The sequence below is a fragment of the Hippichthys cyanospilos genome, chromosome 18, assembly GCF_059441005.1.
Source record: "Hippichthys cyanospilos isolate Australia breed blue-spotted pipefish chromosome 18, RoL_Hcya_1.0, whole genome shotgun sequence".
Taxonomy (NCBI): Eukaryota; Metazoa; Chordata; class Actinopteri; order Syngnathiformes; family Syngnathidae; genus Hippichthys; species Hippichthys cyanospilos.
In genome coordinates this window covers 15,353,556-15,407,780 of record NC_142386.1, presented here as the reverse complement: position 1 = coordinate 15,407,780, position 54,225 = coordinate 15,353,556, and the positions used below count along the sequence as shown (strand labels likewise).

The window sequence follows — 54,225 nt, the reverse complement described above, 5'->3', positions numbered from 1 at the left end:
CTCATTTTGGAAAGCTTCAATAACAGCTAGTGCCCTCTGCTGGCAGACACAAGCACTTTAGTTGATTTGTAAAAAGCCTTCCCTTTGAAGTGGGTCTTGACGCACACACGAATGCTGAATTGGAATCCTATTACAAAATGAAGATTTTTCTAATTGTGCGAAGGTGTAACCTTCACACATGTTATTGTTTTTGGCCATTTTCTTTATTATTATTATTATTATTATTATTATTCCTCCCGTTTTTTGGCTCGCTTCTTCTACTTCCCAGATTATCCGATTCACGACGTTCCAATTTCATATTATTCACATGATGACCGGGTGTATTCAGATTTTTCCCATTTGTTATCGTTTTCCCACAATTTCCTGTTTTTCACGCCAAAAATCCCACTGACTAAACATTGGCGATTTTACATTTGATATTTACAGCTTTCGCATTTCATATTTTCAATATTTTGCAGATTCATCTCGCCTTAGGGATCATTCCCGTCATTCTAGTAATTCATACATTTCAATATATTCCCATAATTCCATATTTTTCCACCTTTAATAATTCATAAATCATTCCCAATGGGAAAGTTCGTATTTTGAGCGTTACCATTTCATATTCATAACATTTACCTCAATCATTTCACCTTACGGATCATTCCCATCATTCCAATAATTTATACATATTAATATTTTTCCATAATTCCATATTTTCACCAATGTATTTACCGCTGCCGCGAGCTTCCTCCTGGGTCCTGGTCAGGTCGGATCATACTGTCGCGGGGCGGCCCGGCGGGGAGAAAGGCCGGCGTGATGTGGACCCAGACGCAGAAAGCCTTTGAGGCGGAAAATGTGAGCAATAATCCATTTTATTTCGTGGCAGGGCAGGCAGGAACAAAGGCAGGAAACGGCACGGCAAAACATTCTAACCCAACAGAACATGACACCTGCAAGTGCAGCCGTTTTTCAGTGTAGAGTTTTTAGTCAATTCAAATTCAGCTAACGTGTGTCGCCAGGCAGACTTTATGTCCGCCTGGCTGGGATGCGTTCGGGCAGTCACTTGAACAAGTAGAAGGCTGCTGTGCAGTGTGCAATGACTTATTGTGTACGGGCCCATATTTTTGTTAGACAGCTGCAATAGCCAATCAAGTCAGCTAAGATCGCCATCTAGAGGCCTCACGTAGAACGTAAGTGAACCCTCACTGCATGATCCCTCATGTTTAATGGTAGAAGAAGTTAGTTTTTTTTCCCCAAAGAAAGAAAAAAAAAGACAAAAATATGTTGCTCAACCAGCTAACGTTCGAGTCAGCGTACTTCGAATACAGACTCGCGGGCATTTTTTTGTTTTTTAACCCACAATGGCTGAAGAAGAGCAAAACGGAAATTGGACCGATGCAATTTTCAGCATTGGCATCCATGTCAATACAAAAGGATTTATTATTGGAAATGAAACGTGAGCACAGAACACAAACTCTACACGTCATGAAAGTCTTTCTGAGGAAAAAAAAAGAATGGATTTTGGACTGAAATACCTTGGAGACAGCAGTTTTGGGTGAGTTAATGTTTTTCCAGGTCCAGCCGCCTCTCGATAGCGTTGTCCTCTCTTGAGTTCGTTGACCCATCCACAGCCCTGAGTCCACCACCGTCAGTCACCCCAGCTCCCTTACCCACTGGCTTTAAATAAAGGAGATTGTGACTGGTGCCTCTGGCCAGCATGTCTAGCCTGATTGACTCAGTGACAGTACCTTTCCATCTTCAGTTGGAAGCAGCTGTTACTAATCTAATCAGCACCACTCAAGCAGAGACCAGAGGCAACAGACTAAGTCCACCACTTATACATAGAAGGAGTGGAGGGATCGTGAACGTCATGTATTTACCTATAGCTTCAGTCAGACTATAGAAAATTCTTGAGGAGACTGCAAAGAACCAGACCCTCACAGTGCTGGCCAAGGGCTGGCCAAACAAAAAGTCAGTGGCTCTGGATGAGGCTAGGCTGCACTGGGATTACAGAAATGAGTTGACTGTGGAGGATTAGCTCATTTTTAAGGGTCACAGTAGTAATTCCAGACACTCTGAGATAGAACATGATGCAATTACATGCAAGCCACCACGTCATAGAAAAAATCAAAATTTTAGCAAGGGACATCATGTTTCAGCCAGGGATGCCAGCCCAGATTGCTGACATGTTGTCAATGTTCCATATGCAACACATACAAAATGTGAAATCGCAAAGAGCCTATGATCAGTCACAACACACCTGACAGAGTACAGCAAAGAGATCCACAGATCTCTTTGAATTAGATGGAAAACATTACTAGGTCCTGGTTGACTACTATTCCAGTTTCGTTGAAGTTGACAAACTTAACTACAAAAAGCCAGTCAGTCAACAAAATCTGCAAATCGCACTTTTCTTGTCTAGGCATCCCTGATGAAGTATGTTTAGACAACGCTAGTCTGTGCTTGTCCGTGGAATTCAAACAATTCTGTGTGGACTATGGCTTAAAACACACGGCATCATCCCCCACATACCTCCAATCTAATGAGAAATCAGAGTAAGCCGTGCACATCACAAAGATGTTGCTGAAAAAAGCTAAAGCAGACAAAACCGACCCATACCTTGTCTATTTTGATTATTGAAATATGCGCCCAGATTATATATATGCCAATGAATGGCCTTCCTTCACCAGCATGACTACACATGGTGCAACATGTGTATGCAACACGAAAACAAGACTGCCTACAGCAAAAAAGCTGCTTATGCTTGAAAATATAGGCGTGAGGGATAGATTAAAAACAAACCAAAATATAAACACTACTATGACAAGGGATCACACACGCTGCCAACCTTCAAACCAGGGGACACCGTGAGAGTGAGAGAGGGTAAGCAATGGAGGCTGGCAAAGGGGATAAGAACAACTCCCAAGCCACGGTCTTACATGGTTGAAGCACTTAGCCAATTGTAAAGGGGAAAGGAGCTGATCAGAACGTATGAGGAACCTACTGCTAGTGTAGAGAAACCAGAGGAGAAAATTCCTGTATGTACAACAGTGGGCACTGCTGCTCCTGAAGCGGGATGAACGCAGACTACACTGAGCGCCACAGCATCTACAGTGAACCAGTGGAACAAACCCGGGTTCGAAAGACTAAGACGTTACCCAGTCAGAGTTTGGAAAATAGTTAAATTTGACTTAACAGTTGTATCCTTAAGGCTGAAGCCACACACACTCACATTCACGCCCATACACTACATGACCTTTACACTGTGTCCAAAGTGACATGCTCACATGGACATGATGCAAAAGTTTAGGTTGCAATTTGCATGGATCTTTGTTGTTAATTGGTATTCTTCATTATGAGGTTACTTTATCCAATGAGCACTTCCAGCCACTATGTGGCACTGTGTCTTGTATAATAGGCATGTTTAATATTGCTTTGTAATGTTGGGGGGAAGAGGAGGAATAAGGAAGCATACATGCTTGAGCAGCTAACGTGGTCGGACCTCCACTTATTACAGTATTGATGCATAGTCCGGCTGGACCAGTGTTCGTTGTAGCAGAGGAAAAAGGGACACCTTTTAGACATTACTTGCTTCCATAAAGCGGCATGACCTCACAATATCTTAACCACTGTGGTTACATCTGGGTAACTCTATGATACTAACTCTACCCATTTATAAAACACATCTGTCAAAACCAAACCACTCTTGCATTGTCTTTAAGCTCAACAAATCTATATGAATCACCCAAAATTAATATATTGGTTGCACATTGTATCTTCTTTTTGATTTAAAGAACTCTTGCATATTATACTTTACACACATAAAAAACATTATTTATTTATTTTTTTTAAATTACAGAATATGTGTAATTCTGCTGTACTTGTCACAAAGGGGCATGGTGGAGTGCGGAGGTGCGCGACTCAGAAATGCAAGGAAGCCGTGTGGAATGTGGCACAAAGACAAATGGCTCTTTGTTCTTTTCTATTTGTTCTTTGCTCATTATTCCTGTACCAAGAGACTATGTACGAATTGAAACATTACCCCCTAATGGAGGGCGGACTATTCTTCACCCCCCACCCACCACCCCGGTGTCCAGTAAGCCATAAAGGGGTCTATCCAGGGCTCGTACCGCCTGGCTGACCTCCTAATAAACAAAGTAACACCTTCATGTTCCATGTCTCAATGTTCTCCTGGCTAATCTTCAGTTAATTTACCAAAACAGGCATAGCATAGTACAGTACTTTATATTTTTGCGCATTCCCCATCCTGTTCAGTTTTTTGATTAAATGATCTTTTAAGCTTCAAACTTATCAGCCCCAGCAATTATTGGTTCCACCTTTCCCTCACTCCTGATCAACATGCCATGAGATCATGACAAAATGTTTTTGTAGCTCTTGAGGTCCTACATATGCCTACAGTTAAAATTTGGAAAACCTTATCCTCCAAGTCTCAATGCTATTCTGACAAATTTTCAGTTCATTTACTCTTACGGGCTTGGCACAATACATGAAAGTTTAAAATATGACATTTTTGTCTGTAACTAGGTGGCGTTATAATAAATATAAAATTTATCATGCAGATATTTTAAGGCTATAATTAGTAAATTTTCTGTAAAGTTTCAGATTTTTTTAAGCTTGCACATTGAAGTTATTAGGTGTTTTTGTTGCTCATGGCAAAGGAAATTTGACTTTGAAACACGTATTATGAAGCCCAGCCCCCATCATATGTTCGCCGACCTTCATGAAATTTTGCCCAGGTGTGCCCATATGTCTGATAATGGGTCACACCTAATGTGAAGTTGATCGGATCAAGGGTTTCGGTACCAAAAAATGTACAAAATCGGGCCAAATGCTACATTCAACTGTTGATAACTCTGGTTCTGTACATCCTAACAAATGGTGCTTTATAATGTTTTTGTAGGTCTTGAGGTTCTACATATGCATAAAAAAATTCCGTAGCTCTAGGTCAAACGGGTCAGAACTGGCTGCCGTTTAAAGGATAATCTGGGCTCAATTACAGCAAGTTTTGCTGATATGAGCAAACTCCGACTTTGGGGTGGCATACAGACCACCCCCTTTATCACAGTCGTAAAATTTGGAAACCCTTATTCTCCAAGTCTCGATGCTATTCGGACAAATTTTCAGTTCATTTACTCTTACGGGTTTAGCACAACTCATGAAAGTTTAAAAAATAACATTTTTGTCTGTAACTAGGTGGCGCTATGAAAAATTTGAAATTTAACGACGCAAGTATTTTAAAGCTCTGACTAGTACATTTTCTGTAAAGTTTCAGTGTTTTTGAAGCTTGCACATTGGAGTTAAGGTTTATGTTGCTCATGGCAAAGGAAATATGACTTTGAAACACGTATTTTGAAGCCCTGCCCCCATCATATATGTTAGCCGATCTTCACAAAATGTTGCCCATGTGTGCTCCTATGTCAGATAATGGAGCACGCCAAATGTGAAGTTGATCGGGTCAAGGATTTCGGTACTGAAATTTCTACAAAAACCGGCCAACTGGCACATTCAACAGTTGATAACTCTGGTTCTGTACATCCTAACACATGGCGCTTGATAATGTTTTTGTAGGTCTTGAGGTCCTACATATGCGTAAACAATTTCGTAGCTCTAGGTCAAACGAGTCGGACCTGGCTGCCATTTTAGGATCAACTGGGCTCAATTACAGCAAGTTTGGCTGATTTGGGCAAACTCCGACTTTGAGGTGGCATACAGACCCACCCCCTTTATCACAAAGTCCTAAAATTTGAAAACCCTTATTCTCCAAGTCTCGACGCTATTCAGAAAAATTTTCAGTTCATTTACTCCTACGGGTTTAGCACAATACATGAGTTTAAAAAGTGACATTCTTGTCAATAACTAGGTGGCGCTATAATAAATTTGAAAATTTATCATGCAGATTCTTTAAAGCTTTGAGTAATACATTTTCTGTAAAGATTCCGATTTTTTTTTAAGCTTGCACATTGGAGTTAAGGTTTTTGTTGCTCATGGCGAAGGAAATTTGACACACATAATTTAAAGCCCCGCTCCTATCATATATGTCAGCCGATCTTAACAAAATTTTGCCCAGTTGTGGCGCTATGTCTGATAATGGAGCATGCCAAATTATAAGTCGATCGCGACATTTGTTTAGGAGCTATTAAAAGGAATTTGGTACTTGCAAAAACCCAAAATTGGAACAAAAAGGCGCATAAAAAATTATATCTCTGGTTCTGTACATCTTAGCATATGGCGTTCTATAATTTTTTTAGGTCTTGAGGTCCTACGAATGCTTAAAAAAAATTCATAGCTCTCGGGGAAACGGGCCGTGACCCAATAAAATTGTTCGACACTACTCGGGCCCTAATAATAATAATAATCTGGAGAAAAACAAGAGGGCTCTCGCAGTGGTAGCTGCTTGGGCCCTAATAATAATTATAATCTGGAGAAAAACAAGAGGGCTCTCGCAGCGGTAGCTGCTCGGGCCCTAATAATAATCCGGAGAAAAACAAGAGAGCTCTTGCAGCGGTAGCTGCTCAGGCCCTAATAATAATAATGATCTGGAGAAAAACAAGTATATTCCCCCAAAACTATTCCCCCAAAAGTGTATATGAATTGGATGTAAGGGATGAAATATTGTCACTGTTGTGGCTACTTTTGGTAGAAACAGTGGTCCGAAATCTTACTTCCCATTTCTCTGGATTAAGTTAACTGTTTCACTATGTTAAGGTATGGGCGATCTTTCAACAAAAACAAACACACTGGGAACTAGTTTGTTGTGGGAAGCTTTTCTCGTTTCCTTTAATGCTTAATGTGTTATTTTCAGCAAAATCAATCAATTATTACAATACATTAATTGCATTCATGAATTGTTTGTGGGTATATTTTCACCACCTCATGCTAATATTTGTCATCAGGACCAGGTGGTTCCCCAATGAGACATGCAATTATTATTATTATTATTATTATTATTATTATTATTATTATTATTATTATTATTATTATTATTATTATTATTAAGTTATTACATTTCCCATTGCTTCTTACTGGAACAAATGTAATGTTTAGTGTTATAGTCTCTACCTAAACTTCAATTTGCTGGACACTTTGGAGCCACTACAAATTATGCTCTGATATAATTCCCCATTTCTGGATCATAAACTACTGGATTCCTCATAGTGTCTATATATACACCAATATTTCTCTGACAATTATTTCTATCATGTAGTATTTTCATTTATATTTTATATCTAAATTCTGTAGTTTAATACTACAGTATAATTCTGTACATGAACCTAAATCGCATGAAAATATATAACTTCTCCTGTACGTCTCTACTGTATGTACATACATCTACGGACTAAATAGTTTGTATCATTTTATATATGTTACTAGCAGCCTTCCTTTGTGACTGACAGACTTCCTTATCTGTTATTTTCTCCAACATCTTTCTTGCCACAACTTCAACATTTTTATACAATTTTGTATTTTCAACTCAAAACCTTCTTTTTCTCTACCACAATTCCGGTCTCCAACAAGATACCCTTACTCTTCTCCATCATACCAAAATGTCTGTTTTCTTCCCCACATTTTTTTTACTTTTCTTTTACGACTGCATTCTCAGCTGAATAGTGAACTTATCCAATCGTTGAGTGATGAAGTTCACTCATGTCTACTTTTTTTTTTAAGATAATTTGATTTAACATAGTATTTTTCATCTGCGGTTGATATGCTCCGTCTATTTATCTACCATCTATTATACAACTACAGGGGACCCCTGGTTTATGACGTCCCTACCTTGCGTTATTTTCACCTTACGACGTGGGCCGCAATGTTTTTTTTGTCCCCCCCCCGCCATTTTTTTCACCTTACAACACCTTAAACATGGCAGTCAGTGTGCGCGCGTGTCTACTAGGGGTAACATGCTCATATGTCACTACACGTGTCACTACTTTCGTCATTACAATGTTGGTCTGCTATTGTTCGATGTCACGACTCCCTGAGATTCTAGTCTACTATTGGGTGGCGTCACGGGGGTCACGAAGATGCCGGTCTACTACTGTTCTGCGGAAGATTTTATCTTGTTTGAGAGTGCTTTCAATATGGTATTTATTGTGCATTTAATACTTAATTCAAACTTTAATTGGTTATCCATTGGTCCCAAGATTGCTAGTGATGTTTGAGAGAAGAAAGAAGATGATCTATATGGAAACGAAGCTGAAGATAATCAAGAAATACAAAGAAGGCTAAGCTAGCCTAGCCGAGGCTACCCTCACTAGTGAATATGGTCTTAACAAGCTCGTCACTTTCACGAATGCGACCGGAACGAGCAGGATGGGAACCTCAGAACACACTGAAGGCCACTTTAAAGTTATAAAAGGGTTTATTGACAAAAGGTGCATGCAATGCATGAAGTAACAACTCAAGAAGACAAAGATACAACTCAGGAACAAAATTGGGATTCAAAGTACAAAAAAAAAAGAGACACTATAAAAGTGCATGTAACTGACCGTGATCAAGGGCGAAACGAGCTGGAGGACGTTGCCTTAACACTCAAAGTACAAACAAAATTTATTGAGGCAGATTGTGGAACAAGAGCAGGAAAAGTAGCAACTAAAAATACCTATGCTGTAAGTCAGAGCAGGAAGCGAGGGACTCAGAACAGGTATAGCAATTGGATGCAATAACATCCTTATGCTTTGGCTGCACCCAAATAGTACACTGATGACAATGGGCTGCAGGTGTGCGGCCGGTGGCTCCGCTTCCTAATCTGCAGGCAGGACAAGACATTAGAGACACAGGATGTGACAGTCACTTCACTTAAAGGTAAATAAATCCTTTATATATTTTTATATATGATATTGTTTAATTGTTTGCACATATATAATATATAAGTAGCACAGTATCCTATTTTGATACATTTTTTTTTAGAGACAGAGCAGTCTATAAAACTGTGAAAACCTTGAGAATAGAGGTTCGATAGAAAATGGGGTGAGAATAAATTTCTCAATGTGGTAATGTTGAAGAGTGGTTCTTGGACTGTGGAGGCCCTGGAGTGCTGGCCGGTGAAATCAAATGCTATATAAAGGTGTGTGGCGGAATAAAGAACGGCTGGTTCCACCAGACACACCCCAAAAGAGTGAAGTATTCTTGCCTCCGCTTCCACAAAGAACTGTCACTTACAGTCCTGTATGTATTAAATGAGACTGTTGTCTCCTTTCACACAATTCACATTTACGCAATGTTTTGCGCACATTTCAAACATGGAGTTTAAGTATGTACAGGACACTGTCGCCCTTTTCACATTTTTGTAGACTACTCTTCTTACTTGATAGTATTCTCAAGGTTTTTAGTTTCATAGACTGCTGTCTGTTTATTACTGCTGTCCCCTAGACACGCATTTTACTCACACACACCCCATGTGTATATGTGCACTCACTCACCCAAAGATGCCTTCACTCCTTCGGCTTTGAGTCAACCCTCAGTGCTCAGACACAGAGCTGAGGGTCTTACTGCCATGGTCACGGTCTTGCCTAGTTGTCGATTCTACCTCTGGAAACCTCAGGTGTCTTGCAATCCGACTCGTAGGACCAATTAGATGTCAGGTTCACCTAATAGACATTTATAAAAACTATAAGCAAAGAAGGAGAAAAGGCATGAGGAGAACAGAGATGCACTGCACGATTACAATTCTGGTGCATTCTGAAACAGTCTCTCCGAACCCTCTCTTTTTATTTGATTCAGAGGTCCCTAGGTTACATTAAGGTTCCAGCCCTAAAAAGGGCAAAAGTGCAGCTGGGGGGAGAAGCACGGCCGGAAACCAGTGTATTTGTTCATCTGTTTCTGCATGTGTAGGTGGAAGATTAGTACATGCATGGCACAACATTTCATGGAGCAAGACATTTTGCAAGTTATTTTCAATCACAAGTTAAGTGACATCTGTCTGCGATTTAAGCTTGGTCAAACTTGTCGCAGCAACCTTCTCACAGCAAAGCATTTCTTCATTGCAAGCAGTTACATTGAACCTTCTAACGGCAAAACATTTCTTCATAGTAAGCAGTTATATTGATTGTAGCAAATGTATAATCACTATATTTACAATTATTCCGACAGTGAGCAACTTAAGACATGCACACAGTCAGTCACCATGTGCATATCTGATGTTGGTCCTAAAGTGACCTATATCACATAACTCACATTTTGTCATTGATCAGCTAGGAATGGTCCTGGAATGAGCCACAGCAAAAAGTGAGATCATTCGTGGCTATTGCTTTGATGACACAAGGCAGCTCAGAACTCTTAATAATTCATGTGAACAGCACAACCTGATGATGTAAAACAACTTTTAAACATGTGTGTGAAACGTTTTGCATCTGGGTACTTATCCCATCATTTATGACGGGATAGCTGACGTGAAAAGCGTCGTCCAGGACCAATTCGGGAGAAGATTGCATCTATGATTCACATGTCTGTCAGAGCCAATACACAGCTTTTTGTTATGAATAACCGCGAAATCCGAGCAGATTCAGGACCCCAGCCAACCACATGAGTAAGTGGATGGTCAATGATCGTTGATCAACTGAAAACATACTCCAGGTATGCAAACAAAAACAGTCCCAAAAGGTAAAGTATCAAATCAAAATCACAAAGTTCAAACCCAAAATTTCTCGATGAAGAAGAACGCGGGATGAGAAAACAGAAATATGGCGAGGGTGCTTGGAGCGTGGTGAAGCAATAACCCGGCAACAAGCTCTCCTATACCAGCCACTTATAAAGCCTTCGTGGTGGACTGTGAACTCAGCCTAAAAGGCATCCTTTATGAGAAGGGAACTGTGAACTCAGCCTAAACAAAAAGCACAAGTTAAAGGCAGAAAACACAAAAGGCACAAGTTAAAAGCAGAAAACACAACACATTTGGAATTATTATTGGTTTTGAACCTGACAACAGAGTTACTTTAAATTTCAGTGTTTTTTTAATGGCCAAGACGTTGAAAGTTATTTGTTTTTTTGGTTGTTTTGGCTGGGAAAGAGGTCCATGATACTGGCGGAAATAAATGTATCATTTTATTGAATCAAATGTAGACCTGTGGACATTTTTGGAATTTTATTGCTAAATTAACATGAACTCAAGTTAGTAATCTGACTCCAGTTTGTGACCTTACCCAACTGCCACTCATCCAACAATTTGCGCGCTCGTTCTGCAATAGAAAGGTATCAGGAAGGCGGCATTATCACACACGAGTGGATTTATTCCTAACACGCAGATCTAATACAAGCACCTGGGTCTCGGGTCCCTCTCAATACATGTTGTTATATACTGTTGTTAACTTTAGCTTGCTCTCATTGGTCTTTCTTCCCCTGCAGAATTGCTTGCTTACTCCTCCTGGTTGTAGTTTTCCTCAAAGTTGTTTTTCACCAGATGCCAAGGTCATCTCGTCCACGCGACTCGCACCGCTTACTCTGAAACATTCCATTCTTACACTCCCTTGCACCCCATATTGTTTTGTTCACTTTACAGTCTCACACTCTCATACACAGAATGTAGCAACATCTAATGAACTACTTTAAGCTCAAACTCTTAGATTCCTTTAACATGTTTATTTGATGTAATTTATTTGAACCTGGGCAAGCAAGAATAAGCATAAACCAGGCGGCCAGAAGTCTCAACTTGCAAAATATTGCCAAACAAATCATAACTATTTTTAATTTTCAATAATTTTGTTATCATTATTATTTTTATATCTTGAGCAATAAGTGTTTTAGACATGACAATGTAATGTACAGTGGACCCCCAGGTTCCATTTTTTCCACGTTACAATTAATACTGAGTTGTTTCGTCCTCTCTTTAAGGCATAGACACTTTACGATTAACAATAATCATCAACAACTGTCATGACCTGTGGGGTTGGTTGTGTTTTGTTGTTTTGCCTCCCTCTTGAGGTGTTTTTAGGTAATTGCTCTAATTTTCTGTTGGCGTCAAACTGCCTCAGTTGCAACGCGTCACTACAATGCTTGTTTGCTATTGGTCGGTGTCTTGACTCTCTAAGATACTGGTCTACTATTGGTCAGCGTGACGAGGTCAAGAAGACACTGGTCGCTATTGGTCGGCTCACGGGGTCACAAAGGTGGCTGCCTAAAGACTTGATCTCGTGTGAAGGTGCTTTCAATATCATAATTATGCATTTTGGTGCTTAATTCAAACTTTAATTGGTAATCCATGAGTCCCAAGATTGCTAGTGATGTTAAAAGAGAAGTAAGATGATGATTTATATGGAAATGAAGCTGGAGATAATCAAAAAATATGAAGAAAGCAAAACTTGTCTTGCCTAGACTACCCTTACTAGGGAATATGAATAAATTGCACTTGTCACCATGGCAATAAACCAGCCGAAATAAAAAAGCTTACCCACTTTCAACACTTGTTCTTATATTTGTATATTTTCCAAAAGCCGTTCCATTTTAAAAGAAGCACATTTCTTTTTTAGTTTGGCTTGATGAGTGGATGTTTCACTGCACGTTCGTTTCACAAGGAAAAAGAGTTAGCATTTGCGTCTCTTAATGCCGCACTGTTGTTAGCTAGCTAACCTGCACGGGGTGTATATGCAGAAAACATTTTTGTCAATGCGTTTGATTGGATGAATAGTGTTAGTGAAACTTATCGTATCACTGGCTGGACACTTGTCACTCACTGTCACAATGCAAAACAACAAAACAGCAGCGGACTAGTGGAGGGGAAGATTATTAAGAGGGCGGCACTGACATGCGCAGAGCATATTCTGGCACTGTGGCTCTTATAGTAGTTAATTTTAATTACTGTATTTTCCGCACTATAAGGCGTAGATAATAAGGCGCACCCTCAATTAATGACATATTTTAAAACTTTTCCCATATATAAGGCACACCGGATTGTAAGGCACACCCTCAATTAATGACAGATGATACCGCTAAACTCTCAATAGCACAATAACTCAATGTCAATATGACCAACCTTGTTCAACTGTAAACACACAAAAGAAATAGGTAAAGCCTACTTTATCAGTTCATTCCCATCAACGAATCCCAATCTCAGTATTGATCCATATATAAGACGCAGCTGATTATAAGGCACACCATACGCTTTTTAAAAAAAAAATGAAGGCTTTTAGGTGCGCCTTATAGTGCGGAAAATACAGTAATCAGATATTAGGTCTATTAATAAATGTTATTTGATATGTTTATATTGCAGTTTGTTCTATGGGCAGCATGAATTTTCTTGTGCGCTGAGAACGTTTTAGCAGTGCGAAATTGCGTGCACGCACAGCTTAGAGGGAACACTGCCCATGAGTCTTTGGGCACACGCACAACACCTAGCAATTTAATTAGTAATTTATTATTCTGTTAAAAAAAGCCTCAATAGCGACCTCTAGAAAGACTCATCAACCAGCCGCAGTTGTATGCTTCACCAAGATGGCATAAAGGTTTCAGGTATACCCAAAATCCCTAGACCTACCAAAAAATAAAATAATATAAATAAAATAAAATATCAACAGAGTCTGACTCTACCCAATGACCCAACACGCAATTGGCCATGTTAACTCATCCATTCCCAAAGATAACTTTTTTTTTTTTTCCCAAGCAGCCATTCATTCATTCTAAGGTACTCTTTAGCATGAAAATTCCTTGGGGAGGGGGGACGCTATTTCGTGGTGTTTTTCACTTATCGCTGGGGGGTTCTAGTCCCCATAAACCGCCAAATACGAGGGATCACTGTATATGGAAAAATGGCTATTTATAATGGGTAGCAATGGGACAAAAATTGGATCACGTTCCAGGGTATAATTTTAAGAGTGCTCTAAAACTGTCACGGCGGGGCATGGCGAGTCGAATGCGGGTGTGCGGGAGGATGGACCAGGGGTGCGAGGAGCAAGGAAGCCAGGAGGGGATGTACTCAAAAATGCCGTCTTAATGAACAAAAGATGGCAGGAACAAAAACAGACAAAAACTGGGCAAAGTACAAAAGGAACGTGAGAACGCAAAACTAAACCTATGGGAAAAGGCAATCGGTGAACCGGAGTGACTGTGGACGAGGGAGCGAGGAAGTGAGGGTGACCATAACAAAAGTGCCCTTTTTTAAGTTTTGGACTCTTTTGACATGCCTTCAGAAAGTTCATCTCTAAGTGTTTTTTTTTTTAAATGTTTTATCTTCATTTAAACAAAAGGCAAAGTCCATGGATGTAAGGTAGAAATTTATTGTTTTCTTCTTTACCATTTGATCATACACAAGTTCGATGTGCTAACTGCTGAGCTGCAAATTAAAAAAAGAGTGATTATTTATAATATGCAGTGATGCACATAACTGGTACACATGCAGAACAGAAATCACTGATATGTAATATTGCGTGCTTCACTTAGCACAATTGTGTACCCTACCTAACTTTCACCCATGAATACAACCAAGCCTGAGCTGAAAATATTTTACCCTGCAAAGTGGCTCCAAAATATGCCATGGCAAAAAGCATACTTAAATGGTGTGCCAGATTTAACACTCGTGTCCTCTGCTACCAGACAAAATTATGAGTGTAAAATTTACAGTCATGTTTTAACACGTATGAAAGAGCATATGAATGGAGTGCTTCTTATTGATAACAAACAAGGTAATCAAAAAGCAATAGCTAATTGCCTTCTTGTTCAATGGCGAGACAAACTGCAGTAACTATGTAAGCCCTATGTAATAATTTTGTACTTAGCCTTTCATTAAGTTAAACATGCACGCCTCATGTTTTTCTATTCTGAGATTTGTTTAGTGACACAGCTTGGATTGATCGTCTGTGTTGAATATCAGTTTTGTAAAAGATCTTTTTTACCATTTTTTTCCATTTTTCTTATTATAAAAGAAACGGTTGGACAGAACCATGACTGAGGCCTTGTCTACATGCAAATGGCTTATTTAAACTCGCATAATCTCCCTCTCGTGATGGTGTTAAAGAAATCGTGTCTATACGTATCCAGCACAGTATGGTTACATCCACTTACAAGAATGCCAAGTCGCTAGGCAGTAGTGTCACCAAATTCTGACCAAACAGAAAGAACCTCCGCCTCAGACATGTCCAACCAAAAAGAACTTCCGCCTCTGACGTCACCAGACCAGTATGTGTCTTTGGCAGAAAAAGTAGTAGTGCGATGGCACAAATCTCCAGTTTAAGCTGGTTACATGCAACCACAAAAGTGGCGGCTTGGCAAAATCTCCACTTTGCCCAGAGGTTTTGAAAGATTTGGTTTTGATGGAAAAAAAAAAAACAGGCCTGCAAATAGGGCAAACCAGAGACATTTACTGCCAGTTTGCAAGAACTCTGGCTACGTGTAACAAGGCCTGAGTTAATTCTTCAACACATGCAGGGGCATGTACTAGACAGCGGCTTAATGGATTTGGTCCTTGTTTTATTTATTTTTTTTGTTTTTGTTTATTAATGCTTCATGTAATCATCTTGCGGGCAGAAATAAACCTCTTTGTGAGCTGAAGCCTAAGGGCCTTAAGTATTACTTTAGTTAGAGTGACACCGTTTAGGATTTTGACAGTTTTTCATTAAAAATTAATTAAAAATTATTAATTCAAAAATCTTGGGAGATAAATGTGTTCTTAATGACCAACAGTATGCTTTAAATCTAATCATAGGTCTGGTTATTATTGAACTATATTACATGGGGGGTGGCATTCCTCCGGAGGTCGCAGTGTCTGTTATAGTTACGGACAGCAGCAGGAGGAGCGTTTATTGCTGCATTTACCATAATGCCCCTAAAGCTCCCACAGGTGCCTGGAAAAATTACACATTAAGTTAATGTTATTAAGTTAATTATATGTTAAGTACTGTACGAACTAAATACTTTAGCTACTAGCAATTTTTAGACCTTCCTTCATCCAAACACTGACAAAAAATGTTGAATACCTTTAGAAAACATAAAAATACGTATTTGGGCTTGTTAAATGTCACTAAATTCTGTTTTCTTTTGTTAAGTCATTGATCAAAGTAGTTTTGAATCTAACGTACTTCATTTTGAAAAGAGTCAAATCCAAAGCACTCTCCTAACATGGCCAAGGCCGCGAGGGCCTTTTAGCAGCTCCACTTGCTTCTTAATTTTACAAATCTTGATTTGGAGTATTAACCCAGGAAGCACCAAAGTGGCAAAATTGCACAAAGCTACTTTTAAAGTGTTCCTTTATCACTAACTATTTTTAAGCTAACAACTTTTGTGATGATGAGACAAAAATGTGTTATTTTCCTGAAAAAAAAAGGCATTAAAGTTTGCTGACCCCTAGCACAAAGCCATTTCTCTTAGTAAAACTTTTTTCTGGTTGTTTTGCACACACCCGAGCAAGCATACTGGGTCCAGGCCTGGGCCAGGCCCACTCAGGACCTGAGCGAGGAAAAGAATCCGATGTCCTCAACCAGGTTGGGTTCCACACTATACACACGCTCTCCCGGCAGGTAACGGGCCAGCTGGTAGAGCGCTGTGTCCTTTCCGTAACCCGGGAAGCAAAAGACTTGATCCAGGTAGTCAGCCACTCTCAGAGAGGCATTGCCCGGGTACAACATGGCTTGTGTGCAGCACTTGGTGGCTGGTACCACGGCATAGAGCTGCGGGGACAAGCGGCGCACCTCCAGAAGGTAGTGACGGCCCAGTAGCTCGACTGCCGCCATCACATACAAGGTCAGGAATGCTAGGTGCCCTGCACACATGCGTAGGGGGAGGGCACATGGGTTCCAGGCAGCCAGGAGCCACAACAGCAAGGTGGAACCCAGAAGGCCCAGACCCACCCATTCCAGGATGCGGTAGGGCTCCGGGTTCCAGTAGCACTGCAGCCTTTCCGGGTGGTACAGCTTGACATAGAGCGAGCCCGCTAAAAAGCGCCGGCTCAGTAGATTCTTGACCACCTGGAACAAGTCGGTGTAGGGCACAGCATCATCTTCCAGGACCAGCATGTTGTGGGGCTGCACTAGCCGGTAGGCCTGCCGCAGGCAGAACACATAGTCCTGCTTCTCGCGCTCAAAAATGTTGGGTTGCTGAGGCCGCCCTTCTGGCCAGCGCAGCACGTGGAAGTGTGACTCCAGCAGTTTGGCATCCTCGTGCTCATCGGGTCCACTCTCCACATCACACAACACCACCTGTCGTGGGGAAGTAGGTATTAAGCTTAAAAGATGACCCAGCCAGGGCTGTAGTCCAGACCATTGTTATATGAGAGTCCCAGCCAAATTCCCATTGCAAAATTTGCAAGTTATATCTGAGTCACTCCGAGTCAGGCTCCAAATCTGTGTCCAGATGAGCTCAAGAAGATTTTCACATCCACATAATTTGAAAAATTTCACTTTGCTCGACAATCCCATCTGCCTGTGTTGTGGAATATTTTAGGATTTAGTCAAGATCAGTAAAATAGTCTCGAACAAAATGTCTTTCGGGGTTTCTTTATAATCGAAGCTTCCAAGACAAGTATTAACAGAGCAGTCTGATGGTCTGTAAGAGTGTGCAGGGCCAGGTGACAGAGAAGATTCTTATGGAGGGAGGAACTACTAGAAGGGGGGAAAAGACAAGACAATGATACATGTGTTTGCCTTGAACTCACTTATCTGTCAAAGTCATTTTATTGTAGCTACAGAGTTCTCATTTATGTTAACTAAAAGGTTCTTTGTTCAAACAAAATAGGTCATCACTTAACAACAAAATTTAAAGGAGATTACTTATTTTCCATTAGAGTAGCCATCGGGAATTTCAGGAAAAAGCGGACGGTGGGTGTGGGGCCAGCACCTAAATTCTCGATGGTTGGTAAAAGCAAATTTTACAACCTCGGTATTGATTGACAGGATTGAAAGAAGAATGCTGCTTTGGCACTTGCACTAACTCTATTTCAAGTTTCTCTGGAATGTGCATGCAGTCCAAAACCTCAGTCCGAGTCAAATGCCAAGGAGTCACAGTCAAGTCCAAAGTAACAACAACAAAAAAATGTGGAGTGGACTCAATTTTAAGTCTCAACTACTTCCCTGCAACTCGAAATGGGTATCAAGAGCTGACTATGTGGAGGCAACGTTTGGGACCGGAAAAACCCAAACTTTTAATGAATGGTGGCAGGATTAAACAGAAAGTAGACTGCTGCAGTGTCTGGTGTGATGTAGAAGCTGTATCAGAGCAGATCATTTAGCAGTCCATCTATGTTTCGCCCTCTTCTATGGTGGAACTTGATTGAAAGGACGACAGTCCTGGATATGTGTGGCTGAAAGAGTTTACCTCCGCAGGGTGTCCAGGACCTCCCTCGGGGATAGGGTGACATGCTTAGTCATCCAGTTTGTACTATGAGTGTAACCAGCTGAGGTGGCTCGAGCATCTGGTTAGGATGCCTATTGGTTGCCTCCCTCAGAGGTGTTCCAGGTGGGCACACGCCACTGGAAGAGGCCTGGGGGTAACAGGGGTATGCTGGCCTGGGATGCATAACCCTAACCCAAAGGAGTTGGAAGAAGTGGCTGGGAAGAGGGAGATCTATGTTTCCCTGCTCAAGCTGCTAGCCCCGTGATCTGACCCTAAAAATTTGGGACTGCTTTTACCAGTCCAAAATGTTGACTCCAAATTGGCAGCTCTTTGCTTTATTTCAATTGGTCCTGTTGACCTGATCGCAAAAAGTGAGTGAACCAAAAGTAGCAATTAGCAAGATTACAGCAGAAGAATGATGAGTATGACAGAAGGACAATGGACATGATGGACGGCCAAAAGACATGACAACACACCTGCGCGCAGGGCTCCTCCCCGCAGGTGCCCAGGAGAGTACTTAGTTGCTGGGTGACCTGCAGAAGATAGTGGTAGTGGAACGAGCGGGGCCGGCGCGTGGTCACCACAGCCACCAGCAGCTCGGAATTCCGGGGAAGCCAGGCAGGGGCAGGCCGAGGGACGGCATCCTGCCAGAAACGCAGCGCTTCTTGACCGCGATGTAAACTCTGCCGCAAGGCTTGCTCAGTCATGCTATCCCTGTAGACCGAGTGCAGGAAGTAGTAGGAGTACTGCAGGCGATGGCCGATGGCAGGAAGCACCACGCAGAATGTCAGGGCAAACACAGTCAGTGTCCATGTGGTGCCGCGCGAGCAGCAAAAGAGGCGGCACCAGTGTAAGGGGCGGCCCAGCGGCACACTTTCACCAACTGCAGGGGAGGAAACATCCAGGTAAGTCAATCATAAACGACCTGTCGACTGCACTCCAAAACAACTTTCTTGTCATTTGAAGAAAAAAAAAATTGGCGACACAGTGAGGGATTAATTTTTAAACATTTATTTTCCAGTTCAGGTCACCATTAGAGTGAAGTCAATTTTTATTTGTACAGCCCTGACCACAATGGATGAAAAACAAATAACAGAATACATACATTTATCTGAGCAAATGAAGAAAGCTTTAGGTAAGACTGCAAATGGGAGGCTGAACAGTCTGCAATAGATGACATGTGTAAAACTAAACACATTTGAGGAGATGTCTGGGGGATATGGATATTATCATTGTAAAGTCTCCCTCCCTAAATACCCATTCATCCATCCATCCATTTTGTATAGTCGCTTATCCTCACATGGGCTTGCTGGGGACTATCTTAGCTGACTTTGGGCAGTAGGCAGGGGACAGCCTGAACTGGATGCCAGCCAATTGCAGGGCACACAGATATGAACAACCATTCATGCACCCAATCACACCTAATGACAATTTAGTATGTCCAATACACCTGCCATGCTCCTGCATGCCTCTTACTGCATGCATAACAATATCTTGCATTAAAAATTTTGCACCACATGATATTCTAATAATGTATTATTAGCACCATTGTCTGTGTTTGTTGTTTATTGCTATTTTTTGCTATTTATTTATTGCTCGATTGTGGAATGTAGTCTGCTGCTAGGGAGTGAGCAGAATAAGAATTTCATTGTGTGGTGTGTACATATATATATATATATATATATATATATATATATATATATATATATATATATATATATATATATATATATATATATATATATATGATAATAAATCTTTTGAATCTCAAATGCATGTTTTTGGAGTGTTGGTGGAAGCTGGAGTGCCCAGCGAGAACCCACAAAGTCTCGTGGAGTACACGCAAATTTCACACAAAAAGGCGAACTTGTTAAACAAATCGCCACCGAGCCCCCCCAATAATACACGTTGTGCATATTTCCAATGCTAAAGTGTTGCTAATTTAAGGAAAAAAAGAACAACAAAACTTTGTAAAGATATTACACGTTGCAACATAACCGTGTAACCAGTGAACTTTGGCAGGAATGAATTGTCAGCTTAATGGAAACCTTGTTTTGGAATTGAGGCCAAATCATTAAGCATATGTGTTAATTATAGTTAGTAGCTTGCTGAAATTTATTATGGTTTCTATGGTAAAACGTTTTATATTTTGTTGTATTTGCATGTCAATTCATTTAAAAGTAGTTAGTCTCAACTTTAAGGTAAAATTGTAGTTTAATGTCAAACGTGTACTGAGTATTTTGATTATGTAGTAATGTGTACCTGTTTTTATAAGAAATGTGGAAAGAGTTAATGGTTTTTGTTTGTCTTAAAGGTTTTCTACCTATGGCTAAGCCTATGCCTGTGGCTACGGCTATGGCTTATCTGTGACACTCCTTTATCAATCAACATAACACAAGGATTGAAAAAATTATAAAAATAAACTAGCGCTGCAATCAGCTATAAAGGGATCTCACAGACCTGTGCACGTTGAGGTACGAACAAACAGGTTGGGCTATGAACAAGTTGGAGTATGAACGTGTTTGGGTACACGCATGTTGGGGTAAGTGAACTTTAGAAGTCATTGTGTCAGAAACTGTCCAAGTTTTATGACATTTGGCCAACCGGCTCAACAAACTAAATAGAAATGCAAATATGATGTTATGTTATTAGCACTACGATGAAAAATGAGTTCGTAGATGACTTCAGTCCAGGACTCTTATCCAATATGTGAAATTTAGAAAGGGTGGGATTATATTGGTTGAGTTACAGCAGCTTTTATTGTTAGAGGTGTGTGATTTTACACTGTCGTATAGGCCACGCCCATTATCAAAACATTGTACTATTTGTGGGAGGGTATTGGGCGTGTCCGATGGTTTTCAGTCAACATTTAAGCGATATCACTTCAAGGGGCTCGGCAGAGTACATAAAAACGCTAAGGAATTGCTATATTTTTTGCTGCCACGAGGTGACGCTCGCACTACGATTAAAAAATAGGCTTGTAGGTGGGTTTCACATTGGACTCCCATCCCACATATGAAATTTTGAAAATATTCAATTATCTAGGTCCAATTACAGCAACTAGTACCGATTTGGTGAGATACAGGAATTTGAGGTGGAATACAGGACACGCCCTTCATGTTCCAATGTCTCAAAGCTTTTATGACCATTTTTCAGTTAATTTACTCAAAGAGGCATTGAACAGTCCATGAAAGTGTAAAAAATAAGATTTTTGTCTGCCACTCAGTGGTGCTATAAATGATTTCGAAGTTTTAACACATATTTAAAGGCACGTATTAAAGGCTGTATTAACGACTTTTAAAGTCCCTGCATAGTTTCAGATGGTTTGAAGCTGTTACAGCTGAGTTATTAAGGTTTTTGTCACTCTTGGCGAAGGAAATATTCAAAATAATTTGAAGCTCCGCACACATCTTACAAGTCATGGGGGTCTGCACAATTTTTGGGATATTTGTGCCGCTAAGTCTGCTAATGGTCCATGCCAACGTAGAAGTCAATTGGGTGAACCGTTTAAGAAAAGAAGGAACAAGTTTGAGTCCAGCCAATGTACAAGAATGGTGCGAAGTTGCACATTAAAAAAAATCATATTTATTTTCTGTACATCTTAGCACATGACTCCAATTTACTTTTTTGTAGGTCTAACATTCCTACATATGCCTAAAAAGTTTCATAGCTGTAAATGAAACCAAACAGGATTGACTGTAATCTTTTGACTAATGACATTTTTTGCTGCCACTAGATGGTGCTAGCATTACAATGGAATATATGTCTGTCAATGTCTTCAGGAATGGACACTCGTCCAATGTGTGAAACTGTGAGAGAATCAGATCATCTGGGTCAAATTACAGCAGCTTTTACTGGTGCGATAAACAATGTTCCCTCTAATTTTGAATGTGACTGAGCATTCACACAAGTTTCCTGAGCAGGCATTGGACCAAGGTGAGCAACTTCAGACATGCACACAGTGAGTCGCCGTGTGCATATCTGATGTCACCCCTAAAGTAACCTATATCACATGACTCACATTCTGTCATAATGAGCACTGGGGGGGGGGGGCGCACCCTCAATTAATGACAATGGGGGGGCTCTGAGCATATCCAGGGGCCTTGCTGCGGCCCTGGAATGATGATGCAAGGCTGCTTGGAACTCCAAGAAATGATAAGACCATCTGGGGACAAATACAGCAACCTTGTTCGTTTTGGCGAGACATCAGACTGACATTTTTGTTTGCCACTAGGTGGCCTTATAAGCAATTGAAGACATTCTTAAACACATAGGTTAAGGGCTTGAGTCTTCATGTGTCTTCATGGTGAAGTTTCAGATTTTTCTAAGCTTGTACAGCTGAGTTATAAAGGTTTGTGTCACATGCGGTGAAGTAAACATCAAAGGGATAATATGAAGCCCAGCCCCCAACATATTTGATGGCGAATCTTCACAAAAATTTTAACAATTGTGCCTCCCAGTAAGATAAAACACCACAGCAAATTTGAAGTAGATTGGGTCAAGCGTTAGGGAGAAAAAAGTAGCAGTTCGGGACCTGCAGAGCAAAATCGGGCCAAAAGTGCACATTCAAAAATTCATAACTCTCTTTCTGTACATCTGAGCATATGGCTCGCACTGACTTTTTTGTAGGGCTATAGGTCCTACATAAGGCTACAAATTTTTCTACCTCTAGGTCAAACGGGCCGGGAGTGAGAGGCTATTTTCCACTCGTAAGGCCATTTTGGGGCCAATTACAGCCACTTTTTTTGTTTTGGCGGGACATCTGACTTTGAGGTGGCGTGCAGATCATGCCCATTATCAAAAAGTTGTCAAATTTTAAAACCTTAATATTCCATGTCTTAATGGTGTTCTGACCAATTTTCAGTTATTTTACTCAAACAGACTGAGCACAATACATTAGTTTAAAAAATGACATTTTTATCAACCACTAGGCTGCACCAGTAGCTATTTCAATTTTTTTTTTCAAATGTGTTAAAGGCATAAGTCTTCATGTGTCTATGCAGTTTTAGATTTTTTTAAGCTTGTACATCAGACTTAAGGTTTTTGTCACTCTTGGCAAAGGAAAAATTTAACACATAATTTGAAGCCCCAGCCCTATCATTAATTGTATGATCTGCACCAAATTTTTCCCAGTTGTGCCCCTATGTCTGATAATGCACAACAGCAAATTTGAAGGCGATTGGGTAAAGCGTTTAGGAGAAACAAGTGGCAGTTTGGGACCTGCGAACATGCACATGCTCTCGGTCAAACAGGTCGGAACTGGCTGGCATTTTAGGATCATCTGGGCTCTATTTCAGCAAGTGCTATGCCTGTTTCAGTAAAATTCACTGAAAATTAGTCAGGAGAATATTGAGATATGGAATATAAATAATCTCACATTTTATGACTCTTTAAATTTGGGCGTGGCCTTTACACCGCCTCAAAGTCTGATGTCAGTTAATGCTCCTTCAGTTTGACCTTGATGATCTCATCTTGTCACAACTTCACAGGTTGAATGAAAGTCCATTCATAAAGACATGATCAAACATACATTCCATCGTAGTGCTAGAATCACTTTATGGCAGGAAATAATATATTACCGATTTTGCGATTCCAATTACTTAGTTGAGTTCGTTGAAAAAATGCTAATGAACATTTGCACTTTTTTTTAAACATTGACTTCTACTATTCGCCTGCATATGCACAAATACATTCATACCCAAATATGTTCATACCTCGAACTGGTCATACTTCAACGTGCTCAGGTCTGCGAGAACCCGTTATGGCTGCTTGCAGCTCTAGTTATTATTATTCTTCTCCTGAATGCATTTTTGAGGGCCTAAACATGCACGAAAAGTCACGAAAATGTGCACGCTGGTCGAACACTTATCAGGCCCGCTGTAAAATTTTGGTGTTTACACACATGAAAACTATAAACTTGATTTTTAGCACCTGAAGCTCCTCCCCATTTTATTTGTCATGGGATCTTCGTGATTTTTGGAATATTTGTGCCCTTAAGTCTGATAATGGTCCATGCCAAGTTGAAGGTAATGGGGTAAACCGTTTAAGACAAGAATGCACTTGTTTCAGACCAGCTAATGTCTAAGATTGAGGCAAAATTGCACATTATAAAAAATCATAATTATTTTTCTGTACGTCTTAGCACATGTGTTTTATTGACTTTTTTGTAGGTTTAACAGACCTGCATATGCCTAAAAAGTTTCGTAGCTGTCGGTCAAACCAAACAGGATTGACTGTAATCTTTCGACATGACATTTTTTGCTGCCACTAAGTGGCGCTAGCTTTATAATGGAATTTATGTTTGTCAGTGTCTTCAGAAACAATTCCTCCTCCAATGTGTGAAATTATGAGATCAGATCATCTGGGTGAAATTGCAGCAGCTTTTACTGGTCCTATAAATCTGCGGAATGAAAATGGACATAGAGGCCACGCCCATTATCGAAACATCGTAATATTCGATGGAGGTCAGCAAGCATGTATAGAGGCTTGTCAGACTTAATTTCAGCTATATTACTTCAACAGGCTCAGCAAAGCACATAAAAACATTTAAAAAAGCTATATTTTGGACTGCTACTAGGTGATGCTCACACTAAGAAAAATTAAAATAAAAAAAATACATTGGTAGTTGTGTTCTGCATTAGACACCCATCAAATATATGACATTTTGAAAAGATAGGACCATCTGGGTCCAAATACTGCAACTTTGTTTGTTTTTGAGAGACGTCTTACTGACATTTTTGTTAGCCACGAGGTGGCCCTATAAGTAATAATAAAACTTTTTAAACAGATGTGTTTAGGGCATGAGTTTTGATGTATCTGTGAAGTCTCAGATTTTTTTAAGGTTGTACTACTGAGTTAGTGTCAGAGAAATCTCTAAAAAAAGACTAGGACAAGCCTAGCTGCTAAGCAGCAAAAAGAGTAACTCAGACCAGCCAAGATTGACTTTTCTATGCCAGGCATAGGGAAAAAGCTTGGGCAAATGAACTTGTGGGTTTTCCAACGCTAATTCAACGCCCAAGCGCCCCTGCCTGGTTTTTATTAATCCAGCAAAGCATTGCACATTACAAAACATAACAAAAAGAGTCAGTCGGGCGCCACCAACAGCTGGGCCAAGGTCCCAGCTCACACTTTCCTGCGTCAACAGCTTTATCTAAGGACTGGGGCGAGATGAACTAGGACTGCACACATGGATAGCAATGCACACTATTCTAGACAAGAAATAAGCACATAATGATAACAACCGAATATAGGATTTCCTTCACAGTTAGTAAGGTTTTTGCCACATGTGACTAAGTAAACATTAAACACATATTTTGAAGCCCCGCACCCTCCATGTTTGTGGGCGGATCTTCACGAAATTTTGATAAATTGTACCTCCACGACTGATAATACACCAGAGCGAAAACTCGTGAAATTTGGGAAACTTTGTGTTCCATGTCGTAATGGTATTCTGACCAATTTTCAATTATTTTACTCAAACAGACTTAGCACAGTACATGAAAATATAAATACATGTTATTAACCACCAGGTAGCGCTATAAGCGATTTAAAAAAATGTTTATAAGTAATAAAGGCATGAGTCTTGATGTATCTGCAAAGTTTTAGATTTTTTTTAAGCTTGTACAAGAGAGTTATTTAGGTTTTTGTCACTCTTGGCAAAGGAAAAATTTAACACATATTTTGAAGCCCTGCCCCCATCATATATGTCAGCGGATCTTCAACAAATTTTGCCCAGTTGTGCCCCTATGTCTGATAATGCACCACAGCAAATTTGAAGTCCATCAGGTCAAGCATTTAGGAGAAACAAGTATTGTTTGGGACCTGAAAATGGCCAAAATTGGGCCAAAAATGCACATTCAAAATTCATATCTCTATTTCTCTACATCTGAGCATATGGCTCGCACTGACTTTTTTGTAGGTCTCGAGGTCCTACATATGCCTAAAAATTTTCGTAGCTCTAGGTCAATTGGGCCGGGACTGGCTGCACTTTTTCGACCTTAGGTGGCGCTGCAGAACCATTTTTGCATTGTTTTAGAAAACAGTAAAATATCAAATTTTTCGCCAGGCCCTGGCTCTGGGATTAGGTACACAATGTAAAACTATGCCAAGAATGATTTAAAATTCACTGTTTTAAAAAAATGGTGGCCTTATGACCAATTGCTACTGTTTTGAATGTAGGGATAGAATTCTGACATTTTCAGGTGGGTTACGGTAATCTTTTAAATTCCCAAGTATTTGGCTTGTATAAAGATATAGGTAGCAGTTTGGGGGAAAACCCCTCTAATATGCAGTGCAAACAATAAGCTAAAAATGTATTGATAGATTTTGGTGTGCATGATTTTTAAAAAAGTCAAAAGTGGCTCTTGTAATATTATTATTTTCTGAGTGTGGCCCTTGGAGGAAAAGGGTTAGACATAGTGGGCACTTTCAGTCAGGTTTGTAATTTTAGTGTTACTATTCTGCCCTTAAGAAGTGCAGTACTGTACCACCTTTGTTGTTTTAGAATTGTACATAGACTTAGAGCACCCTCTTCTGGTTATTTCGAAATATTGTTTTTCTCAGTAGACGTGAGTTAGTGTCAGAGAAATCTCTAAAAGAAGACTGGGACAAGCCTAGCTGCTAAGCAGCAAAAACAGTAACTCGGACCAGCCAAGATTGACTTGACAATGTGGCAGTGGGCAAAGACAACAGGTTGTTGTTCGAGAAGTGCCGATCTTATTTTATTTTGCCTTGGACGAGAATTGTCCTTTTACGGCGACCTAAAGAGGGTAATGGTCGAAGACCATCATTGTTCAAATAAAGCAGACCAAAAGGAAAGAAAGTCTGGTTGTTTAAAACGTCGTTATCCAGCCGTCTAGCTGGCGAAAAACCCGATGCTTCGGAGTGAGGACGGCATAGTTACCGTGATCACTCGCTACTTCACGCTTCGCCTTTAGTGCATCGCAGATTTTCGGGGGGAAGAAAAAAAAATATTGCGGCGAGACGTGCCAGATATGCAATTTATCTATAAAGGCACTTGTCACTAGCACTCCTTGGAAGTCGAACTACTACTGCTGTACACATATTTACTTTAATCTTAAATGATTAAACCTTACACAGTAAATGTACTGGTATGCCCTCTCTTTTCTGTGTCTTCCGTGTCTAGTCACGTACCTATACGTTTAGAACTTCCTCGGCCGTCCGACTAGAGCGAGGAACAACCTTACCGAACATGATTAAAACGCAGATTTTACACTTTAAATTTCAAATCATTACAAAATGCAAGAGGATCCAAAAGCTTGCTTTTGTCTCTCCTGTGTCCCTCCCCTGTGTCTCTCCTGTAACCGCCTGTGTGTGCTCAGCTCAGCACACACGCACACTTTACGAACGTGCCAGTAAGCACATTGATTGACAGCTTGGGCTCTTGGAGCCGATCACGTGACTTGTAGGCATGCCGAGAGCAAACGCACACACTTCTGTGTGCCTACATAGATATCAACGGAGAAATGGACAGCTTTGGAAATTTGACTTTTACCTAGATTTCTTTTGTAATAAATTGAAATTTCAAGTGTATTGTTATGATATAAGAGGCTTCACTTTAATTCGATGTCCGGGCAGCTGCTCGCGGGAGTTCAAAGGATGGAAAGTGGTAGCCACTGTTCAGTTAGTATATAAGGTTTAATCATTTCAGATTTAAGTAAATATGTGTACACTACTGCAGTACTTAAATAATATGCATAGAATGAAGACTTTTCCCATTTACAAAATTAGAAAATATATATATATATTCAGTGTGTATGTGTCTGTGTGGGGGGTCCCAATTAACCGCGAAAAACGAGGGCCGCATATATTCAAGAAAATCGCTTTTTTTGTAACTAAAAAGCTTACAATACTGTATTTGACAATATTAAATTTAAGGACTACTTTTTGCTTCTTTACATTGAAATTATGCTTAGTTACTGGATACATGCACATAAAATCAAAGGCAGCAATAATCAAATGAAAGCCTAAAATTGATTTATGATGTACAATTTATGACATAGAATAAAAGAATAAAGTTTGCTTCATAATGGTACATAAAATTGTATTTTTAACAGCAAATAAATGTGTGATGTCTGTGTTTGTTTTAAATGGAGAGAAAGCGTGTGCGTGTTGGTTTATGCGCTTGTTGGTATAAGCGCTATGTTGCAGGGCAAGCTTGCGTGTTTATGTCCCTGTACGTATATATGTGTGCTTGATTCCAGCCACAGGTGGGTCTTTTGTAACACATGCATCTTGAAATCATAAAGAGTGATGATGTTTTTTGAATTGTTTTTATGAAAGTAATATATTTGCTTTGATATGAGGTGTTTGCGCGCGTGTGTGTGCTATACTCAACAGTATTTGATGGTTGAAAAAACTGGTTCTTTCCTGTTCCTCAAAGCCGTTTTGTTGATTCTACGTTTCATTCCGTTCATTAAATTAAAATTCAAAATTACGAGTGGGGTTGGGAGAAGATGTTCAACGTAGTAGTCCGATTAGAATGAAAGAAAAAGAAAGCGAAATTATTACAGGACAGGCCACGTGATCTCAAGATCCTTCCTACTTTGACTCCGCCTAGGGGGAAGTAACCTAGGCGGGCTTTTCACTACATAGGAGGGGTTTAAAGGCTATTTCTTATCATCCATCCATTTTCTACCGCTGTATTCTGGGATCGGGTCGCGGGGGCAGCAGCTTGAGCAGGGAGGCCCAGACTTCCCTCTCCCCTTCCACTTCATCCAGCTCCTCCGGGAGGATCCCCAAGCGTTCCCAGGCCAGCTGAGAGACAAAGTCCCTCCAGCGTGTCCTGGGTCGTTCCCGGGGCCTCCTCCCTGTGGGACATGCCCGAACACATCATCAGGGAGGCAATCCGAACAAGATGCCCTAAACACCTCAACTCGCTGCTCTCAATGCGGAGGAGCAGCGGCTGAGCCCCACCCAGATGACTGAGCTTCTCACCCTGTCTTTAAGGAAGGGCCTGGACACCCTGCGGAAAAAACTACTTTCGGCCGCTTGTATTCGGGATTTCGTTCTTTCGGTCACAACCCACAGCTCATGACCCTTAATGAGGGTAGGAACGTAGATTAATGGAAATATGTGCTTTTATAAATGTAATGTATCAATAAAATAGTGTGTCCATGTAACTGTGCTATTCTAATGACTATTTGAGATAACAATAAATATTCCGCTGCTTACTGCTTTTTTTTCTAGGTTCCTTCAAGATCGACCAGTAAATCGAGAATGTCACCTTTTGGCTCTGCTCTTTCTACACCATAACAGGCTGGTACAGCATCCGCAACACAGCAAATGCTGCATCGAGCCATCTGTTGATCTCCCATTCCATCATACCTTCACTCGTGAACAAGATACTTAAACTCCTCCACTTAGGCAGGACCTCATCACTGACCAGAAAAGGGCAGTCCGCCCTTTTCTGACTGAGGACCATGGTCTCTGGTTGAAGGTGCTGATCTTCATCCCAGCTGCTTCAAACCCTACTGCAAACCACTCCAGTGAAGGTTGGAGGTCACAACGTGGGGAGGCCAGCAGTACTACATCATCTGCAAATAGCAGTGATGAAATGCTGAGACCCCCAAACTGGACCCCCTCAACACTTTGGCTGCACCTAGAAATTCTTTCCATAAAAGTAATGAAAAGAATCTGTGACAGAAGGCAGTCTTGGCAGAGTTCAACTCTCACCAAAAACGAGTTCGACTTACTGCCGGCAACTGCCCATATCAGAACGTACGGTACCCCGTACTTTTGAAGCACCCCCCACAGAGTTCCCCGAGGGACACTGTCAAACGCTTTCTCCAAGACTACGAAGAATATGTAGACTGTTTGGGTGAACTCCCATGCACCCTCGAGGATCCTACCAAGGGTGTAGAGCTGGTCCACAGTTCCACAGCCGGGACAAAAACCACACAAAAACCTCCTGAATCCGAGGTTCGACTTGCTGATGGACCCTCCTCTTCAGCTGTAGTTGGAACACACCCTCCGGTGCCCCTTCTTAAAAAGGGGGACCGCCACCCCAGTCTGCCAATCCAGAGGTGCTGTCCCTGATGTCCATGCCATATTGCAGAGGCATGTCAGCCAGGACATTCCTACAACATCCAGAGCCTTCAGGAACACCGGGCAGATCTAATCCACCCTTAGGACCTTACTACAAAGAAGTTTTTTTTACAACCTTGGTGACGTCAGCCCCAGAGATGGGAGAGCCGACCTCGGAGTTTCCAAACTCTGCTTCCTCAGAGGAAGACGTGTTGGTGGAATTGAGGAGGTCGTCGAAGTATTCTGTGACACCTTTTGGCACTTGAAAGTGCTCATGTATATTTTATTATTAGTATTTAATTCTTTGTCACGAGAATGTATCTCTTTTCCCCAGGAAAGATAAAGCAGTTACTGACATGCTAAAAAAGGGGTAGGAACCTTTACGACGGAACTTTGGGCATGTCAGGTTGTTTTGCCCAGGCTCCTCTTGAAAAGAGGGAACGTGCACCCTCCCTTCATCACCTGTATTTTTCAGGTCAGTCTATTTTCTAAGTTTAACCCAAATCGAAGGGGAAATGTGTTGAAAAAAAAAACTGATACACTTAAATGACAATGAAGTAGTTTAATGAGTTGACAAGAAGCATCGGGAGAAATGGCATGCTAAGTTGACAGATTGTCATTATTTGATTAGTTGTTTGATCACTCCCTTTGTCCGCGTGAGTGATGTAAAAACAAAAGCTCTAAACTTATTTTGATAAGCAAGTATTGATTTAAAATATATAGGATGATATGAAGGATTGTGAATGTTTAATTCTTGTTGGTTGAAACCATGAATTATGCCAACAAAACTATTTCTGTTATAATGTAGACAGGATTTATTTTCTAAAAGAGATGATTACTTTTGTATTAATAAAAGAGGGAATTTGGGAATGGCAACTGTCTTTCCTCCTCGTCACATGTGTGTTTCAGGTGTGCCAAAATTGTTACCCGGGATCCCAGGCAATATAACAATTGCAATGACAATGTAACAATTCTGCCCACTGGTTCACAACACCCCTAATTGGGGTCAGTGGCACCCCATCCCCTCTGTACACAAGTGTTAATGGTGCACTGCTCCCTACTCCTGAGACGTCAGACCAGAATTTCTTCGAAGCTGTCCGGAAGCGTTTTCCCTGGCCTCAGCGAATTCCTCCCACACTTCGGTTTTTGCCTTGGAGACCGCCGAAGCCACACTCCGCTTGGCTACCCGGTACTCATCTGCTGCCTCCGGAGTCCCACAGGCCAAAAAGGCTCAATAGGACTGTAAAGGCTATTGTAAAGATCCTAAAGTTACCAAAGAAGTGTCGGATCAACCTAAGTACCCTTTGATGTAACCATAATATAGTACATACACACAATATTTACTTGCGGTAAAAATTCTAGGTAAGTTAAATATTTCTTGAAAGCAATCTAAAATTTCTTAAATGCACTTTTCATTGTGGCCAGCAGGAGGTGCTGCAAGTGCTGCATTTACCATTTACCATTGACCGTAGCTATAACATGCCTCCAGACTGCCTCCAGAGAAGAGTGCCCCAGACAAGAGGAGCGAAATTACACAAGATCTCGGACCACAGCAGATGGCAGTAGTGGTGGTATACCGTATTTTTCGGACTATAAGTCGCTCCGGAGTATAAGTCGCACCAGCCAAAAAATGCATAATTAAGAAGGAAAAAACATATATAAGTCGCACTGGAGTATAAGTCGCATTTTGGGGGGAAATGTAAATATAATGATAAAATATATGGCACGTGTAGACACAGCGCCATTTGGTCTTGCTCGGCTGCTCGCTCGGCAGCTCGCTCGGCCGCTCGCTCGGTCGCTAGCTCGGCTGCTTGCTCGGCTGCTAGCTCGGCCGATCGCCTGGCCGCTCCAATCGCTCGACCGATTGCCGATCGCGCAGCCGCTCGCGGCGGGCCGGCTCGCTCTTCCGACAATGCGTTCTTTTGTTCGTCAAACAAGTGTTTGTCTGAAAGTTTTTCCGGTCAGTTTACGCCACAATACATGCACAGTCGACGGGTCTTCTTACACATCAGAAGAAGCAAGATTTGCCAAGTTTTACACACGGAACTGGAGAACTAGCTAAGGGAACTGGGGCTGCTACACCGGCCTGCTAATTCACTGGACTCACCTGCTACCCCTGCTACCCACTTTTAAACAACTCCTCCAACTCGGGAGGTAAATGTTTCGCCACTTCCTCTTCAACGTTGCTTACGTCAGACTCATCGGTGCCATTTTAGTTCAGCCCTTCTCAGTTGTTTTTATAAATTACCGGCATTGTTGAAATGATTAACACAGGCCTAGAGCGCCCTCTTGCGGTTCAGTGTGAAAATAACAAGTGAAATGATGTATTAATGTGTTGATAATTTCACACATAAGTCGCATCAGAGTATAAGCCGCACCCCCAGCCAAACTATGAAAAAAAATGCGACTTAAAGTCTGAAAAATACGGTATCTTCTATATCCAGTTCTTATACACTTTTGGAGGACGTGGTCTCATTCAGGAATGCGAGTGTAGGTGTGTATGAGTGTGTGTGTGTGTATGTGTGCGTGCATGAATGGGGATGGTGTCTTCAAAAGTCTTTCATTCGCCGACCATTCTTTTGAAGGATTGAGGTAGTCAGAGAGCCATCAATCCTGGTTGTAATGTCCTTCTGATAGCGGCATCTGTCCTTCTGTTCACAATGGGATGTTACTTCTCTGTTGGAGGAACCCTTTTGTTTGTTTTGTAGGAGACAACCAGTCTCGTTGTGTCATGGGCCAAGACTATTCCTGTTTTTTATGCTGACATTATGTCATGTCCATTTTTATTAGAATACCAGTTTCATGAATACACTATTTTACTGATACATTGCATTTATAAAGACACCTATTTTCATTAATGCACAATATGTACTTGCAGTAAAACTCCAAGGTAAGTTAAACATTTCTTGAAAGCAATATTCTTAAATGTACTGACATGCTATTCGCAAGTTATCTATCATTAAATGAACAAATTATGGTCTAAAGCTAATATGGCAACATCAGACCGAGAGGGTTTTTCTGGCCCCCGTGATGGTATTAAGTTATTATTAGATCCGGCCCACTGGCTGCTGCAAGCCAGCAGCCCGCAGATATGATGTACTCACCAATACTACATTTCCCACAATGCACCGGGATCGTGCTGAGCGGGAAGCGGCTTAATTAAATTACTGGTTAGCAGTCATTAGCATTACAGCAAAAGTTATTTTACAGATACCCATCAACATTGGCAAAACGGAAGGTGGACAATGAAAACCGGGGGTTTCAACCAAGGTGGGAGTTAGAGTAAATGTTCACGGAGGTAGCTGGAAAACCTGTGTGTCTTCTATGTGGAGAAAGTGTGGCGGTAATGAAAGAGTATAATATGAGACGGCATCATGAAACAAAACACGCAGACCAAAACAAGATTATGGACATCGAACAAAGGCTACGAAGGTCGAGGAATTAAAACGAGGCCTCAAATCTCGACAGGGTCGATTCAGAAAAGCCAAGTCACAAAGCGAGGCTGCTGTCAAGGCAACTTTTATTTTAGCGGAGGAGATCGCTAAATCAGGCTTGCCATTTACAGAGGGGGATTTCATAAAAAACTGTATGCTTAAAGTCTGTGACGAAGTTTACCTGGACAAAAGACAGCTCTTTTTAAACGTCAGCCTGAGCAGAAATACCATTGCTGAGCGAGTAGATCTGTTTTCTATCATTTTAAAAGAGCAATTTATTAAAAAGGGAAAAGATTCCATCGCATATTCCCTGGCTGTGGACGAGAGCACAGACATTTCTGACATTGCCCAGTTGTCAGTTTTCATCCGCGGAGTGGACTCCAGCCAAAATGTGACAGAGTTGTTCGCGTTATGTCCTATGCATGGCACAACTACAGGACATGATTTGTATGAAGAGGTCTCAAGATGTGTCAACAAGATGGAGCTGCCTTGGGAAAAACTCGTGGGTTTGACAACGGACGGAGCACCTGCGATGTGTGGACATGGGAGTGGACTGGTGGCGAAGATGCAGAAGGAAAACGTCACAGGTGAGCTGACAACTTATCACTGTATCATACACCAGGAGTCGCTGTGCGGTAAAGCCTTGAAAATGAAACCTGTAATGAGCACCATCATGTGCACAGTTAACTTTATCAGAGCCAAAGGTTTAAATCACCCCCAGTTCAAGTAATTTCTGAGCGAGTTAGAAACGGAGCATGGTGTGCCCTATCACACTGAGGTGCGGTGGCTAAGCCAGGGAAAGGTGCTGCACAGATGTTTCGAGCTTCACGAGGAGATTTGTCTGTTCTTGGACAGCAAAGGGAAAGACACAACGCAACTCAGAGACGAAAAGTTTTTGTGTGAAATGGCTTTTCTGTGTGACGTAATGTCATCTGAATGAAATGAACTTGCAGCTGCAACGTTGGGCTCGTGTCATCTCTGATATGTACGGTACAATGAAGGGGTTTCAAACCAAACTGACTCTGTGGGAGGCACAAATGTGGAAAGAAAAAAAAAACTTGAGCCACTTTCCTAGTTGTCAGACCATGAAAGATGAGCTATCTACCAGTGTTTTCCCGAGCACAGTTTGCTGATAAAATTAATGTACTCGCCACTGACAAAAGCACAAAAAGCAGGTTTGCACTGCTCAGTAATCCATTTGCAGTTGATGTAGAAAGCTCACCGCCAAACCTCCAAATGGAGTTGAGCTACAATGCAATAATGCGTTGAAGGCAACATACGCAGCAGTGGGTGCTGCGGACTTTGCGCGCTTCCTCTCCGACACAATGCCCCAGCTGCGCACCCAGGCTGCTTAAACGTTATCTATGTTTGGCAGCATCATAAACAGTACTTGTGTGAACAACTGTTTTCACTAATGAAGCCGAACAAAACATCACACAGAAGTTGACTTACTGCTGAACAGCTTCAGTTAGTTGTGAGTATTTCCTCAGCTCAAAGCCTGACCCCAAACATTGATGAACTTGTGCAAAAGATGAGACACCACCCAAGTATCAGCCTCAGCCTCAAACAAGTGAACATTACTGTGCAATTACAAATTTTGAGTTTTTACTCTGTTCAAATTTAAAAGTTAAATATGCACATATGACTTTTCCTTGAAGAACGTCTTGTTTTTGGTGAAGAGATTTTTGCTCTTTATTTTATTGTTTCGATGCAATATATTTTTTTAATTATTTCAGTTACGTAAATGATAGAAAATTGTTACTTTTTATTTCTTCGAAGTTGCCTAAATTCAGCCCACTTTTGCTAAATGAGAAAATATACTGATGGTGCCTTGAATAATATCATTTCATTCATTTCGTGTTCATGTTATGAGTATATATATATATATATATATATATATATATATATATATATATATATATATATATATATATATATATATAATGAAATTTGTATTTTGTGCCTGCTGATATTAAAAATTACTGACTGAGTCATAAGAAAACATTGCTTATTTTATCCAATCATATCGTAATATATTTGTTATGTTTTCAGTAGGTTAAATTTTGGTTTCAATGAAGATTGGACAGTCCGGCCCTCGGCTTGTAGCCAAATGTTTTATTTGGCCCTCCATCCATTTGACTTTGACACCCTTGGTCTAAAGGAAGCCTACCCATGTTTTAGTACAATGTGAAATGACATTAACACTCCTCGGCTGCTGAATTATTTCTGTCTTAATTGTAAATATCCTTGAGTTACCAATGAAGTGTCAAATCATCCTAAATACTCTTCAATGTGACCAAAATATGGTGCATACACACAATATGTTCTTGCGGTATAACTCCTAGGCAAGTCAAACATTTCTTGAAAACAACCTGAAATTTCATAAACGTACAAACATACTATCCACAAGTTATGTAATTATCATTACATCAACAAAATAGTGTCTAAAGGAACCATAAATACTCCTAGATATGCACAAAATATGCTCATGTTCTTGTACATCGTGAAGATACAGTAACACTCCTAGACGTTCTCAATTATTTCTTACTTGTTAAATGTAAATATCCTTAAATGACGGGAGAAGGGTGAAGCCATCCCATATACGCTTAGATGTAACCAAAATGATGATACATACACAGTATATGTACTTGCAGTAAAACACCTAAATAAGCTAAACATTTCCTGAAAACAATCTAAATATTCTGAAATATACTGACATACTATCCGCAAGGTTTCTAAATATCATTAAATAAACAAATTGGAGTAAAAAGTTAATTTAATTAGTCCTAGATGTACATAAACTTAGCCCATCTTACTGCACAATTTACAGTTACAGGTCAACTCAAATGTATTTATATAGCCCTTAACTACAACCGAGTGTCGAAGGACTTCACAAGTGAAATCATCATGGAGAACATTAAAAAAGTTAACAGTGGCGCATCCCCTGAACAAAGCTCCCAGAAGGACAAGGGAAAACTCCAAACCCCTTTCGGTGAAAAACTCAGAAACCTTGAGAAAAGATGTACAGGGAGCCCTCAGGTTACGACGGTCTCGACTTACGTTGTTTCGAGGTTACGGACGCAGGCAGTAAACAATTTGCCATCACCATGGAAGTGAAATTAGATATTATTAAGTGGTCTAAAAACAATGAAACGCCAACGACCATTCGAGTGATGTAATAAAAGTTACAGTTGAGGTCAACCCTGCCTCCCCGCTGCCATTTTTGCTGGCAAATTCGTTGCGCTGTTTCTGGTTGCACCATCGTTCAAAACAAGAGTTCTCTACAAAATAAAATGTGGTGCAAGAACAAAGTTTATCCGATGAAACGGGGGCAAAAAGGGGCAGAACAATAGGATAATACTTTAAAGCAGAGTACATATATAGCATTTATTGTATTTATTATTTATTTATTCATTATTTTTTAGTTATTATTTGTGTGGTGTTCCGACTTACACTCAAATTCGGGTTACACCACATCTTAAGAACGGATCCATGTCGTAATTCCAGGACCCCTTGTACTGTTCAGGATATTATTTTTAAACATAAACATGATTCAGTATACCATCTTTTATTTTGTATTGCATACCTGAATCACAGAAAGATTGTTTTGTTATGTAGTAGTTTATTGAACAGGGTGATGCTCATAATACACTTTGACAATCTTTCTTATATTACTGACGTATGTAACTTCAAGGCCACCTAAATAATCATAGATGTTCCTCACCAACCTAAAGTTCATAAAAGCATGCTAAATATAAGAATGAATGCTCCATTAAATAATGATTAAAAAAATTATGAAACAATGTAATAGAAAATTGTACCTGGTTAAATGCTTGGAAAACATTTCCAAATGACTGATCGTGAAAAGTATTGTATTTAAGATAAAACAGCTCAACTGCCTTTTCCTGTGGAGCAAACATTGATCAGAATTTGCAATTTTATTGTATTAAATGAAAATCAGGTATGAAATTGTAGATCGGTTTATATGTAAAATATCAGGATAGCTATCGATTTACTTGATTTAATGTTACCGTAGTATGTGCAATTTTTGACCTTTAAAACACGGCATCTTTAATCGCTCATAGGGATAAATCATTTTTTCACCACAATTGGGGAAACTTGGGGAAACAAAGGGTGACTCTGACTCCCTGATGAAGCCAGCATTGAGCATGACCCGCAAATGGCTGCAAACAGCTTTGATGTCCCGGGGATGTATTGGCCTGGCCTTGGCTCCCATTTGTCCAACCAACAACAGGAACCGAACTTAGTTTAAATTCCTGGAGGAGGTGCTTTGCGGGCAACCAGTGTTGGACAGTCAGTGAGTAGGTAAGCGAACTGAACATGGGCGAAGGCTTTAGGGCAGGCGGATGCAAGATGCCGTTTCATCCGCATAGCCCAGCATCCACGACAAAATTGGTTCAATAGGTGCCGGCTGACATCGGACTCTATCACACCCCACCTTTTTTAGAGCAGCATTTAGGGCAACTTGCAGCCTTTGTAAGTAAGCAGATGGTTTTTCGACGCCATCGTGAAACGTGTCCATAAATTTGGCAAACAGTTCATCTCTGTCCTGACTGTTCCGTATGCAGAGTCATGTCAAGAGTGTTTAAATAAACAGTAGTCATTGTGTCTGGACTGAGGGGCTTCACCACATCAGCAGCTGGAGGAAGAGGACTATCGACTATCCTCCACAAACGCTGGAGATCAGACACAGCTGAATCCCTCAAAATCATGTCCACTCCTGATGTTCAGGTCTCATAGTCAGACTCATGTGCAGGTTTGGGCAGCCGTCCTGAGAATGCTCTCAGTGTATGGTGGTTCAGTGAGTCTTCTTCGTTTTTCATGACATGCTCCACCTCATAACTTTGGACCTCAGGTGGATTTATATCAGTGTTGGAGAATGAGTTCCTCACCCTCGGTTTTGATCGGGAGTAGAAGGATCAGACCTCAAAGCAGTGCTTGAAATGGAGGTGCTTTGTAAAGGACTCATGGCAGCTGGTGGTGGTGGGTCAGATGTGGGCTCAAGTGGCTGTGCAGTGGACACTGGTCTAACTGGCTCTAGCTTCTCTGAGAAACTATGAGACTGTCCAATCTGAGTCATCATGTTTTTAAGAATTTATACAAAGTCTACCCCAGTAAGTTTGGACATTTTCTTCGGACAAGGATGCTTGTGTAGTGGTCTTTGTAAAATGCTTTGTATTATTTTAAGATCCTGCTGAGCTAATCATTTGAATCTGGTGTGTTGGAGGGAAACCTGGAAAATGCAGAATATCAGCCCTTCAGGATTGCAATTTCACACCTCCAGGCTAAAGAATATGGAGGACCGAAAGTGCCAAAATTCAATAAATTAATGTACCATTCAATGTTTAAATATAAATGTCATAAAATAATTGAATGTGTCATTAATTAATTACATGTGTATTTAATTCAATAAATGTTTCATTAATTAATTAAATGTTTCATTTAATTAATTACAAATTTAATTATTTAAGGACACTTTTAGTTCATTAATGACACATTTAATTATTTAATGACACATTTATTTAATTAATGAAACATTTATTTATTGACACTTTTAATTATTGACACTTCTATTTAATGACACGCTGTTCATGCTTTGCTTATCTGTCAAGATAAGCTCGTCAAAAGTTCCTAACACCTTGATTGTAATCAAAGTCCTGGAGTTCCTTTACTGGAAATGAGGTATCATATTTCCACTGTCCAGTACATCGTCCATGTGGTGGGGGTTTGCAGGGCTGGCTGGGAACAGTTGGGATTTGTTTAATTTTTTGTTGTTTTTCTTGAACATAAGAGATTTTTAAACACACTGTATGTTAAGGTAAACTGAATATGTAATACATTCATTTGTTATTCATCGTGCCATGTTTTTTTTATGTATGGATGCAATGTTTGATGAATACTTCAAGACAGATGGGATAATTGGTTGTCTTAAATAGTACTTTTACGTGTGTATAACTACCGAGAGATACTCATGGTCCTCCGAGGACCTCCTCCAGAGCAGACACCTCAGTACACAGCCGGTCCCTCCAATGCGCCCCAGCGACGGTGTCAGCCTCCTTTTCATCCTCATTCTCATCCTCCTCTGGCTCATCCTCCGGAGCCATGAGGTCTCCCGCTCCAACACAAATGATATGGAGGATGGCACAGGTGGCGATGACCAATCAGAATAATAGTGAATTATGATTTGAGTGAAAAGGTCATATAAAATTGAGTACAATGAATGAAAATCAGTCCCTTTCATTGGGATGTATTTTTTTTTACATGTGGTTCAAAAGTGTAATGCACCTCCAGGTAGTGGAAAAAATGGCCCGGAACCTCACCATAATGCCAAAGGCATGCTCAATAACGGAGCGTGCCCTGGAATGATGACTATTGAAGCGCCGAGCCGCCACACTCTGAACTGAACCACTTGTAGGGTGTAATGAGGGGGAGTAGTCGCTGGAGGCACCTAAGATGAAGTACCCTGGAGAAGGATACAGCACTCTCTGGTACAGAGGGCTACGCCGAAGGACCCTGGAGTCGTGGACTGACCCAGGCCAGCCCAAGTAGATGTCAACAAAGCGGCCCTGATGGTCATACACAACCTGCAGAATTATGCTTGGGAACAGTTTGCAATTTTTATAGTCCTGACCATCAGGGCCACTTGGAGACTTGATCCTGACATGACAGCCATCCATTGATTGCTCTTGAAAATGTCTGATGCCCCACCAGCCCTGCAAACCTTTGCGTCACTGCCTGCAGGTCATCTGTGTTGGGGAAGTGAATGACTTGGTGGCGAAGAGCCACTTCTCAAGTGACACGGTGGACTACTGTATGTAGTGGACAGTGGATCGTGGCATATCAGTGTCCAGCCAATCATACGATAGGTTTCACTTACACTATTCAGCCAATCAAACACATTGACAGAAATGTTCACTGCATATACTCCCCATGCAGGTTAGCTAGCTAACAACACTGCAAAGTTAAGAGACTCAAATGCTAATCTATGGTAAACGAACGAGCAGCGACACATCCACTCACCCAGCAAAAGTAAAAAAGAAATGCACTTCATTTAAGATGGAATGGCTGTCGAAATATATGCAAATAGAAGAACAAGCTGTGAAAGTGGGTGAGATTGTATTACTTTTTCAGAACTTGTGGCTTGTTCATTGCCATCGTGACAAGTGCTATATACATCACACTGTCTTGTCGAAAACACTTATTGCCCAAGATATAAAATTAGTAACAACAAACTTGTTGAAAATGAACAAAAATAGTTATGATTTGTTTGGCAACGTTGTGCGAGTTAAGACTTCTGGCCGCCTGGTTTACTTGTATGCTTGCCCAGGTTCAAATACAATAAATAAAATTAAAAAACTCCACAAGTCTATTTTTGATTCAACAAAACTATCAATTTATTTCCATAGTAGTTCCAAAGCTCTCCAAACAAAAATACTTCAAATAAAAGTCAAACATTATGGTCAAGAAACAGTGTTCTCTAATCTGCAATCAAGCTCAACTGCCCCCTGTTATGCATGCCCCAAGGCTCTTAAAGGACCAGTAGTATACTGTGAGGGCAGTAACGTAAATGCCCATTGGGCAGTGGGCCGAAACAACTGACAAACAAATAATTAACTTTCTAGCTCTCTATCATTACAAAAACTGAAATTTAAATTAACTTTTTTTTCAAGATAAAAACCAATAATAATTCCAAATGCTGTGAATTAGCTCCTACAAACATGTCAATCATAGATGCACTGTCTCCCGTATTAGAGGGAACATTGCTCCCAAGAGTTCATGGAAGTTAAAAGAATTTTGTATATGTAGGCAAATGTCCAAGATAGCTGCCTCATAGGGGTCCAAGGGAAAATAAGCTTTTGGTGTTCCTAAGTGGTAGTCTGTCCAAGATAACCACCTCATAGGGGTCCAAGGGAAAATGAGTATTTGGTGTTCCTAAGTGGTAGTCCAAATTGGCCAAACGGCCACATAATGAATGACCTCATTATAAAGGAATGGAATTGTAGTGAGTACAAAGTATGGAATTGTTGGGTAATTTGAGGATATTTGGGAAGAGACACCAATGGCAGGATTTGCAGGAATCGATTAAAGTTTGAACGATGTAAATCAGATAAGAAATGGCAAAGAGTCAAGGTGCCAAAGTTTTAATGAGCAAAATGGGAATGAATGAGGAATTATGGGTAAAATTGGGAATAGTTTCAGTATAAAATACAGGAATTTGTGAATAGTAGTAATAATGAAAATGTGAGATGAATGATGTGAATGTGAAATGGGGAAGCTTAAAATGTGAAATTTTAAATCTCCCATTGGATATAAAAATTTGAATATTTAGATGAATAATATGAATTTATGGGGAAAATATTAAAATGTTTGAATTATCGGAATGACAGGTATGATCCGTGAGAAGAAATGAATGAATTAAATGTTGTAATGTGAAATGGGAAAACTTGATAAATCTCCAATTTGATATGAATATTGGAATGTTTAGGTGAAAAACGATGTAATTATGGGAAAATATTAAAATCTATGAATTATCCGAATGATGGAAATGATCGCTGAGAAGAAATGAATTAAAGTTTGAATTAAATGTGAATGTGAAGTGGGAAAGCTTAAATGTGAAATGTTAAATCTCCCATTGATAATGAATAATAAACTCCTCATTGGGAATGAATTATAAATTATTAAAGGTGAAAAATATGTAATTATGGAAAAATATTTGAATGTATGAATTACTAGAATGATGGGAATGATCCCTCAGGCGAAATAAATGAGCAAAATTTTGCAATGTAAATGTGAAATGGGAAAGCTTTGAATATGAAATGTTCAGGGAATTGTGGGAAAACGATAAATAATTAGAATGATAAAAATACATGCAATCGTCACACGAATAATTGGAATAATATGAAATTGGAGTGGCGTGAATCGGATAAACTGGAATTGAGTTGAAACAAGTCAAAAAAGAAAAGACTAGAAAATGCAATTCCTGAAGAAATTGTGAATGAAGGTGTCTGCGCTGAATGGAATGCAAAATATTAACATTTATATCACTGTACCAAATTAGAGCAAAAATAATTTTTTTCTATTCGCAGCATTAAATCTTCCAAATGAAAGTGAAATTGGTAGTGCATAAATTCCTTAACTGAGTCAAAAATCAAAGATAATGGTGATGCTAATCAAATTGTAGGCCCTTGTGAATTGAAATAAATCAAATTTAGAAATCTGTATCGACACAAAGCCCTAGGGCTAGAGCCTTTGATAGAGATACACACAACCAGGGATGTAAGTGCCGTCGTCGTTGTCCACACTTCGCTGAAAGTTGCTCACGTCGGTGACTTCCACACGGTACCACAGTCCCTCATCCTCCAAGTGCCTCATTTCATCCTCCAAGGCCGCCTTGTAGTCCATGTTGTCACCGTTTGCCCGGGTGGTCATGCAGATGAGGCCTCCTGTGTGGTCACAGGTGAGCTTGAGGTGAAAAGCCTCAATGTTGTCCGAAGTATCTTGTCCTTACCCTGCTTGGCTGCGCGGCACAGCTCTCGAATTACTTTCACTGGAAGGGTGTGACTTGAAACCAGAGCGCCAGTGATTATCACAACATCATAGTCACCTATATGGGAAGACAATGAATGATTTATTGCCATCACAAATACAGAGTTGCAGCCGATGCTGTTCATTATGGGCACATTTGCTGTGGTTAAACTCAACAGTCCCATGGGGTAGCAAACCTTTTACAGTAACTCTAGGGCTGCAAAGGGTTATAAAAATTGACAAAACAACCAGACCGGGATCAGATGGATGGAGTTTTTTTATAATCCACCTCATAAGAGAAAGAAATGTGGCATATCTAGGAAACGAGCTTTAATTTCAATAAAGAAAAATACACAAAAGCATTGCATGAGTAATTAGCATTACATTATTTAAGTCCCATGTATTTACCTATTTTTTTTTTTAAATTACCCAGTTTCTGATTGATAATTTCTCCAAATTCAGTGGGAGGATCAAAAAGCTTAGGCCCCTGGGCCATAGTTTGCCCACGCCTCATCTAGACACCTGATCCTGATCAACAATTTGTGTTCACGCTGTCCATTTGATAGATTCACCCTTTGACTGGGTCAGTTTGATCTTGCTCTGGCCACTTTTCTGACAGACTCCAGCCTACTTCCTTGTTAATACAGATTTCTTAGTTTTCTATTTTTAATAAATTCAACTTTTTCCACAGTTAATAATTAGGTAGAATTTTAATTTAATACAATTTGGAATGAGACCGCAAGGTTACCAAATGTGGAAAAAGTGAGGAGGTGTGAATACTTTTCGGATTAATCTCCAAATAAGAAGGCAGCTGAGTTTTCATAGCTAAACTGGAGTGTAATAAAAGGCTGAGAGGTAAATACTTCAATCAGAGCCTTTGAAAATATTAAAATCTTTGTAAAGCATCTGAGAGGGCTTTCTGGAAAATGCACTTTTCATAGATGGGTCTGCAACAAAGGACTGCCATTAAAGTTGAGCGTGTTGAGCACATAAATTTCTTCACCTGATGTGACAGGAAGTGGTCGGTCTCCTAGTACGGCCATCTTGAGGTCCTGGTACAAGCCACTCTGTCGGGCGCACTGCAGCATGCCCTCGCTGCCGTCAACACCCATAAAGCGATTAAATCCTTTCCTCTTCAGCTGTACCACACGCATTGGCAATCAAAGGACAGTGATCATCATTCCCATGGATATCTTCACGTAAATCACAGTACCAACCATCTTGGCTGCCAGGCCAGTTCCGCAGGCGACGTCTAACACCGTTGCCCCTTGGCGCTCCCCGGTGAAGTGGGCGGAGATTAGATCCGCCGCCAGACTGGGTGGGCGATACTCAAGAACCTCAATATCCTATTGAGTGAATACAATTAGTGAACTCCGCTGCCATGCATTATATCATCATTTATTATTATTTGTATTATTATTATTATAAAATCAAGAACAATCCCTGTTGTGAGTTGATAAAAACATGGGTGGGTGGATGTGAGGAATTGGGTCTCACACTAAATATGTTTTTAGCTGTTTGAAGTACAGTCGGCCCCCGGCTTACGAGCACCCTGATTTACGAACAATTCGCCTACGAACAAACCTCTCGCCTTACGAGCAATTCGACATGCCGGCCATTGAGTATGTAGAAATGTTCTCGTTTAATTGCGTCAATAAAATCAACAGCAGCGACATCATCAATCATCAGTAGATACTTGTGGCAGTAACGTGAACGCTATTGGTCTTACAACGTCACACTGACTGTCTCACTCACGGTGTCTAAATATATTACCATTTAAGTGTAGTGTTTGTACAGCTAAAGGGAAAAACAGCTGACATGAAATTAAATGTGCCGATTGCAGGACAAAGAATTGTCATTGGTTTAAATGTGTGTTTTTTTTAAAATTAATTGTCAATACATTCCAACCGTTTAAAAAAAAAAGTGCGAATAATTATCAGTCAGTCACGGAGATGCGAATATGCTATTGGTCGATTAAGGTCACCCGGTCTCACTCACGGAGATGCTATTGGCCGGCGTCACACGTCAATCACAGAAATGCCGATATGCTATTGGCCGAACGCCTTTATCTAGCTTGATGGGACAGGATGGAAGGAAGGAGAGAAAATTAGTGAAAAACGGAATGTTGTGAAGACTTTGCAAACTTTATCTGTTAGACATAGCTTCTAAAATTACTAGCAGCGGTAAAGAAAGAAATAAGAGGATGATGTTTTAGTATCTGCGTGATTTGCACCCTGACTGAAAGAGTTACTGTAACACTGTAAGACCAATAGCATATCTATCGCCGTGTTAACTTTGAGCGTTGGACTCTGCCCACCTCTGCTTACACCCAGCTCAAGTCTCGTCGTTTCAAAGGTAAAAGCTATTTATCCATTGTATTTATTATATAATGTAAGTGTACAGCAGATTATGTCACTCACTTTTAATATATGTATACAGTGTGTCGTTTTTACCTAAGGCTTCGGCGCGCGTTGCACGCATTCACGAATTAACATGGGTTTGGATTGCCCGCTATACGAGCAATTCGAGATACGAGCGTAGCCGCTGAACGGATTAAGTTCGTAACCCGGGGGCCCACTGTAATTTGAATTAAACTATAACAAAAGTTAGTATAGAAAACTACATCAGCGACGGGAGAAGGAATCATTTTAATGGTTCCTGGCTTGGTTTTTCATGTTCATTTATCATATAAACTGATGAGCAATGGCCACCCAAATTCATATGCATATTTCTAATTCTTGTCCAATATAACCTGTGAGCAAGATAAAAACGATAGACATTTAGACAGACGATAGACAGATGTTTTTTTTGTCTTTGTTGTTGTTGTTTTTGGGTCTTTTTTTTACGGCAAGTATGAGCTCAGATGAGGAAGAAGCATTATCAAGTGACAAAATCAATAATATTGTGCTGATTGTTTTTAGATATTTACATGCTGAAGTGGACACGTTAAGGAATGTGCATGTGCATTTGGGGACGCTAGTTTTTAACTACAGTGAGCAGCTTGACCTGTGTGCTAATGCCGTTAAATTATGGCATTATATTTGTGCCACAATTACGCACGCGCGGAAAAAAAAAAATGAGCGGAGAAAATCAAACTGAGTGAGCGAAAACAGATTTTGAGAGCAAGAAAAAAACTATTGAGCGCGTAATGATAAGAGTTTGCGCGCGCACCGATGGAGTTTGAATACAGAAAAAGAAATTGCTCGCTCAAAATTCCTTTTTGCTCGCTCGGGATAGCCCTCTCTCGCTCAACATCTCGCTCTCGCTCGCGATACTCCTCTCTCCCTCGCTCAACATCGCGTTCGCTCAACATCGAGCTCTCGCTCGTTCGAGTCGTCCTCTGCGCTCGCTCAGTTCTGCTCACGCGTTACGTTTGTGCCACAAAACCAGCCAATCAGAGCTTGTAAAAGCACTTTGATTGACACAGCTTAGTATCCAATGAGATTGCTTGTACGCTATCCGTTGACGCACTCTCGTTTGCCCTGTGTTCACCCGAAAAGGGCAAACGAGAGTGCGTCAACACGGACTTGGGCTGGAGAATTAATTTTAATATTATTATTATTACTGTATTGTATCATTTGACAGAAATACCTTGTTAGTTTTTGTACTTTAATAATATAAGCCCACGTCGATGTGACGCATTCTCGTTTGCCCGTTCCGGGTGAACACAACAAGCAATCTCATTGGATACCAAGCTGTCAATCAATGTGCTTTTACAAGCTCTGATTGGCTGGTTTTGTGGCACAAATGTAACGCGTGAGCAGAACTGAGCGAGCGCGGAGGACGACTCGAGCGAGCGAGAGCTCGATGTTGAGCAAACGCGATGTTGAGCGAGGGAGGGAGGAGTATCGCGAACGAGAGCGAGATGTTGAGCGCAAGAATGCTATTGCGAGCGAGCAAAAAGGAATTTTGAGCGAGAAACTTCTTTTCAAGAACTTTTTTTCTGCGCTCAAAATCTGTTTTCGCTCACTCAGTTTGATTTTCAACGCTCAAATTTTTTTTCCGCGCGTGCGTAATTGTGGCACAAATATAACGCCATATTAAATAGCTTCCAAAGCTAACTGTGACAACGGGCAGATGTGCCTACCTCTGGTCAATTTACTTTTTATATTCTGTTACATAAATATACTGTATAATGAACAGACAAACATGCAAGTACTACTCACATTATAAGAGTCATTGACGGTTGTGAAATGCATTGTGCTTTGTGCAAACAAATCTGTTCCATTTATTATCACTAATCATGCCACTCAAACAAATATTGGCTTGCATGTGAAGAGTACATCACCAAACAGCACCAAGGCATCTTTAAAATTTCACTGAATAGCGTAGAGCAGTGAGCGGGATAATCAAGTGCAACGTTGGGCTGCACAATTAATCGAATTTTAATCGCGATCATGATATTGGCTGCCTCAATTAATTAAGATGAAAATCGGTGATATTAACATTTAAAAAGCCGCCAACCAGTACATGTCAAATCAAGCACTTTCGGTCGTCCTACCACCAGGGGCAAATGCAAGGTTGACATCATTAAGCATAAGAAATAGCAAGCGAGCAAATCCTGCAAGAATGTCCACTGCCTGATTTATGCTTGAGGCACCCTGCGAGTTCAATGCGGCTCCACGCGTCAAAACGGTGTCTTTTTGGCAACCACGCCATTTCGCGCAATGTTTGCGCTGGCCAGATTTTCCACAATGCATACCTTCTAGAATTTTTTTACCGAGTGAAAGCGCCGGACAGAAAACATGTCGGACGACATGTTTGCTTATTGGTGTTCGCCGGTGAATACCTGCAAGCAAGTACACAGAAGCGAAGCTTGGAAGAATTTTGATTGTTTGAATCTACTAGCTAGCAAGATTCCATGCATCTTCTTTCACGTGTTAATGACAACACTGAAGTTGGTTTCACTGGCACTCTGGATATATCAGGTTTCAATTCCACCCTAAAAGCCTTTAGATGACAATGTTTACCACATGTTTGCATGCCAAAAGCCTCTGCTTTTCCTCAGTCCCTAGTATACCGTGCTAGCTGTCAATTGAGACCCATTTTGGAAAAGCCAAATAAATTGGGTTTGAAATGACCAAAAATGACATTTTGATCGTTAAGCCTATACTCACTTCGAGTGATTCTGGTACTTTTGACCATTTTTTTTTTTTTTTTTTAACTGCAAAAAAACTAAGGCTTTTTCTGGTGTTCTTACAGGTCTTTTGTAGTATGTGCTTCTACGTAGGCTTCATTTTTTTCAATGACCAGCATTCAGCAAGTTTTTACCATAATTATTATTTAGTTGATTTATTTTTGTTTATTATTAAGTTTAAGTATCAAGCCTTGTTTATACAGGATATACTGCTTGTCAAAAAGAAGTGCAATAAATAGACCAAACATGATGAATCGTAATTAAAAATCGTGATCGCAATACTGACCAAAATAATTGTGATTATTATTTTGGCCATAATCGTGCAGCCCTAGTGCAATGTAACGGACAGCCATCAATTCACCAACCCTGGAGATGACATCATCGCTGATGATTACCAGAGATTGCAAGAGAAAAGCATTTTCTTAAATTTGTGCGCTGCTACGTGTCCAACAAAGAAACTGCGAGTCAATGAAGAAGTCAAATTGTATTGTTTTTTTTAGCTAAAACCTCACCTACATCAAAAAGTCCTCAAGCTGTTGAATATGTCATGTGCAATGTAAGACTAGCTATAATGATTGACTAAGGTGATTTTGTACCGGCGCGTTGTTGTCGCTGACCTTATCGTAGGTTTGTGCCCATTCATTGTAGAAGTGGATCTTGTCCGTGACTTTGCTGCGCATAGTGAGGATCAAGTCTTTGACCATCTCAAATGTGCGAGAGTCCGTGGACGACATGTTGCTTGCTAATGGGCGACAGGAAAAATAAATAAATAAAAATACGAACACACATCATTAAAAGTTTGAGATCTGTCACACTGGGGTGACCAACCCGTTCGTTAAGACAGACAGAGACAGAAGGGCATGTACACAAATTACTTAATTGCATCAATGATTAAGAAGTTGTATTTTTCCATCCTTCCATTCCAAGGCCTCCACAGTGCATCATCTGTGGGGGTCCCTAATTTGCATGGAGGCGTGTTGTGACAACTTAAGTGTGCAGGTCATAACCCAATGAGAGGTTAGATTCAAAAGCACATATAGAGAGGCCAGAGTGCTGAGCAACTAGTTTTTTAAAAGGCAGGGAGATGAGGCAGTTAAGCAACAGAAGCTGGTTTGCACACTAAGGCTCACGCACAGCGCCAAACCGGGGCAGGGAATCGGATCAGGGGCAAGCAGAATCTTGGTCAAGTAGGCAGAGCAGGTCTTCTTACCGAGGTCTTCTTACCGAGGTAACAGGAGATCTGGTTGTCGGGAAGAGATTTGGTCAGAATCCAGACAGGGAGATCACAGGGGCTTGTGAGTAGTCTCAACGTGGAAGACAATATGGCAACAGGAACCACAAACAAACAGGTTTATTTGCAGGATGGGTGATTGGTTGCACCTGGTAATAATTGAATGGAATGTGATTAGACAAGTTGGTGAGAGAGCATGATTTGTCTGAACTGGTAGACTGTGACATAATTTCATGCTCTGACATGCAACTCACATTATTAATTGCAGAAATGAAACGATGGAATGATCGAATCATTTGGAACGATTGATTCAGAAAGTGAATTGATCTTTTGGAACATTCAAAACATCTTCCACAGTGATATCTGGTGTCTAAATAAAAAAAAAAACAACAACGTTCAAACAGAACAGTCTTGCTGACTCCCCATTAAGGAAAGTTAATATATATGATATTTAGTTTAAATCAGTGATGGCCCGTGACTTTCACACGTACGCCTTCTGTGATGCTAGAGCTAGACTCTCGAATAAATGCTCCTTATGTACACACGTACACGTTACTAGGCTACACAGGCTATTTTCCGGAGCTTTTTAACATCAATCAAACCGCATCAGAAAAATTAAAATAATTTAAAATAAATATCCACAAAAATTTTTATTAAGTCCAAATTACAAACCGCAGTTTATTTATTTACTATTAATGAAATATGAAAGAAATAACACAAATATATTAAAAATTAAACAAATAAAGAAAAGGCTTGCACTCACCAAAACAAAAACGATTTTTCTTGACCTCTTCATGCTCTTTCTTTTTGCACTGAGATGTACAGTGTATCCACTCGAGTGTTCCCTAAAGTTCCCTGGAGCACACTGAAAAACCCTCTTTACCTTTGACCTGAGATATACAATACAATGATCCCCGTTCTTCACTGTTAATGGGGGGTGTCAACTCCCCGCAAAGTCTGAAACCCGCGAAGTAGGGTATCAGTTCCTAGATTTCTATGTACGCCCCAATATAGCCGCAGTAACCACAAACAACCTTTTTTTTTTAAATTTTTTGCGTATTTTGTTTCCTTTCTCCTATTATTTGTCACGTTTTGCCTGGGTTACGTTCTGCTATGGGTTTTGTGGTTTGTTTAGCCATTTAGTTTCAATAGTTTCTTTCCCGCGTCTGCCTCGCCTCCCTGTCTGATAGTTTGATTTTGTCCACCTGTCTCCTGTGTGTTCCTGCCCTTGTGTGTCAGATTACCCTTCCTCTTGTTCTCACCCAGCTGTTTCGCCGCGTTGTTTTGTAACTAGCCTCGTGTATCTAAGTTGCAGCCTTGTCACTGTTAGTCGTCGGATTATTGTTATGGTCACCCTAACGTCCTCGCTCCCTCGTCCACAGCGCACTCCGGTTCACCGATTGCCCTTCCCCGTAAGTTTAGCTTTGCGTTTTCTCGTTCCTTTTGTACTTTGCCCAGTTTTTGTCTGTTTTTGTTCCTGCCATCCTGCCATTTTTTTGTTCATTAAAACTGTTTTTGAGCACATCCCCTCCTGGCTTCCTTGCTGCTCGCACTCTCGGTCCATCCTCCCGCACACCCGCATTCTACTCGCCATGCCCCGACATGACATTATTTAACATTGCATTATCTTTATTAACATTATTGTATATTCATTAAATAACTAATATTACTTAGTTTGTTGAGAATTTGTTCTCAGGACTGGTTATCTGCACCAAGACTCCGGTGAGAGAGTACGCAAGTCATCACATTGAATTTCACATTTATTTTGGCTCATGTATGGTGTATCATGTAGTATCTGTTGAATAATAAATCAACAACAATGTTAAAGTCAGTCAACTAACATATAAACACTTGCCGAACTTTAATCTATGAATTTACTGTATTTATAGCTGACATTAGCGGGTTAGCAACAACTACTAACTATAAAGCGCAACCTCTACACAAACGAACACATAAACAGAATAAACACTCATCGCTTACTAAACATAGGCAGTAGCGTGCGTTATCAACATAAATGATAATAAACTATAAATACAGGGTGACCCAAAAAAAAAAACGGGCCCCAAGTCTAATTAGGCCCCTTTTCTTAGTGTTTTGTCCGAATGAAATGAAACTTTGGTCATAATTAATTATTATATTACAAACATCACATCAAAACACTAGGGTCTTTGGCCATTTTTTCTCCGTTCCACAAAATATGTTCTAGATGGCCTCCATTTAGCTCTGTGCATTTCTTGAGGCACAGGACGAAGTTGTCCAGACCATCTACACGTCACCCATGAGCAAGTTCTGGTTCCAGCAAGACGGAGCAAGTTCTCACACCTCAAACCTGTCCCGAGATTGGCTGAAAGAGAACTTCGGAGGCGGAGTAATCAGTCTCAAGACTGATTTTGAGTGGGCACCCCATAGCCCGGACCTAAGCCCCCCAGATTTTTTTTCTTTGGGGCTATCTTAAGGACAGAGTCTACGCAGGGAAACCCAGAACCATCACGGAACTCAAGAAAGCCATCAGAGAGGAGATGAGAGCCATTACCAATTCAGTCTGTAAGAACGTCATGGACAACTTAGTGCTGCGCCTCAAGAAATGCACGGAGCTAAATGGAGGCCATCTCGAACATATAATGTAGAACGGTGGAAAAAAGGCCAAAGACCCTGGTGTTTTGAATATAATAAACTAGTTATGACCAAAGTTTCATTTCATCATTTCATCGCGGAGATTTGGCTAGCCTTACGAGCACAATCACCGCATTGCTAACGACGAAGCTAGCGGAGCATAGGGCCGAACTTTTGGCGGAGATTGAAAACACCTATGTGAGGTACGAGGGTAAGATGAACGCTGTCCAAACGATCGCCGATGACCATAAGCAGCGCATCTCCAGTTTGGAATCGTCTGCGAATGTCGCCAGCACGGATCTCGCCAGTGTTCAGACCACGTTCAAAACCCTGTTCACTGAGAATGCTAAGGTAAAAGCGACGGTGGTGGACCTTGAAAGCCGAGGCCGCAGGAACAACATTCGGATACTGGGTCTCCCCGAGGACATCGAAAGTTTTACCAAAGCTACAGAGTTATTCTCAGAGCTGCTTTTAGAGGTGCTCGGTACCGACATTTTGGCATCGCCGCCGGAGTTGGACAGAACACATCGCACGCTGTCGGCCAAGCCTGGCCCTTACGATCGGCCGCGGTCTGTAATCGTGTGCTTTCACAACTTTCAAGCTTGGGGACGCGTGGTGCAAGGAGCCCGCAGGTTGAGGGGCAAGTTGAAATATAAAAACGTTCCAATACACATTGTGAAAGACAACCACCCCGCGATCCTGGAGCAGCGCTCCCCATACCGACATGGGTTCAAGCCCTCCCTAAGGTACCCAGCAAGGTTTTTCGTCGTGCTCGAAGATGGGAAGAGAAAACTCCTTCCTTCTGTCAAAGAAGCCACTGATTTTGCCGACTCGAGGAATTGTCAAGATTCGGGTTTGTCGATGGACCACTAATGCGACTTACGCTGCGGTCACTATGAGCACGCTGCTGCGTGCTGTCAATTTGACGATAATGGCAGGACGGTTAATGTTTTTGTTTCCTAATATAACCTAGTTAGTCATTATAAGCAGCCATAACACTTTAACAATGACAAATCTTAATTGCTCTCTCTTTTACTTCTTTTTTTTTAAGTTGTCAGCATTTTTGTCTGAGACCTAGTTTCTGTTGCTGGGCAAGGTTGACATTCGATTTTTTTTTAAATTTCGTCTTATACTGTAATTATTTACTTACTTTAATTGGTATTAAGTTGTGTGTCTTGTTTTTTTTTTTTTTTACTTATTTTACTTATTTTTATTATTATTGTTTATTAAACTATCATTATTCTCCATTCTGTTATGGACTTGTTCAATGTCTTGCTCAAGTCTGCCTACTTTTTAGTACCATTTATGCAAGTACTATTTTAGAGTTTTATTTATTGTTATGTTTTGTGGTAGTTTTTTTCTTCATTTCATTTTTTAATGTATTATTTTGACATTTGAGTTATGTATATGTTTATTATTTCATTTTTTATTGTATTTCCTTAGTCTGATTGTATTTGTTGTTTTTTGGGGGGTGAAATTGCTTGCCTTCAAGTTTTGCACTCAGGGAGCTGGAATCTGCGGTTTGCACCGGAAGTTCAACAGTTGATGTTGTTGACACCGTTGTGTATTATACGTGCAGTATTTGATATTGGGGAAGTTTTCTTGTGGCCAAGGGTGTTAATTGTTTGGAGTGGTTGGATGTGTGCGTTTGTGTTTTTTTCCCTTTTTTGTTTTATTTATTTATTATTATTTATATTTATTTCTTTTTCTTTCTTTCTATTTCTTTTTCAGTCGTCAGCATCATCCCTTTTTTTGTGCTCAGAATTCCGAACATGTCCATCAGAGTCATTCTAACCAGACCTCTCAATATAAGGCATGACCTCAGTCCAAAATGCACTTAGATTCGTTTTGTGGAATGTGAAGGGCATGGGGACTGCTACAAACCGGGGACGAGTAATGGCTGACTTGTGTCAACTTAAAGCTGATATAAGTGTTATCCAAGAGACTCATATGCTCAATAAGGGAGT

General features: G+C 40.5%; 2 protein-coding genes and 1 long non-coding RNA gene across 9 annotated transcripts; all 3 read right to left on the bottom strand.

The window, feature by feature from the left end:
* Positions 1–8,343: 8,343 nt before the first annotated feature.
* LOC148409136 (uncharacterized) lies at positions 8,344–11,525 on the bottom strand. 2 transcript variants are annotated; one of them, XR_015868515.1, is made up of 5 exons: positions 11,259–11,525; positions 11,142–11,177; positions 10,177–10,822; positions 9,423–9,590; positions 8,344–8,749 (listed from the first exon to the last, which is right to left on the bottom strand). It is a non-coding gene; the product is annotated as an uncharacterized LOC148409136 (long non-coding RNA). The 2 variants fall into 2 exon arrangements; XR_015868514.1 differs by having other exon boundaries at positions 11,142–11,523.
* A 2,666-nt stretch (positions 11,526–14,191) lies between these two features.
* On the bottom strand, positions 14,192–28,817 carry LOC148409135 (GPI-N-acetylgalactosamine transferase PGAP4-like). Of its 2 annotated transcripts, XM_088441757.1 has the most exons (4): positions 28,610–28,817; positions 18,729–19,135; positions 16,773–17,120; positions 16,540–16,684 (listed from the first exon to the last, which is right to left on the bottom strand). In XM_088441757.1, the coding sequence occupies exons 1-4, from the start codon at positions 28,686–28,688 to the stop codon at positions 16,676–16,678; spliced, it is 843 nt and encodes a 280-aa protein (XP_088297883.1). In that variant the 5' UTR covers positions 28,689–28,817; the 3' UTR covers positions 16,540–16,675. The 2 variants fall into 2 exon arrangements, with proteins under 2 accessions (XP_088297882.1, XP_088297883.1); XM_088441756.1 differs by having other exon boundaries at positions 14,192–17,120.
* Positions 28,818–41,192: 12,375 nt separating this feature from the next.
* Positions 41,193–51,712, bottom strand: LOC148409134 (methyltransferase-like protein 27). Of its 5 annotated transcripts, none has more exons than XM_088441032.1 (8): positions 50,409–51,712; positions 49,900–50,015; positions 49,625–49,794; positions 49,032–49,156; positions 44,495–44,623; positions 44,281–44,416; positions 43,261–43,356; positions 41,193–43,195 (listed from the first exon to the last, which is right to left on the bottom strand). In XM_088441032.1, exons 4-8 carry the CDS (start codon positions 49,146–49,148, stop codon positions 42,993–42,995), a joined length of 681 nt encoding a protein of 226 aa, XP_088297158.1. In that variant the 5' UTR covers positions 49,149–49,156; positions 49,625–49,794; positions 49,900–50,015; positions 50,409–51,712; the 3' UTR covers positions 41,193–42,992. The 5 variants fall into 5 exon arrangements, with proteins under 5 accessions (XP_088297158.1, XP_088297157.1, XP_088297160.1 ...); XM_088441031.1 differs by having other exon boundaries at positions 49,639–49,794; XM_088441034.1 differs by lacking the exon at positions 49,900–50,015 and having other exon boundaries at positions 49,639–49,794.
* Positions 51,713–54,225: the final 2,513 nt, after the last annotated feature.

What these genes read in the sequence shown, in the direction of transcription:
- LOC148409134 (XM_088441032.1), bottom strand. Translation starts at nt 49,148, where the DNA reads ATGTCGTCCACGGACTCTCGCACATTTGAGATGGTCAAAGACTTGATC. An exon ending in GGGCACAAACCTACGATAAG is followed by an intron (nt 44,624 to 49,031) that starts GTCAGCGACAAC and finishes TTCACTCAATAG; the next exon opens with GATATTGAGGTTCTTGAGTA. An exon ending in CTGGCCTGGCAGCCAAGATG is followed by an intron (nt 44,417 to 44,494) that starts GTTGGTACTGTG and finishes CGTGTGGTACAG; the next exon opens with CTGAAGAGGAAAGGATTTAA.
- LOC148409135 (XM_088441756.1), bottom strand. Translation starts at nt 28,688, where the DNA reads ATGAACGGAATGAAACGTAGAATCAACAAAACGGCTTTGAGGAACAGG. An exon ending in TTTTTCAACCATCAAATACT is followed by an intron (nt 19,136 to 28,609) that starts GTTGAGTATAGC and finishes CCTCCCCTGCAG; the next exon opens with TTGGTGAAAGTGTGCCGCTG. An exon ending in GGGAGGAGCCCTGCGCGCAG is followed by an intron (nt 17,121 to 18,728) that starts GTGTGTTGTCAT and finishes TCCCCACGACAG; the next exon opens with GTGGTGTTGTGTGATGTGGA.